Consider the following 72089-nt stretch of genomic DNA (forward strand, 5'->3'; position numbering starts at 1 on the left):
CATCCATGATAGTTACATCACAGGATGTGCAATGTCAAATATAGGGATCTTAGTTGATTGGTTCCGTTTCGGAATGCATAATTAATTGCAAATTGTATTATTTGCATGTGTTTTTCAGCCCTGTCAGTTTAAACACTAAGTGCAAGAACAACACTGGAACTCGCACTGTTTTCTGTGCGCACACACAGAGCCGTGCAGACAGCACGTGAGCGCAGATTTCTCTTCTTTTGAGCTTAAATGGACACGTGCACGCAAAATTTTGTCAAATTGCCTGTCTTGGCAAGTATCCTCATAAACACAGTTGGATACATGTAGTAAACAATTGAGAAAGAAAACCGGATGCGCATAAGTATGATCTTAAAGTGACAGCAGCCTAATATACCCACAGCTGTTTGTCACCACCAATGTTAATCAAACAACAAAAGAGAGAGAAAATAAATTTTGTAGCTTTAACAAAGATAAACTCTATCAATTACAGTAATTATATTTAATTTATACAGTAAAGGGGGGGGGGCACATGTTACTTATTTAATATGTGATGACGACAGCTTGTAGGATAGAAGTGCAAGTGTGAGTACCAAGCAGCATCTCCAGGTGCTCCCTTGAGAACCAGACCAAAAAAAGTTATGTGCACCCAGGTATAAAGTTTTAGGTTATGCCGACTTCAATTAATTTTTCACAGAAAAAAATCTTGTACAGAAATTGTACATGAGTAAACTACTTTAGATTTCAAAATTATCACAAAAAAATTTATAGCATCTCATATATACCCAATAAAAACTGATTAAACACTGATAAAAAGTATATTAGATGAATATATTGCATATTTATCATTGATTGAACAGTATGTATGTTCACACTTACCTTTAATGCCATCTCATATTGGCATCTGAATATTTAGCTGTTGATTCTTGTAGAAAGATGTTGTATGAGCATTTAATGAACATCACTGTAGGGTAAATGCATTTCATATACTCTAACCAGTCACTTTATTAGGTACACCTGATCAAGGGCTCGTTAATGCAAATATCTAATCAGCCAGTCACATGGCAGCAACTCGATGCATTTAAGCATGTAGACAAGATTAAGGCCTTGTCCACGCGTACACTGGTATTTTTTCCTCCGTTAAAAAAATAAATAATAAATTGCGTCCACATGAAAACGCAAAAACATGCTATGAAGCGCTATCAAGAGCATTCCAAACCAACAGGTGGCAAAATAACCCTAACCATGAAGCCATGTTGGCCAATCAGAAGCCTGGAAAAAGATTATCGTCGGTTCCGGATTTGACGTAACAAGCCAAAATCGCTGGTTTTACTGTCCACAAGACTACACTGCAACCAGAGTTGGCTTTTCACTCTGGCAGGAGTTTTCATAAAAATTCGGTTTCAGTGTCCGGATACTACGTTTGCATGTTGACAAACAGCCAAACCGCATAGAAAAGGCTGCGGTTTTGAAAATACCCATGTTTGTGTGGACAGGGCCTAAGACAAACCGCTGAAGTTAAAAATGAGAATCAGAATGAGGAAAAAATATTTAAGTGACTGAACGTGGTATGGTTGATGGTGCCAGGCTGGTCTGAGTATTTCAGAAACTGCTGATCTACTGGGATTTTCACACATACCCATCTTTAAAGTTTACAGAGAATGGTCCGGAAAAGAGAAAATATCCAGTGAGCAGTAGTTCTGTTTGTGAAAATGCCTTATTGATGCCAGAGGAGAATGACCAGACTGGCCAGAGCTGGTAGAAAGGCAACAGTAACTCAAATGAAATGGCCGAAGAGCATCTCTGAATGCACAACACGTCGAAACTTGAAGCAGATTGGCAGCAATATACAGCATCAGAAGACCACACCAGGTGACACTCCTCTCCTATTGGCTAAGAACAGGAAACTGAGGCTACAATTCACACAGGGTCACCAAAATTGGACCACAGAACATTGGAAAAACATTGCCTGGTCTGATGAGTCTCATTCAGATGGTAGGGTCAGAATTTGGCGTGAAGAACATCAAAGCATGGATCCATCCTGCCTTGCATCATTGGTTCGGGCTGCTGGTGGTATATTGATGTGGGGAATATTTCCTTGACTCACTTTGTACCAACTGAGCATCGTATAAACTCCAGTCTACCTGAGTATTGTTGCTGAACACGTCCATCTATTTATGACCAGAGTGTACCATCTTCTGATGGCTACTTCCAGCAGGATAACGTCCCATGTCACAAAGCTCAAATCATCTCAAACTGGTTTCTTGAACATGATAATTTCCCTATACTCAAATGACCTCCACAGTCACCAGATCTCAATCCAATAGAGCACGTTTGGGATGTGGTGGAACGGGAGATTCACATCATGGATGTGCAGCCGACAAATCTGCAGCATCTCTGTGATGCTTTCATGTCAATATGGACCATTTCTGAGGAATGCTTCCAGCACCATGTTGAGTGTATGCCACGAAGAATTAAGGCAGTTCTAAAGCCAAAAGGGGGTTCAACCTGGTATTAGTAAGGTGTACCTAATAAAGTGGCTACTGAGCGTATATTCAGCCAATGTGACTGACATCACAATATATACTCTCATAAACAGCAAATGTGGATGCAGATAAGAACTTTGTTATTAATAAAGCTTATTCCTGGTTCTTAGCATTACCAGGGCAGATTATCTATTAAAATCAAGCATGGGGGTCATGTTTGAACTACATCATGCAAGATTTAGGTATAAAAAGGCGTTCAGGGTGCATGTACAAATTCAAATGTAAACACAAAAGCTTTGGTCTGGACAAACTCTGTATGTCAAGTATATTGTGCAAAATTCCTGCCCATGTTTTCTGGCAACTTATGTGGCAAACCAAATAGCAAGGAGCAGGCCAAAAAGCAACCAATGGAGCAGACCTGTCAATATCAGTTACCACATGAGAAGCCAGTAAACTACTTTGCAAGTAAAATGTATTGGTCATGCTTCTTGCATCAATCTGAACAGTTTCTTTTGGATCTTTAATTACAGCTTCCACCAACCAAGGTTTCACAATTCAGCATAACAGACAGTTTTTTAACAGCAACTTAAAGTGAAAAATGACTGTATAAGGGTTCTTTATGAGACTGTTTTGTAAGCTTTATTGGGTGTGTACATGTTTGTGAACTACAATAATATTTCAAGGCCAAATACATCAGATATATGGAATAAAACTAACAAAAAGGAAGGATATCACCTACAATCAAATGTACCACTGCTACAAAACCTCACACAATGTTTAACCTATTAAAATAAGATTGTGGATAAAACAAAAAGGCATTTACATTACACCAGATATTATACCAAGGCCATTAAGTGTACTAACAGGATCGACCAACGACTGAAGAGTCAATGCTCTTTCTTCATCAGGCAGTACACATTGGAAATGAAGAATTTCATTGTAACCTGCAACAGGAAAAAAGACAAGTTAAAAAGACATGAAGAGAGAATTTTTAAAACTTGTTTGTATAAATGACAGTGGGTCGCATTCACTACTAAGAACACAACTATTGAACAAGTCAACACTAAAATTAAAAAAAGCTTCAGAAACGAACACAAGCGGTTTTTGTTGGATTTTATGCTCAGAACATTCTTAAACTCAAGCAGCATTTGATGTAAATGAGTAAGCTGATGTAATCATGTTCTGAAGTTTAGAAAAATGGGAACATTTAGCAAAACAAGAAACAAAACTCTCTTTCTATCCACATAAAGCAACTACTATCGGTATTGGCTACTCAGAGCTGAATTACTTGAAACTCACCTTAAATGCTGTACAATTGTCATTACAAAATCTCCTAAAAATACTTGGTGCGGTTGAGAGCTCTCTGCGCAAGCTGGCCGCTCTCATCCGTGATTTTCTCCCAGTCTGTCTGACCGACTACAAAACCAATCGCGCGTTTTCTGTCGGCATCCTTCTTCTCTTCGAGATCAGCCCAGCGCACCTGCAAGATCAGCAAGTTTAATGAGTGCAAAATGTTTGTCTTAAATCACAACCCTCCCCAAAACCAAACAAGAAAAGCAATTTAAATGAAAATTCAAATGGTGAGAGTCTTTGTTCAGTAAAATAAAAATGCAGACCAACAATTCAATCATTTTCAAAACAGGACTCTCAATCTGTAATTCTCAAGAACATTCAAAATAAAAACTGAACAATAGGCAACCACAAATAGCAAGTGAAAGCAAATACGTAAAATAATGTGCACCACATTACCCTCTTTTTGCCAGGTTCAGACATGCGAGAGGCATAGTCATCAGGCAGCTGGAGGAAGTCTTCCATGCCGGACACGTCAGTGTCTCGTTTTCTCTTGCCTCCTCCCGCCAGACCATCCAACTTGTCTGGAAGGACAAAGCAGCATCTAAAGTCATCATCAATTCTACATCTGATGAACACTTATTTTGTCAAAGCTACTAAAACCTGGTAAATTACATACTAATGTGAATTTTTTTTTTTATTCTGTTATGATTGATGGCCATAGAGACAGATTGCATTTAGGACACGCCCACAGCAGGGGGGTGGGGTGATGGAAAATCCAACGCTCTCCATTGACTTTGTATTGCGTGAAACAGCCACCTTGTCATTTCTGACTTAAAACAAAAAAACAATCTAAAAGCTGCTACGTGACAGGGTGTACCGCAAACAAGCTAAAAAGAACACAGAACTAACTTTTTATAAGCTGTCGACCCAAAAACAAAAATAGTTTAAGGATACAAAAGTGGATAAAAAGCAATAAGACGTGAAGCATCAGCAGGAAGAATGGGTACATTTTGGGATTTGACACTCAGTATGCCGGTGTGTGCAGTAAACATTGTCACTGTTAAGTCAAATATCCAAATGTCAGTTTTATAGATTATATTTCCTGTCGCTGATTACGTTTCCCCTCTAGTGGGGGTAGTTCTCAGTGTAATATAAATGGTCTCAATAGCCTGTATCCACTTTTGTGTCCTTAAACACTTGTTTTTGGGTCAACAGCTTATAAAAACTTCTGGGTTTTTGGTTCTGGGTTTTGTTTAGCTTGTTTGCTGTACACTTTGTCACATTTCAGCTTTTAGACATTGTTCTGTTTTTGTTATAAGTCAGAAATGACAAGGAGGGCGCTACACGCAATACAAAGTCAATGGAGACGGTTTGATTGTTTTCTCCCCCGGTGGGCATGGTTTTCGGATTATGACGCGTGTCACTCTGTCTCTATTCAAAGACATGCATATATTATATGCACAATTCATTAGGATTAAGCAAAGTTACGAGGGCTTTTCACACAGTGCTGAATTAGCGTTTTTTTAAACAAAATAGAGTTCATAAAAAGCGTTTTCAAACATGTAGATTGTTTGTTTTGTTCCGAAAAAGGGATTACAATGTTGCAATTTTTTCTTAGTTCGGTTCGCTTTCACAAGGCAACATTTCAAAACGGACCAAAAGTCACGTGCGAGTAAACCATACTCTAATTGGTCACAATGCACTTGTTTATATTCTGGGATTCCGCTCATATAGACAACAGCTTCACAGGCTTATTTTGGCTTTCTTTGGTAGTGGTATTTATATTACTTTATCATTTTGAGCAAGAATCAATCAGTATTTTTGGACAGTTGTTCTGAAATATGTTCATCAGACCAAATTTCAAATACGTATTTTACTGTCTTTGCTCCAGGCTAACCCACGATTCATTTTTGAGAGGCATTAGCAAAACAAACACTGCTGCTTATCACACATATGTGATGGTCCATTGGGTCGGATTGCTTTTTCACCAAAAGCAAACCTCCCAAGACCACCTTGTTCAGGTGATCATGGGCCGATTTTTTTAGTGCGGATCCAAACGCAATTGCAGTGTTCATACATGCCTAAACGAACCGAACTAAGGGAGAAAACGCAGCAGGTTCCGAAACAAACGCTCCAAATGAGCCAGGTGTGAAAATGCCCCTAAACATACATACATACACTTTCATGCAGTGTATAACTGTCTGAGAGCAAAATGAATACATTTCAGGGGATCAGCCAGAGCAGATCTACATGACGATATTCTAACAGATGGACAAACAGTTAATAAAACAGTTCAGTAAATGCAAATAAAATTATTTGAATTTGTAAATCCAGGGATAATTTATATATATATATATATATATATATATATATATATTTTTTTTTTTTTGGCAAAAAAAAAAAAAAGACAACAACATACAGTACAAACATATTGTATACTGTTTTGAATATCTTGTGTAAAACTTCAAATAAATAAAAACCCACCAAGCTTTGCTTCTGAAGTGTCCATCTCCCATTTGCTTTTCGGAAGGTATCCCTATATTGCAGAGAGACACTCCAACTGTTAATCCTCAGGGGATGAGAGACAAGAGGGGACAGACAGTGTGACAGAGGGAGGACAGGAACAGAATAGGGGCTGGGGAGCAATGATGATGCTTTGGAATGGATGATGAGAGAATAAGCTTGAAAAAGAGATAATTAATAAGTCACAAAGGCAACAATGAGCTCTCAGCAATTGATAAACAGTCCTTATTCAGGATGAGGAATTGTCTACTGAATACAGAAGGGCATGCATATTTTAAATCTACTGAGGTTTTTATATATATTCCTACATCGTTGACTGCTTTACACATTCATTTAATTGTAAATCACAGATCCAAGACATTTTTGCAGCAGAGATCTGTCATTATGGGATAAGACAAAAAGCCAACAGCACAACACACAGGAAATAATCGACTGACAAAAGAGTCCGCTTTTAAATGTAAAATTAATATTCTATGCACCCTTCAGAAGTATTTCTCAATCCTGTCCAAGAGAAACCACCACAACACCGGATTTCAGGATTGAGAAACACTGCTCCTCTTTCATCTGACGAATATATAAAATAGAAAAGTAGGAAGTCCTGTCATTTTTAATTGAGAATTTCCATTCAATTATAGTGATACGGTTAAAGTAAAATGTGTCACTTAAAAAAACTGACTTCACTTAATTAAAATCAAAGTTAAAAACAAGGTTAAATGTAAATATCCATATCATAATTTAAATTAAATGGCTAAGTATTAATGCTGTTGGTTTACACAAAAATCAAGAATTAAACAAAACTTTGGTATAAAGCAGTGGTTCTTATACTTTTTTGGGTCACGCCCACTGGTGTGAAGTAATCCACAGTGAGACTATCCACACTGTAATAGCACAAATTTCTGGATGAGAGATTCTAATGTGTCTAATGCACACACATTTTGCCTCAATGCATTATTTTCTCTATTGTTTACTTTAATAAAATTCAGTATTGTAAAATATTTTCCCAAATTACACTGCCACAAAGTACAGATTGCATGCTTGCAACCAATCATGACAAAGCTTGAAGCTGTAAATATGCACTTTTTGGTAAAAGTGTGAACACTCAAAACACCCTTGAACATTAATGTCTCAAGTGATGGCTCATAAAAATAAAAATAAAATCACTGCACAGGTCATAATTGTAGTTTATAATAGGGATGTGCAAAAGTAGTTCACCAGACAATACGGTTTCTCTAGTTGACATTGGAAAAACTAGACGTTTGCATTGTTTTTTGCACATGTATGTTTGCTTTATGTTTTTGCAAAGGCTACATTCAAAATACTGCCATGTTACACTTTTCAAAATAATGTATTGTTTTTAAAGTGTATACTGGAGCAGGGAGAGAAAAAAAAACATTTTATTTTTCCTCAGACCTTGCATTCCTTTTCTCCATGTCCTCTTTGTCTGAGGAAAATGGGGGAGTATTTTGAAAAACCTTTCCGTTTTCTTCTACGTCATGTCAAACTGGCATATATAAATTAACTTGATTACATGCTTGTTATACTACTGGTTATTAGGGAAATATTCAATTCTATACCGGTTTAAATGGGAAACATTATGAAAAGAAACATAGGACTTTTATTTGAGGATTTCTGTTAAAAATAGGCTATTGGGTTTGTACTTATTGGTCCTACCCAGCCTAATTATTCAGTTGATTTTAATAAATATGGCTACATTGGCTAATGTTGAACTCTTAAGTTTAATATACAATGATCACTACATGTACAAGACCTATTTTCAGCAGCATTCAGTGAGAGATTTGACCGCTTGATGCATATTAAGTAGGCTATTTCAAATTAATCGCTTATACAGAGGTTTGTTAGACTAGTATGCTACAAAATTTCCATTTGAACGTTAATGAAATTAGTCATGGCGCACATCCCTAGTTTATGGGACATAATTGGCCCAGTTCCATAAATATAGAATTCAAATTAAATATTGCTGAATAATTTGCAAGAATATAGATACTGCTCTCCAACTATTTTAAATAACTGAAGAACTACAATGTATGGGACTGAACAACCAGGTTAGAAGAGATCTTGTGTTTTACAAAGATCTGAACGTTCTCTTACATCCGCAGCGGTTCATTAGAAATCTATGAATATTTAAAATACATATAGCTGTGAAAAGTAAGAAGTACCTGACAAAGGTACTGAAATACATAGCATTTTTATAGGTTTACATGACTGTTCTTGACACCAGCAAAGAGGGATAAATTGATCAAATGTTAAGACCAAAACAAGGATATAACATCTTTGTATTACTTTTCTTTACGCTTTACTTTGTTTCAAGCCATAATCCATGTATTAAGTTGGATTCTTGGAGTATGAAAAAGGTAAATGGCATTTGGCATCTGGAATGATTTGTGCTTCGGCTTATTCTTTCAAAGCCAAGATTCATTCAGTGCTACTCTAACTCATTTTCTGAAATTTCAGCTTCAAAGTACATAAAAAAAGCAAGTTTACAAAGTCTGTCAACTTAATTTTAGCAAGACTTCAAATCAAAAGGGGCCACAAAGCTGGATGTGGAAACATTGCAAAAAATTTACTATTTATGAATTTTGTCTTGCAAGTAACCATTAGGGATGGGCAATTCAAGCAAACTATTCGATGATTGCTGTGAATTATTCAATTATTATTTGAAAATCGCAACACAAACCAAACCCCCCCCCCACCCCACCCCCCGTTATATGACATCGCCCCAAGTTACCGTAACTGTTATATGCCACGCAAGTCTACTGTGTGCGTGTGAGACAATGTGTTCTTTTGTCTCAAGGCGTTTTTACACTGGCAGTTTAGTTCGAAATGGGGCACGGTTCGCATGAAAAATTACTAATGTGAAAGCTCCCATACAGAGCTTGGTGCTCACTGAGGTACCAAACCAGAGAACCCACAACCTGAGTTCGGATGCACTCGAACTGTGCCACGATTTGTGTAAATGTGAAAGCAACACTTGGGTGCGCACTTGTTCAGGAAGAAAAGTAACCAGCGAATGAGCTTTAGCCGATTACAATGTCATTAGCTCAATAACATACATGTAAGGGATGATAGTGTTGAATTTACCTTAGATACGAGCGAGAGCGAGCCTGCAGTGTACTTGCGCATAGCAAGTGCAATCAGGGCAGCAAATGAATGGTAATTCACTGTCTCCTCAAAAGAGTCTGTTTGCAAGCAGCAAAAGCCGCCTTCAAGCGACAAATACGGTTTGTGTCATTTACTCAGCTGCACACAATAGCACCAAATTAAAAATTATATATATTTTTGTATCTATACACATTTTGTTTTCTATCATGCCCGTGCACTTTGTGATGACGCAAGATGAACGCAAAAATGCACCTGGGTTCAAGTTGAGTGTGAAACCAGACCAACACTGTGACGGTGCAGGGAAGAATCACACAGCAAAAGTGCCCAGTATAAAACACCCTGAGAGTTCACTGACAGCTTTTAGGTGCATTTTTGACAGCGCCATCCTCTGGTTACTTGAACGCGATATTCTATAATTAAATCAACTAATCGAATATTCGAAAATCGTGATTCATCCCTAGTAACCATACAAATATGAAGAAATGTTGTTGAAAATAATGAAAACTTCTTAAATGAAAGAATCCTTTACTTAAACTAAAATACACTGTCATTAGTCTGTTTAATGCTAGGTTCAGACTACACCACATTTGTGTCTGTTACGATAGTCACTGTCAGATTATGAATTTGACTCCTAAATTCTCATCATGGACAAGAAACATGTCAGACTACACGTCACTTCCCGAACAATCATCGCTTGATGTCTTTAACAACATGCGTAATTTCATTGAGAAAGCAGAACTAGCGACTGACTTCTGGAAACAAGAACGTAAACAAACAGCGCATGCTCAAGAAAGGCAGCCCAATATAGAGCCCGCGCGGATGGTGCACGTACAACAGCGCATGCACCAGAAAGTCAGAAGAGTCACAACAGTTGTACTGCGCATGGGTCGAACTCGGCCATCCACGGTTAAGTATACTTTGAAAGCGGTGCAGACACAACTGTGTGAGAGACTCATCCGGACGTGGAAATTTAAGTATACACAGGGCTTAACCCATCCAAGTTGGTGCACAAACATTAGGAGTAGTGAGTAATGAGTACACACTGCAAACCATGGACACACACAACCAGAACTCGTCGGGTCACCAGTCTGACTCTCTAACCATTTGGTCACGACTGCCCCTAATGCCACTTCACCCTTTTTTCGGTGGAAAACCGAGAAAAAAAAAAGAAGACAAAACAAGACATGCTAGTCTTTCTGTCGTGAGGCATCATAGACGCACCGTCGGTTGTCATCAACTATTACACACTTTACTAGATGAGATGATAAATTATTGCATCCCAAAGCACATTGTCTTTTACGAATGATATTGCATAGTCTAAACCCAGCATAAAACAGACTAAAATAGTTAACTTTCACATTTAGAAAAGCTTAATTGTCCTCATTTGGTTAGCCATCATTCAGTTCAACTGTTCTTTAAGCCCCAAAAATGTCCAGTTTTTGATGCCAAGCCTAACCATCATCTCTTCAGAGTATGTAAATTTTTGTAATACCAAAACCTAGATAAATTTTGTGCTTTTATCGACATAATACAAGTTGGTCTTTCTGGCAGGGTTGCCATTTGATTTAGGTCTTCACACATCTACCAAAGAAAAAGAGAAAAGAAAACTTTTCTTCTAAAAGTAGCTTCACTGAATTAATGGCTCTATTGTGAGACCTGCTGCAATATAAGCCACAAAGACAAAAGTATTTCGTCTAGTAGGAAGCTTCATACAAGACGAAAATGAGATGCTTTTAATTTTTGCCCTGAATTTCAAGTCCCACAGCAAAAGGTCTGTATTAAGAATTCAACTACAACATACATTACAAATGCATTTTTGTGTGAAGAGCACGAAAGAATTGTGAGGCTGTTTAATATACACTATATTGCCAAAAGTTTTAGGACCCCAGCCTATACATGCACATGAACTTTAATGACATCCCATTCTTAATATGTAGGGTTTAATATGGAGTTGGCCCACCCTTTGCAGCTATAACAGCTTCAACTCTTCTGAGAAGGCTTTCCACAAGGTTTAGAAGTGTGTTTATGGGAATTTGACAATTCTTCTAGAAGCCCATTTGTAATGTCAGGCACTGATGCTGGACAAGAAGGCCTGGCTCGCAGTCTCCACTCTAATTCATCCCCAAAGGTGTTTTATCAGGTTGAGGTCAGGACCCAAACTGTTCCCACAAAGTTGGGAGCATGAAATTGTCCAAAATGTCTTCGTATGCTGAAGCATTAAGAGTTTCTATCACCCCCACATGATAATCCCCCCTCCAACAAACTTTACACTTGGCACAATGCAGTAACGCATGTACCGTTCTCCTGGCAACCACCAATCCCAGACTCGTCCATCGGATTGCCAGACAGAGAAGTGTGATTCATCACTCCAGAGAACGTCTCTACTGCTCTAGAGTCCAGTGGCGGCGTGCTTTACACCACTGCATCCGACGCTTTGCATTGCACTTGGAGATATAAGGCTTGGATGCAGCTGCTCGGCCATGGAAACCCATTCCATGAATCTCTCTACGCACTGTTCCTGAGCTAATCTGAAGGCCAAATTAGGTTTGGAGGTCTGTAGCTATTGACTCTGCAGAAAGTTGGAGACTTCTGCGCACTGTGCACCTCAGCATGTGCTGATCCTGCTCTGTAATTTTACGTGGCCTACCACTTCGTGGTGGAGTTGCTGATGGTGCAATTGCTTCTATTTTGTTATAATACCACTAACAGTTGACGGCGGAATATTTAGTAGTGAGGACATTTCACGAATGGACTTATTGCACAGGTGGCAACCTATCACAGTACAACACTTGAATTCACTGAGCTCCTGAAAGCGACCCATTCTTTCACAAATGTTTGTAGAAGCAGTCTGCATGCCTAGGTGCTTGATTTTATACACGTGGAAGTGATTGGAACACCTGAATTCAATGATTTGGAGGGGTGTCCCAATACTTTTGGCAATATAGTATTTGGCTAGATAAAATGAGATTTACACAAAACAGCTACATCATAGGAAATTCTTACATACATTTGGAAGTCATTGCACCAAAATTCTCTAAATAAAGCCATCAGAAGTCTGAAGCTTTACTAGCTGATGCTATTTTGATGCTATTTTGATGCTTAAATCTTATATTCAAGTGTAGCCATAGCACTGCCTCAGTTGAAAACGGAGACTTCTCAAAAACTAAATTAACATTCCCTACATACCATACTAATACAGTTGTGCTTTACATATAAACTTGACACTTTAAGTAACAATTCTGCTGTGAAGGAGTTACAGGTCTTGGTTACAAAAACTGCTCCTAGTTTTAAAAAAAATTAGTGACCTTAGAAGAGCAATGTACTTGAAACATGTTTCAGGTAACATTGCATGATTTTAAAAGCCTTTCTTAAATTTTATTAATTGTAAGAAACTCAGAGATCAGTTCTGCCAGGGACATTTAAAAATATATACATTGCCAATTACAAGTCTCAATTAGAAGTAAAACATTATAAATTCGTTAATTGTTGTGGATCTTTAAATAAGGATTAAGTAAATATGAAGATTTGGGAGGACAAACAGACAATTATAAATACCATTATAAATTACATCAAAGTAAGGTCAAGTCACTGCCTTTAGTGAGACATGATATTTGCTGTTTCCAATATATTTGCTTGAGAAAGCATTTAATAATCCATATTAAGAATATGGATTGCAATTATTTCTCATATACAAAGGAGATCCCATGTCTCAGGAACAATCTTTTTTTTTTATTTGTTCTTCTTTGTCTTTGTTTGGATTGTGAAAGAGTATCCTGAAACATTGATCAATAATAAGAGTACTTACCTTGTTTAGGTGAGAAACTGGTTCAAGTAACTATACAGTTACAATTTAAATTATTGGATAAAAGCATGCATGCAATGTGAGGTCCTACCAGATCAGTCTCGTCGTCATCCTCCTTTTTCACTTCAGTTTTTGGTTCTTCTTCAGATGGGTTGAAGTCTTCCATCTCCACCTATCACAAAAGCAGTTTATGTTACTATGAGAAGAAAAGCATAAGGAAAACACATTTACAATTCCTTTAATGAACACAATAACGGCACAGGTCATCAACAAACTTACGTCTTCAATCGCTGCATCCTGCAGTAGAGACCTGATATCTAGTCGTATCATATGGGGTGGTGCAGACTCCCAGCCACTGGCCAGCTGTGCACAAAATACATATTATTAGTCAGACCCATGAACAATGCGATCATATAGTTCTGGTGATAATCTGGACATGCATTAAATCATAAAAACAGCAGGCGGTCAAACCGTAAATTAAGTTAAAGAAAATACCTTTGAAATATCCTTTAGTGTTCGCCCATGTATGTTTCTCTTTGTACATGTTTGTTGATCAGTGTTGATTTCAGCCAAGTACACCTGGGAATAAAAAGTGAGATATGAGGTAGAGCTAAAAAGTAGATAGCGTTGTTCTACAAAGATGAAACTCAAGAGGAAGCTCACCTCAAATCCTTTTGTCTTAGCAGCACTCCAGAACTGGTCAAAATACTTCACTTTATCATTGATGGCATCCAGGATTATGAATGGAAAAAATCCATCATCCAGTGTTTTCTTAAATGTCTTCAACATGCTGTTTCGATATGTATCTTCCATCTCTGGTTCATATTCATATTCGAGCACCTGATGAAGATGGCCAGGAAGATTTGCATGATCAGTTAGAGAAAATTAGTTGAGGTTTCTCATTTAAAAAAAATACGAACACAAAGAACTAGTTCAAACCTTGTTCTTGACACGCTTCCCAGTATCAGGGTCCTTTTCAACTTTTTCCACTTCAGTCATGAAATAATCATCCAGACCAAGAACTCTGGGTGGTGCACCACCACATTCAACCTCTTTATCCTACATCAGTAAAAGTATATATTTACTTAATGGATGAATTGAAATGACAAAGTCATTCACAAAAATGCAAATACAAAACATCTTAAATTAGCAAAATTAGGTTATTTTGCTCTTTCCTTTGGTTATGTGAAGTCTCCTTGGCCCAAAATATCTAATCTCAAGCACTTTCAGCTATGCGAACTTGATGAAATGCAAATATGCACTGCAGTCTCAGCATTGCCAAAATGGGCAGTATAGAGAACATTAGCATAAATTGTTTCCTACAGCGGATATTTTTCTGTATATTTATGAGCTATCTTAATAATAGAATCCAACTTAATACAGAAATTTAGAAGCAACTCTATCGTCCATCCTGAGGACTTGTTAAAGTAGACCAAGCATACTTTCAGATTGTTTGGGGGGAAAAATTATAATATTAATAAACATTAAAATATCTCTGCAGTAAACGAAGGCACAACAAAATAAAATGTTACCCTAATAAGTTTGGCCACATGACTTTTGCCACTTCCAGGTAATCCACGCATGATGACTACAATCTGAAAAGAAAAAATACTGTGAGTAAAACATGGTATTCAAAAGTAGAGCATAATTATAATAACCCAAAAAATTATGGCATACCCTGTCAGGTCGAGCTGATCGACCTGGGAGTTTGAGGATGTCCTCAGCATTCTTTATCTCTGGTTTCTTCTCCACACGAGGAGGGGCAACAGGTGCAGAAGGGGGCAGTGATGTGGGTGGTGGGGCACGCTCATCTGGATAGCTCCTCCGATCACCTGGGTAAAAAAATATAGGTATCTTACACAGGTCCCAACTTTTCAGCCTTAGTGATTACTCATTAATGATATACTGACTTCACTTTTGATTGGCTTGTATAACAGGACCATTTTTAAGTGGTACTTCACCACTGACAAAATTAATAATAAATAATCAATAAAACTAGGCTGCCTTTGCAGCTGTCTTCCCGTTTGCTAAATAGGTAGGGACATTTCAATACACATAATGCACTGGGCATATTGGCGACTAAGGCCACTCCCACCAGTCTGCTATGGATACGCTTAATGGATAGCTGCTATGGATAGTCAAATACCACCTTGCTTTAGTTGAAAATACTTTTTGGCAAACTTTTAGTCATAATGGTGTCAACTTGTATTGTTCCCATGTGCAAGAACTCAACATCCATGAGATCATTTAAATTTAGATGAATATCATGTCATTGGATGTTATAGGTCACTTTCAAATGAGTCAGAAGCATTCATCTTAAGTTTTTAAAAAATATATTTGTATTAATCTTATTATTAAACAAATTATATAAACCTATATTGTCAGTGCACTACAAGTTAACTGGTTCTTGCCTTTATTTTGTCATTCAAATTTAGTGATGCACCGATCATGATTTTACATGGCCGATTCCGATACCGATTTTTTTCAAGAAAACTGGCCGATTCCGATACCGATTTCCGATTTTTTTTTTTTTTTTAACACAATAAAAGAATGAAAGTATACATGAACAAGATGTTTATTTGGTATTTAACAGGCTAAATTGGCTTTTGGCTAATGAAAACAAGTCCGCAATCTGAAATTAACAAGAAATTTAATTGGAAATTAAAAGGCTGAAAGGTGAAATTAAAGGCAACAACTGCATATTCTGCAATCCAAACAAAGATGTTACTTAAATCAGCATTTGTTTTTAAATTCAGTGTAAAGAAAAAAAGTATTTACCAGTGAAATTAAATAAAACCAAAGTATATAATTGTTCCAAAATGTTAAATCAAATAATGTTTAGTGCAACGAAAAAAAACTAAGATGCTACAGCAGGTGCTTTTTAAATCAAATTAAGTCAATGTAATTAAGGTAAAATAAAAGGTAACACTTTAGAATAATGGTCATTAGTTAACATTAGTTAATGTATTAACTAACATGAACTAACCATGAGCAGTGCATTTGTTACTGTATTTGTTCATCTTTGTTAACGTTAGTTAATATAAATACAGCTGTTCATGGTTTGTTCATGTTAGTTCACAGTGCATTAACTAATGTTAACAAGATTTTAATAATGCATTAGTAAATGTTGAAATTAACATTAACAAAATTAATAAACGCTTTATAAGTGCAGTTCATTATTAGTTAATGTCAACTAATTTAGTTAACCAATATTAACTAATGACCATTATTCTAAAGTGTTACCAAATAAAAATTATCATCCTATAGCAGGGTTTTTCCTGGGTCAAAAATGGTCTTCGGTGGTGGCTGACAGACATTGTCATCCACACACACAGTAAAAAGTCCTCTACCTACGTGATCTGTGAGCGCAACACTGACAATACATGTAAAATAAATGCAAAGAAACTTTTGTAATTTTTGCTTATCTTATTTTGACATCTGATATTATGTATGATCTCTACCTTGATGTTTGTTTCTTTTGATCCTCATTTTTTACACTATTTAATGATAATTGTTTTGGTATAATCATATCAATATTAAAAAGTAGCATAAATTAATAAATAGCCTAATTTTCTACCATATACAATTTAGTAAAATTATCAGCTAGCTAACAACTTTGTTCTGGTCTCACCTAACTCCAGTCTACACTAAATTATATTTCACTACACATTGTCAACATAAATAAGCTGAATGACTGTGGATGATTAAACTAATTCTTACTATTCACTCTTGCTGAATTGGGTAAAGCACACTTGTGTTCTCATTTCAGAGGAGTTCTGAGTAAATTAATAAACTGGTTCGTTAGTTCAAGTGTTGGACGGATCAGTTGTTCTAACCAGTCGTTAAAATGATTCGGTTCAAATGAGTCATTGGTTCGCGAATCGGACATTAGCAGACACGTTGTGTGAGCAGATGAAGCTGAGCTGAACAAACGCTCACTATCTGCGCTTGTGCAGGGCGCGGAGAGGTAGGCTCGCGCAGGAAAGCGGCTCTTCCTCAGTTCTCCAGTTTCCGTTTGTAACACACAAGTGACATGTTCGCGAATGATTGCAATATAGGCGTATGTGCACGCGGGCGCACTTCCGGATAAATCGGCAGAAAAATACAAGAAAAGGTTCCGGTTTTTGGCCGGTCAACCGGTGCATCCCAATTCAAATTTATAGAAAAGGCTGTAAATACGGAGAGAATGCTACAAAGGACAAGTTGAAAAAAATCTCTGAAAAATGTAGCACCATCCAGTTTGGAATGGTGACTACAAACACTAAACCTAAACCTACCCTTATTTAATGGAAACTGTTGTTAATAATCCTCGTTTCGACCATCCATGGGCAAGGATAAAAATGGTGTACTTTCGCTGACAAATAAACATGAATTTCTCTGTCCAGGAGAATGAGTAAACATTGTTCATTTACATTCACTACCGACATCCTAATGACACAAAGCAGGTTGAAAAATCGCAGAAGTTACACTTTAAAGCTACACTGTGTAACTTTTTTAGTCTATTCTTAGCTAAAAACACTTAGTTCTTTCAAAAATATATGTGCTCATTAATGTATATTTACTTCTTTCAAGTAATAAAGTATTCTCGTAAGTTTATAATATGCCATTGAAAATACATAAGGTAATGGGATCTAACGGTGGTCGCCATGTTGCCCCTCCATCTTGAAAGTACATTAGCCAAAGAGGGACATACCCGTAAATTCAAGCTTCGCCTTTCGCGTTGCGTCAACTTGTTCAGACTTGTCTGGTGCATGCGCAGAGAGTTTTCATCTCAGCAGCTCCAGTAACAGATTTATACGGAGTTTTCCTGGCTTGTTTATTCCTCAAAAGTCTGTTTTTCCTTGTGTGGTATTTATGTGCGTTAATAATAATAACTCCGTAAGTAATAATAGTTATTGTCATTGTGGATGTGTTTCAGAGTGTGTCATCGCGTAATTCAGTTGATGTCACCTCAGAAGTATTTTTGTGTCATACAATAGCGTAATGCTCACCAATTTGAATAATCATTCAGTTATTAACAATGTTTATTCGTTTATAGAAAATATTTGCTTGTAATGTATATTGATGGAAATATGTATCAGGTCTGATCGGCATATTAACACTTGTTATACAGAGCTAAACCTGCGCACACACTTTTGTAATCCGACACCGCTTGTTAGCAGCGGCAGCTCCGCTCCTTTTAATGCAGCTGCATTTAGCGCCTATATATGGTACAATAAGCTCTGGTTTACGGTTACATTATACAAATGTAACTTATAAGTATAGTTATACAGTTCTTAACTGTGTATATTCTGTCATGTCATTATCATGTATATTTACCATCCTAATTTGTTCTCTCACAGAAACCACATTTATGTACATATATCCATGCAAACCTGTTTATGTCTTGCAATTGGATGACTGAATAAACATTACTATCATCAAAGTTCACTCTGGATTAGCTGCAGTTCTTTCTAGCTGAATAATTAGGCCAGTTGAGTTCCAACCATCCCACTGCGCACAGAATATCCCACAGGCACCGTGTCGAATGTGGACGAGGTCGAACAGGAAGCCATATTAATCTTGGACTAAATCGGCCACCGTAGGAGTTAAAACGAAATCGGAATTGAGAGGAACAGAAACTAAAATTCACTGGATGGTCATATACATGTTCACCACTAGATGGGGGAAAATATCACACAGTGTAGCTTTAAGTTAAAGTAAAATGTGTCATTTCTGTGCCTCTAGTTCACATCCCAATTCTCATCCCAAAGTCACAACATTAGATGAGCCAATGATGCGGTGTTGGGTAGATCAAGTTGTTCAAACAAACAGATTCTGATTAAGCTATTGTGATTACATGTTATAGGGGAATCAACCTACAAGTGTATTTCTTATACTCGTCATTGCATTAAAGATGGAATAGGAAAAAGCATTTAAACATTAAAGTCCCCCTGTAGTACATTTTATCCCATAAAACTCTCCAAAATTACATATTTAAATGTCTTTCTTGCTTCCTTAAAATAGCTTGAATATAATTCCACACCCTTGCTTCATTTAGTATACGGAGATCCATGAATTCACCCTTGCTTCTCGAGACCCCCCTGCTTAGTGCTTAGCAGCATAGTTAATGATATGCTAAAAAAATGGCCTGAAAATTTACGGGATTGGTTACAACATATTTGTGACGTAGAGAACAAAGGCGATTTCAAAACACGTTTTTGAGACTTTCTTGTAATGCTGTTGGCATGAATTTGTCTATTAAAGCATTTTTTGTTAAACACCACAGACATATAAACAAACTTGATTTTCACCACCACAGGGGGTCTTTAAAAAAATTCCTACTTCACCGTTAAAAGCTAAGAGATGGATTCTTTTATAATTCACTTACTACCATAGCTTGAAGATCCATGGTCATAGTGCTCAAGACTCCTTTCATAGGAAGACCTCTCATAACTTGATCGGCTATAAACCTCTCTGTCTCTGCTCGAGCGGCTTGGGTGATCCCTTTCTCGGTCTCTGTGTCCTGGACGTGGCCCAAGTGGAGGTCTAAAACCAGACATACAAAAAAAATACAAATACATTTTAAAAAACATTCTAATATATATATATAATTAACGCATTAACGCGGGCGATTAATTTTCTCAGCTTAACGCATTAAAAATATTTAACGCAAACACTGCAGCGTCCATTTTTATATCCATTTTTGCCTAGCGTTACATGATCACGCTCCTATTCAAGTAAATGCTTCCAAGCGCGACAAGACACGAGAACACGCTGTATGTCATTGTCATGTCTGTGTGGCTGCGTCTCAAGTCAGCTAATCGAGGGACACTGACACACACACTCGACGCACAGACAGACTCACGTCAGTCTCCTGCTCACATGGAGTTCTCTTTTGCTCTTGAACAAACAATAACAACACAGAGAATTTTGAGTATTCTCATATTAGGAGTCTTAATATTCTTATTATAATATTAATATTAACATTCTTATTAGTTAAATAACGTCTTAAATGAACTTAAAGAGTTGTGAGGAAATGAGATGCGCGGGACAGCGCGTCAGATCCGCGTCATGTTCGTCAGCGGCCGTTCTTAAAGTGACAGGAGCACTGATGATGCCTGTCATTAATGTTCATCAAAGAACAACGGAGTAAATTTTAGCTTTAATAATGATTAATCTAGATTTCATTTATTATTTATGCAGTTAAGAAAGGTGTTTGATAACTATTACATTTCTGTATATGTCTAACAGGGAAGGCCATGGGTAAATATAACATTTATTATTTGGGGTTTATGTAAAGATTGTTTTAAGTTCATTTAAATTAAAAGTTGTTTTTTAAAGCCTAATACATGTTGAAATTGGGAGCTTTCAGTTAAACTGTAATGTAACGTCATTAATGTTTCATAGAGACATTAGTATCAGTGATACTGGCCTTCATTCATAAAAAGATGCCATTACAACACACATTTAAAATATACTGTCTTTAAATTGTTTATACATTAATTTGGAGAGTAACTGAAATTATTACAATATCAAAATATTAAAAACTTAAAATATTAAAAACTTGCGATTACAGAATTTGTTTTTTATTAATTAGTTAATTTTTTTTTAATCGATTCCCAGCACATATACATTAATATACACATACACATACATATATATATATACACACATATACATATATATATATATATATAGCACTTTTTCCAATCTGTGACAAACTAGTGCTCTTCACAAATATTTTGATGTAGGCAATTACATTTTTCAATATTAATGAACCAATATGGGTATAAAATACATAAAATATCAGAAGCTACTGTGAGAAATAGTTGCAGCTAGGGCTGCAACTAAAGATTATTTTGATAATTGTTTAATTGGCCGATTATTTTTTTCAATTAATCGGATAAAAAGCCTGTTTTTTATTTTATTGACAAAACACACTATTCCACATCCTGCCCAATGCTGGGCAAAAACTTGTCAGCTGAGTGCTATGATGACTTGCATAGTGAATATACAGGTGGGGAGAACAAGTATTTGATACACTGCAGATTTTGCAGGTCTGTAATTTTTAATCATAGGTACACTTCAACTGTGAGAGACGGAATCTACAACTAAAATCCAGAAAATCACATTGTATGATTTTTAAATAATTAATTAGCATTTTATTGCATGACATAAGTATTTGATCACCTACCAAACCAGTAAGAATTCCGGCTCTCACAGACCTGTTAGTTTTTCTTTAAGAAGCCCTCCTGTTCTCCACTCATTACCAGTATAAAAGACACCTGTCAACACACTCAATCAAACAGACTCCAACCTCTCCCAAGACCAAATGTAAAGACATCAGGGATAAAATTGTAGACCTGCACAAGGCTGGGATGGGCTACATGACAATAGGCAAGCAGCTTGGTGAGAAGACAACAACCACATCAATGATTAGCAAGGTGAGGGATCAGCCCAGAACTACACGGCAGGACCTGGTCAATGACCTGAAGAGAGATGGGACCACAGTCTCAAAGAAAACCATTAGTAACACTACTCCGTCATGGATTAAAAATCCTGCAGCGCACGCAAGGTCCCCCTGCTCAAGTCAGCGCATGTCTAGGCCCATCTGAAGTTTGCCAATGACCATCTGGATGATTCAGAGGAGGAATGGGAGAAGGTCATGTGGTCTGATGAGACAAAAATAGAGCTTTTTGATCTAAACTCCACTCGCCGTGTTTGGAGGAAGAACAAGAATGAGTACAACCCCAAGAACACCATCCCTACCGTGAAGCATGCGTTTCTGCAAAGGGGACAGGACGACTGCACTGTATTGAGGGGAGGATGGATGGGGCCATGTATCGCGAGATCTTGGCCAACAACCTCCTACCCTCAGTAAGAGCATTGAAGATGGGTCGTGGCTGGGTCTTCCAGCATGACAACGACCCGAAACACACAGCCAAGGCAACTAAGGAGTGGCTCCGTAAGAAGCATCTCAAGGTCCTGGAGTGGCCTAGCCAGTCTACAGACCTGAACCCAATAGAAAATCTTTGGAGGGAGCTGAAAGTCCGTATTGCCCAGTGACAGCCCCGAAACCTGAAGGATCTGGAGATGGTCTATATGGAGAAGTGGGCCAAAATCCCTGCTGCAGTGTGTGCAAACCTGGTCAAGAACTACAGGAAACGTATCATCTCTGTAATTGCAAACAAAGGTTTCTGTACCAAATATTAAGTTCTGCTTTTCTGATGCATCAAATACTCATGTCATGCAATAAAATGCAAATTAATTACTTAATCATACAATGTGATTTTCTGGATTTTTTTTTAGATTCCGTCACTTACAGTTGAAGAGTACCTATGATAACAATTACAGACTTCTACATGCTTTGTAAGTGGGCAAACCTGCAAAATCAGCAGTGTATCAAACACTTCTCCCCACTGTGGATCAGTGGATATAACCTGTAAAATTAACGTTTTGCGCTGAGGACGCAGACACACGCACATGACAGGATGTGTTTTGGGCACTTGGATCACATATCTTTCCTGCAGCAGCTTGCTCTGTTTCCACTCCACTATTTCTAGATACACATTTTGTCCATAAAAATTCGCTATTCAGTGCTGTAATTTGGCGTGACTGGTGGAAGCTTACCGTGCACAGAGGCAGACCCAACTTATCGATAATGAGAATCGTTATCGATGATTTTCATTATAGATTATTATCGATTTTATCAAATAGTTGTTGCAGCCCTAGATGCAGCAGTAATGTCTTGAAGTACCTACCGTTCATCTCGTAGGTAACGGTCCCTTTCATATCGGTCTCTCTCATAATCCAGAGCTGGCTTCTCCCTATATGGATCTCTCTCCCAATCCCGGTCATAATCTCTGGAACCACCATATGGGTCACTTCTTCTGTCATAGTATGGGTCTCTAGGGCCAAGCAGTTCTAACAAAGAAGAGAAGTTCGTCACACATTAAAAAACACATTAAAATAAACAAACCCAATGTTCTTATGCAAACAAACCCCATGTTCAACATCTTAATTTTAACAGAAAAGAGCCAACCTTTCTCATACAGTCGCTCAGATGGTGGGGGGGCAGGCCTCAACACAATCCTCTCTCCATAAGATATCCTTTCTACTGTTGCACCTACATCTGCTAAATGAAAACACAATGTAGTTTAACTGGATACATAAAAAATTATGTCAGTTGAGAGGCAGAATATATACTGACCACGACCATGCCCATAGTCCACTGTTTTAGCAATAAATGTAGCTGTAGGGACAGGTGCTGAAGAATGAAGATAGTCAGTAGATTGATTTGAAGGGGGCAAACCAGATTCCAAAGGTTGACCAGGAATAGTCTGTCCCGTTTCTGACAATAAATTGGTAGCCTTTAAGAAAAACAAAATGGTCATGCAATCTGTGGCTTTTCAATAACATTAGATTCTGAATCCAGGAGCACCATTTGAAACCCAAAATTGGCATACCTGCAGAGCACTTTTAACCTCAGGTGGAATTTCCAATCCAAGAATTCCAGGGGGAAGTTCGTGAGGCAACCCAGCTGAATCTGGGTTGGAAGCTTCTCCAAAAGCCCTCTTGCTTTCCTGGAGCTCTCTATGAGGTTAAATAAAATCAGTATGATTTCAAATTATGAAATCTAAGCCAGTTGGCCTGTATCACTTGAATGTTATTTAAATAATGATACGCTGATGGGAAATTCATTTTACCTTATCATTTTCAGCTCCTGGGCAGCTTTAAGAATTATCTCATGCTGCCTTTGAGAAAGAGCAAGTACAGTTTTAGTTGCACTAGGGGACTGATCAAGTGGGGTATCCAGGTCTTGAGGTTCTGGCACGCCAGCTAGAGGCTCTGGGTCATGTTCATAATGGGGATTTGTTTCACCAACTGGATGAGAGTAACCTCTCTCTTGTGGGGGTGGAGGTGGCGGCCTTTCCCAATCAGAATGAGTGTGAAATGAAGGCTCTCTATCTCGTTCTTGATAAAGCGGATCATCAGGGTAACAAGGTCGTCTTCGTTCCTCTCTAAATCGATCCTCTTCCTCATATGGAAATGATCTTTCTCTTCCCTCTAACCAATGATCCTCTCTAATGTGCTCTGGGCGACGATGCGGTGGATACTCTTGGTCAGGCTGCTCCCTGTCCCATTCCTCACGAGAACTGTAATACTCGTCGTCTTGCTCATAATCTGGATGATATTCATGAGTAGGCCTTCTGTGCATATCATCCTCTTCACCATAAGGGTATTCCTCCTCATAATTTCCTTCTTCATGGGGTGGTGGGACACGCCACCTCTCCCTTGGCATTGCAGGCCTCATGGGTGGTCGTCTCATCTCTCTCCCCATTTCGTGGGGAGGTAAAGGAGGACGTCTCAGCCCTCGACCACGTGGATGAGGCCATCCAGGTTCTCTGTCCATTTCTTCATCATATTTAAGGGATCCAGCTGGTTCCCTTGTCAAGATTTCATGAGGAGGTGGTGGCCGTCTCATGTCTCGCTCCATCATGTCAGGCCGGGGTGGTGGTCCCCATGGGCCTACACCGCGTCTGAATCGTGGTCCCATGCCCCCGCGTGGTACCAAGTGAGGAGGTCCATGTGGGTTGTGTTGCAAACTTCCAGGAGGAGGGGGGCGCCTTGGGCCATGAAGCATAAATCGAGGATGGAAAAGGGGTCTTCTGGGGCCCCCTGGAGGAAAAGGAGGTCTAGCATGCATGGGAGGTCTTATCTCTGTCCAGTATGGATCTTCTTCTTCCCAATAATCCTGTGGTTCTTCTTCTTCCCAGTTTTCGCCAGGTTGAGTGCTCTCTGGGTACTCTTCTGGAAAGTGTTCCTCCTCTGGATGCCACATCTCAAGTGGTGCTTCCTGGTCATCTGTTTCTCCAGGATCATCTAAAGAGGGGTCTCTCCAAACCAAATCCTGGTCCTCTCCATGCCTTGTGTCATCTGTTTCCTGATGGTCATAGGGATCCTCCTCCATAATTCCTCTCTGGCAGTTGGGATCAGCCATTTGTCCACCATACTGCCCTCGACCACGTGCACGGCCCCTGCCCTGAAGAGGCACGGGCCCTTGGCCCCTTCCTCTCCCTCGTGTGACCTGTGGTGGACCTGTCTGAGTCATCATGTGTGGCCCCCTAGAAGCCTCCTTAATTGTGTCAGGTTTAAACTTATCACTTTGAGGAGGCTTTGCTTGTTGTGGTGGCCCATTAGCAATATGACCGGTTTTAGGAGGTTGTGAGCTAGAGTTCTGAGATTTTTTGTTAGTGGTGTGTGGACTTTCCGTAGGTAAGGATGGTTTAGTAGCATCTTCTGTCGGCTTATCCTGCTTTGCAGTATCAGCAATGGTATTCTCAGATTTATTATCCTGAGTTTGAGGAATGGGTCCACTCTGAATAAAAAATCCATCTACTGAGTCCAGTATGTCATCTGTCAGTGACGGACCAGTGGAAGCAGCATCTTTTTTGCCACTTTGATCTAAGGGATCTTTGTGTTTTTCTGGGCCTGTATGAGGTGAAGGAACAGGTGGTGCATCAGGTTTTGCTGATTGTTGCTTTGTTTGAATTCCAGGGACAGGACTGGATTGCTGTCCATGCCTTGGTTGTTGAGGGGGTGCAGGGGGTCTTTCAAAACGTGAAGGTGCATTCTGCCTAGGGGGATTCTCGAGTCTTGCTGGAGCCCCTAGGAGTGGAGGATTACCTCTGGGAGGTCGGCTAAATCGCTGGCCAGTGTCAAATCTGGGTGGCCCACTAAACCGTTGCTGGGGTGGCTGTTCAAACCGTGGGCCTCTGGGACCTTCAAACCTGAAATGAAATAAAATCAGTAATCTAGCTCCAGAAAAAAATTTTATTATCCAAGTAACCATTTTTTTAAAAGCAATACCTTGGACCATCAAATCTTCCATGAGGCCCCGGGGGGCCAGGAGGACGAACTCCCAGTCCAGGTGGTCGAACTCCTGGTCCACGTGGTCCAGCAGTTTTACATGTTTCAGAGACAGAATCTGGAACAGAAGACGGGAAAGGTTCTGCAGGTGATGGCCCCTGTGGAATAACTGGTCCAGAAGGTGGTGGGCCCTGTGGTGAAGGTCTTGACATGGCATCCATGTTAACTGGAGGAGGCATAGATGGAAGCCCTGGACGGGTTAAATGCATGTTTCCATCTGGTCCGGGGAGTCTATGCTGTCCATATTGTCCCATCATGCTTCCATATGAAGGACCTGTACCATACTGAGGCTGCATGGCTCTTAGGGTCGTGACTCTTTCTTGCAGATGAGCTGAAGTTGAATTCATTTGTTCCTGCCATTGCCTCCACTGGGCTTCATAATCATGCAGCTGGTCTTTGTGTGGGTATGTCTGAAACTGTTCTAACCACAAATTAAAGTGCCTGTCCCATTCTTGGTACAATGGAGCAAATCGCTGTTGCTGCATTTCATAGTGTTGCAACTGCATTTCCAAGGGCATTGTCTGGTGGACATAATTGAACAATCAACAATTATTTTGGTAAATTCTCTAGACCAAGATATTTTCTGAGCCAAACATGCAAATTAAGAACCACTGAGAAATGTTATAAGTAGAGCCCGACCAATATGGGTTTTTGGGGACCGATGCCGATACCGATATTAGGGAATAAAAAAAAGTCTGAAAACAATATACCGGCCGATATGGTTTATGTGTATATTATATATACAGTACCAGCCAAAAGTTTGGACAAACTTTCCCATTGATGCGTCCAAACTTTTGACTGGTACCGTATATATAATACATTATGTACATAATGTACATACATTGAACAAATACAACAGAAACATTAGGGCTGCTCAATTAAAAATCATAATCACGATTATTTTGGTCAATATTGAAATCACGATTATGTAACACGATTATTTCACATGACTTGGGGAATGTGTTGCAGCCATTACCATGTAACAAATCTTGCACGTAGCATGTTTCTGCTCGTCGTCTGATTCCTCGAAGCCAAACTGTTCCCAGACAACCAGTGTTGGGCACGTTACTTTAAAAAAGTAATTAGTTATAGTTACTTCTTACAAATAATAACTGAGTTAGTAACTGAGTTACATCATCATAAAAGTAACTAATTACCAGGGAAAGTAACTACTGAGTTACTTTTTTTTTCAAAACTTGGATATTAAATATGTTAAACGAATGAATTGGACACTAAATAGAATAAATTATTATTATAAAACATTGTACATTAATGTACACTATTGTAATGTTGCTGTGGGACAATGTGAGAGTCACCTATCAAATTCAATGCATTATTGTAAATATTGTAAGTAGGCCTACTATAGTGTAAATAATGTGTAAATATTTTCAGTACTATACTACTCCTTTGGTAGTGGAGCTCACGTTATCACCTGGGTTTTTAGCCTCTAATTTTGTGGCGGCATGTGATGATGTGAGGTGCTTCATTAGATTAGAATTACTTGCCACCAACGTGGAGAGACTCTTTCTTCCTGGGCATGAGTTGCACGTTACATAAACATTCTTACCTTTCACCTCAACGAGGGAAAAGTAGCGCATACTTCCAGTTTGCGAAAGCTACCTTTGAAGTCATTGGACTTGGTGTGTGACTGTGCATATGCGTGTGCGAGTGCGTGTGTGTCATAGGTGTGTGTGTGTGTGTGTGTGTGTGTGTGTGTGTGAACTCAACCTATCAACCTCAACCTTGTCTCCCACCCACCAATCATCATCATTTATGTGTACAACCCATAGACCGTAAAAAAAATATGGACGACGCGACTTCATTGACTTCCGCTGACCATAGTTGAAGCTTTCATAGGCCCGCTCACGGCGCTGACATCTTGGGACCGAGTCTGCGCAGTAGCGATCTCGGGACCGGAGTTGCGCAGTAGAGAACAGGAAGTAGAGGCGCGATTATCAAAAGCCCGCCCACACTCTCGCAGATGCAGAATAATTCATTGTGTTGGTGTGAAATAAACAGTTATGGAAATGTAGAAATTAAAGCTAAAGCTCCAATCTACTCCCAAAAATCCCGAAAAAGTCTGTTAGTGCCTCAGTGACAACTTCACTCAGAGAAGCCGTCAATCTCAGCTGTCAATCATGACGTCACACCCCCCGTTTTTATAGCATCAAATAACTCACTAAAACTACACTTATTTAAAAAACGAACACTTGAAATGAAATTATCGTAATAAAACCTGCCTAAAATGACAGAAACCAACTTTAGGAAACAATTATTTGAAGTGTAATTGAATTGTTTAGTGTGTCTCGCTCTCCATTCTAATACATGGAGGGGTGGAGTTTAGGAGCTATACTGGGACCGGCCACTGGGGGGCGATCGAGGCGCGGAAGTTTCAATTTCTGACAGGAGCACTACAGGCTTGGTACAACCCCACCCACCCCCAACACGCATGGCATGCAGGCCCGCACGCGCACACACACCTGCAGGTCCGACTGACAGAGAGCCTGTTCGGATGAGAACCGCTTCAGTGAGCTCGATTATAGTAACGTCGCGTTTTTTTCTCTCTCAGTAATGCTAACGGTGCTGTAACAGGAGAAACAGTAATTCGTTTGATTAAGTTACTCGTTACTGAAAAAAATTATTCCATTAGTAACGCCGTTTATGTATAACGCCGTTATTCCCATCACTGCAGACAACGGAGTTGGTTTTTCCTTTTTTGCTCACCAAATGCTGCTGTAACTGCCCTCCTTCTGCCATCTTTACTCGCGCCGAGTTTTTAAATTCCAGCGGATGATATGCACACGAGTCACGACCTGAGAGAGTTTGTGGCTTCGGGAGGGGCGGATGTGCTCGTGCACGTTTCATTCAGAACGCAAGACAAAATAAGAGTGTTCTTGCAAAACAGAACATGGCAAAATAATCGTTTTTACTCGATTGTACTATTTTGGTGATCGTTGGGAGCCAAAATCGAAATTCAATTAATTGCACAGCCCTAAGAAACATACAAATGAAAAAAAAAAGTTCAGGTTTTTCATAGGTCAACAAGATTTTCAGGTAGGCTACAGAAAGTAATCAAATGTAAAATATCACTTCATAGTCTTCACTGTATAAATATAGATTAACACTTATTTAAGTTTTTCAGTCAAGAGCATTGAGTAATTTTTTTTCTGTCATTTGTTATCTCCTCTTTTATGGGAAAATGGCTTCCCTGCCATTTCCATGTTTTCACGGTTATACGCTAAGGAGCGCTATTACACCTCCTGAACGAGTACAGAATCTCTTGATCAAAACACAGGCGAAGAAGAAGAAACGAGCAATCTCATAAGCAGATGCATATGTAAAATAATGCGATCATTAACATTAAACAGCATATAAATCAAAATGGCTGTTATTGAATGAAATGTCGACCCAGGACGATCTATAGGACTGTGAAGCTTTGGGGGTGTTGATGGACTCGATCTACTCCATCTGTGTTTGATCATCATTATGAATCCATGTAATCTGGATGTAGTCTTTGACAAAAAAGCAATTTTCTCAGCTTTTTGCTCAAAATGTTGCTTTTTTCATGAAACTTACCCACATTCAAGTGTTGATCAATTTTTGTATATATTGCATATTCAGATATTCACACAAGATATCCTGTGGGCCATGAAACTTGTGAAAATGACCAAAAATGCTGGCGGTAACTGGCAAGTGTCAAATTTCAGGTTTACGTTCACTTAATACATAACCGACTATGTTTATGATGATACTCGACTAGACAGGCATTTTGACAATTTTGAGTTAATATGCACGAGACGCGTGGGCATGCCTGAGTGCGCGTTTATATCGGTGGCATATGTGCGGCATATACAACGATGTAGGGGTTGAACGACTTCAGATATTTTAAAGTCGACATTTATGCGATGAAAGTCGAGTTGACATCGACTAGTCGCTGATGACGTCATTAATTAACAAATAACCTTGAGCTGAGACGCGAACACAGGTTTTCTTGTGCACAGGACAGCTATGGCATATGACACAGAACTGCCCATAAGGTTATTGCTCCTACTACGTAACACCTTTTGTATCAGTTCTTTTGTCTTTGGGTCGTTATATTTCTCCGATTTCTACTCGTTCTGAATCAGATACAGATCAAGTAGCACAATAAAGATTACACGTATGAAATTGAATGCATTAGTGAGAGAGCGATTGCGTGTGAATGATTTCTACCTGCCCGTGTCTCTCTAATAGTGAAGCTGTGAGTTTTAGTTACTAAGAAATATATGCTAAAACTTTCCAGTTTCTAAGCTATTTTATTGATAAATCACAGAACAATGTTGACAATACATTTAAGCGCTACTGAATGATTTTGTGTGAGGCTCGTGCGATCTCTGCGTGATGTGCGAGCCATGTGTGTGAGTTACAATGGATTCAGCACGCATTAGTTTAGAACAGTGATTAACTTAACTGTATAATAAGCGTGCATTCTCCCGATCAATTTTGAGCATCCAGATGGCATAATCAAACATATCGACGTCATATCGACGTCAAGCTTAAAGCGTTATGGCAGAGCAGACAGAGCGATTAGTCGACTATCTGCGACAGGCTCATATTGGCCGATAAAATCAGCAGACCGATAAATCGGTCGGGCTCTAGTTATAAGACAAGCGATTGTACCTGGAGATGCGCTGGCTGCTGAATAACCTGTTGGTACTGTTGCAGGATCTGCTGTAGTTGAGCATGCTCTTGCATCAGTGCCTGGTACTGAAGACTAGCCCTTTGGTGCTGCACATGCTGCCAATGGGCAGCTGCCGCCTGCAGCTGCTGAAGACGTGCTGCTTCAGCTGGGTCTCCTACATCACTGATGCCACTGGGCTGTGATGAATATCAGTAATCAATTAAATAGGATATAAATTAAATAGGAGTATTTGATACTGTACCACATTTTTAAAAGGTATAAAACAGGTTAAAAAAATATACTCATCAAAAACACAAAATATGAAAGCACAACTGGGTGCAAATAGTATGCAGAAGAAAGTACCTTTGATTCCTCAGGGGGAGGGGGAGGAGGGGGTTCCTCTTTTGGAGGTGGTGGTGGAGGGGTGCTCTTTGGGGGTTCAACTGGAGGCAGAGGAGCTAACGCATGGCCTCCATTAGCTGAATTTTGATTTTGCTTCGCCTTCTCATTTTTCAGCTTTTGCAAATTTTGACGGTGCTGTTGGTACCAATAGTCCTGCTGCTCCTGTGCACAATAAATACAACATTATAGCACTGTTTGAATTTACACACTCTATAATGTACAAACTAAATACTTTTAAAAACAATTAAACATTTCACTCAAACATGCAAACAGATATGTTAATGTCCATGTGTAATAACCACCACCAACAACAACAAAAAGGCAAGGCCTATATTCCAAGACTTCTGAAGCCATACAATTGCAATTAAGTAGTTTGATCTCTCTCGTTATTCCCCATTGAACATTTTCTTACATGTGCACCACGTTTGGTTGTGACATGCGAGAAAACTAATGAAAACACTTATTTTTGAATCTGAAAGCATACTTAAGTAATTTAATTTATGAATTTTACCATAATAAATCGATAAAGTCATTTGTATACCACCCACATTTTTGGCTTCAAGCAGAAAAAAAGAGAATTATTTCATGAAGAGAATGAAAGAATGAAATTCTATTCACCCATTTTAAGGTGCAGAGAGAAAGCAGTCAAAGAAGCTAATAAACACAGGGAGCTGCTTGGAAAACATTACTCGCTAGGTCATTAATTTATAATGAGAAAAGGCCAGAAAGTATGCACAATCATGTGATATTTTTTAGTGTACTTGAATATCACGGCTGTTAAAATACAAATAAAAGTAGTATTTTCACGTAAACAATCACATTTGTAAATCTTTCGTATATGAATTTTCGGACTAAATATTATTGTTACCGCCCTGCCCTTTGTTTCTGTGACCTATGCATTGCCTTAAACCTTATGAAAATAAACCATGGTTATTTTTTAGTAAAGTGTACTAACTAACCATGTTTCTTTGGTAGATTGATTACAATTTGTATTCCCACAGTTTTACAACAAACACTATGGTTTATCTATGGTTAATGTTGCAAAATCATGGTTAATTTGTGGTTCCTACATGGTTTCTTTTTGGGGGGGGTTTGGTAGTAAAACCATAGTTATTATTTTTTTTATTTCAATGCCCCATGTACCCGTGTGCTGTGCAAAAAACTAAATTAACTCAACAGAATATTTAATTGAGGGAATATCTGATTTAAATGGGGGATTTGACCGCATTGGGAAACTTTTGGCCAACTATCGATATTCAATAACAAACCGTGAACAATAATTGTTTTGGATATGGTAGTACGACATTCTTTGAAAGTCACACATAAATGGGCAGTACTAGACACAAAACTTGTGTTATCTAGGAGCTGTTAAAAGGTTTTCACCATTTGAATCCCATTTCTGTCATTATTCGTTAATTCAATGGCCTTTCGATAAAGGAGTACAAAGAAATACTCACAGTAATCAGGTAATAAAAGGTCTAAAAAAGATAATTAACAAATTATTGTTAGAATTTTTTTTTAAACGGAGTACTTATCACACACAACAGGACATGGCATTCAATAGTTTTAGGAACTTTATAATTATCCAAATACGATTTATAAATATGCTAATTACGATGTACAATTGAAATCTACACTACCCGAACAGGAAATATCATGTTGTATACATTTTATGTATTGTTATAGTAACGCAACATGAATAGCAAGAAGAAAAAGAGGAGGAAGAATAAGAGCAAGAAGAAATGCAAGAGAAGCTTGCCTGCTGAGACATCGACGAAAAGTCTGGCTTTTCATCCGCCACCGATGAACTGGTATCGCTAACCTGTGGTACTGCAGGTAATGAAGATGAAGCGGGCTCGGGGGCTGGAGGTTTCACTTCAGGCGGCGGAGGCTGAGGTTGAGGCGGGCCACCAGGACCTCTCAGAGTTGATGGATCTTGAAAATTGTTGGGTGGTGCGGGATGACCAGCACCGCCTGCCTGCCAGTACGGAGAAGGCCCGCTGCTGGTGTTGTTGGAGTTTCCGGGGTGATGCAGCACAGACTGTAGCTGCTTCTGATGGAGCTGCTGCAACTGCTGCATTTGTTGTAAATGCTGTTCGTGTAAACTAGAGAAATTAGATGGCGGTGTACCTGACGGAGCGCCATATCCTCCAAATCCTCCTGCTGCTGGTGGTGCTGCCGCAGGTGCTGCTGCTGCTGCTGGTGGGGGCTGTGCTCCCCTAAACCGCGGGCCGAAGTGTGGAGGAGGCTGGGGTCCACCTCCGTAACCGCCCCAAGAGGGATGCATGCTTGAACCGAGACACTGCGGGCCAGGCAAGGCCTAGCCGCCTGATCGCATAAAGCCGGTTACTTCGAAGCTATCGCTACTAAAAATGTGAAAATATGAGCGCAGTTGTAAACACAGACTCTTAATATCTCGTGAAAATAGAAATATTCATTTATATTTACAGATGTGCAAGAAACAAAACGTTTACATTCATAATTGTTGTTTGAATGCTATTTCCTCGCCGAGTCTGTGCGTGTTCCCAACTGCGCCACTGCGCCTGCGTCCGAGCGTCATCGTGACGCCCACTTGGGTAGTACGTCATCTCATTTCCTTTACGCTTCTTCATGAACGTGTTATGGCGCATTACCACCACCTTTCGCACTGGTTCAGCGACTAAAGCCTTTGTCTTAGCTGAAATTAATTACATTTTGAAACCATAAATTGAAAAACGTATTGTGCACAACGCTCTCTGAGCTTATTTTAATGAGCCATATTTACTAGGATTTAGTTTATTTTTTTTGTCTTTACGCGATTGCTGCCTGCCCTTCACACTCCAACTCAGCAGGTGGCGGAAGCGCACAATGGGTCTAGTCCATTAAAACTTGCTGTTTTTACTGTATTTTCGATTAAATAATTGCGTTCTTGTTGAGCAGAAAATACTTCTTTTAAAAACATGAAAACATTTCCAAACTTTTGACTGAAATTATTCAACCCCCTTGACCTGCAAGACATTTTGCAGCCAAGAACAACATTTTATGAAAACAATTCAACAAAGGCATCAGCAAACTATTATTTAGAACGTTTATAAATATCACATTTGAGTGATTCTGAGAATGTTGAGAAATGAAAGAAATCTAACTGGCTCTAAACATTCGTGTTCAAAATTATTCAACCCCCAAAAGTCAGAATCTTTTATTCTTTATAACCTCCAATAAATGATGGCTTTAAGTGCTTAGAATCTTCTGTCTCTTCTCTACTGCAATCTTGGCCTATTCCTCGCTTGAAAAAGCTATTTGGATGTATACTTTGGGGTGGCTGTCCTTCCAGAAAAGTCCATTCATGATCATCAAGCTTCAGTCTCTGCACCGAAGGCATCACAATTTTTGCCAAAATGGCTTGATACTTCAAAAAATGCATTATGTTCTTCATTCAGTCAAGATTTTCACTTCCTGCAACAGTAAAGCACCACCATAACAAGACTGGACCGCCTCCGTGTTTGACTATGGAGAAGGTGTTCTTCTGCTCATATGCTTTGCCTATCAGACATACCGCTGAGGGGTCCAAAAAGTTCCAGTGTGGTCACACCACTCAATAAAACATTCTTCCAGAACTATCCAAGGTCTATCCAAATGAATTATTATATATTATATTGTGCTTTTTCTTCAAAACCATCAATGGTTTTCTGGTAGGCTACAACTAATTTTAAACTTATGAATAAGGCAGCTGAGTCTCTAGGAACTTTTAGTGTTTTGGAAATCTTCTTGTAGCCATAGACTTTCTAATGTAATAAAACAATTTGTTCTCTACAGCTTTTGTGAGAACTCTATTGATTTGGCTGTATTTGCTCAAATTTAGCACATACATGAGCTAAATGTATGTATTTGTAACAGCACACGCTAATTCAGTTTTGTTATAGAGTTTCCAAAGGCTTAATTGTGTTTTAACACAATTTTGTACCAAACCATACAAATAAGTGACTTAAAAACAGCAGCATTATATATTGACATTATCACTTTTAATTTGCCATTAAACTGTTATAGATACAATAATAAAAAAAAATAATAATATCTCTGTATCTTTAGAAAACCATACATTTGTAAATTATTACAGTCTCATGAGGGTTGAATAATTTTGATTGAAACTGTATGTATATATATATCAATTTAATTTCAAGCGTCATTAAAGTAAAATACTAAATCAAATATTTTATTTAAAATAGTATTTTGACAATTTAGTTGAATAATTGAATAAAGTATATTTATTTTGCGTCATGCATCTTATTGAGACCACAATAATGACAAGAAGTAAAAACTCAAAAGATTGTTTGAAAAAAAAAAACGCAAAATAAAGTTCTGTCATGTAAACAAAAACAAATGTGCTGAAACATGTTGCATTATAAACTGCTTCACAAACTGCATGTGGTACTTTCAAATAATCTAATTTATTTTGATTTCATAGTTTCCAAGAAAAACATTTACTTTTTACAAATAAAGTCTTAATAATTTACAATTAAATGTGGACAGTTTTTCTTCTCTTAAATAAATGTTTATACACAGAACTTTGACTGAGAGTAACATTTTGACAGCGATGATTATTAACCCTAATCCATTACACATGAGCAATTTTACTTTAGTTTAAATGAATATACTGATACTACGTACTACATACTTCTTAATCTTCAATCTCTTAATCTTCAGCAGAAGAGAGAATTGAATCGCAGTTTCTCTGTTTCAAGGCATGTGATTGGCTGATCGCTAGTGATGTCACACTTTCATGTGCACAAGCTCCATGACCTCTGGATCAAAGCCTGAGTTGACAGAGAAAGTTGATGATCAACCTCATGGTACCAACAAAGCCTGATTGAATTGGTTGGGTTTTGTCAAATTGAAAATAATCCTGTAACCCTGAGTTTGTTTAACTACCATCATGGTACTGGCCCCTGGTCTTACTTAACTCATTGCCCCTAAGAGTAAAATCTAAAATCGTATGTGCAATGTTTAATGAGCTTGATTCCAAACTGATGCCATTACTATAGGCTGTATTTGTGTTATGTTTAATGTAGCTCAAACAAGAACACTGTGTCAAGGCCATAAATTGGATTCCCAGAGACTGAAGAAACTGATCAAATATATGAAAGATGATATTGAAAATATGTTTGCAACTGTTCTAACGTTTGATGAAACGCAGCCAAGATATATGGACAGTAGCTGCTGTGCTAATATGTAATAGGTGGTGGTGTTGCCAAGCGACAGGTTGAATGCAGGTTTTACTAATGGATGCATTAGTGTTTATTATATTCATAAGAATTAGATGAGCTACAAGCAGGCCTATAAGCACGGATGAAGAAAAACAAATTTTCCTTCATCTTCTTATCTTATTCCCTGCTTTTTTCTTCTTCTTCTAATTACTTGTGTCCACCTACTTGCATCGATCTCTCATGCTTTTGAATGTTAATTACGATCTCTTTCACATATGTCCTTCAATCCCACTCACATTATATCAGTGTGTCTTTACCTTTGCAGTACAAACAGCACAGTTGATGTGTTCATTAAAACAAGATACAATTTAATGCAGAACAGCATATATGGACAACAGTTTACACCTCAAACCATCACTTGTTCACAAAATTTTTATTTAGGCATTGTTCATGCTCAACATTTACACAAACTCCTTGTCTTATTGGAAAATCATCTCAGCCTGAGCACATGGAAAGGTAGTGAGAATATCTGTGAGGCTATTGAACAAGAAAATGTCATTTGAGCTGTGATCATTTGAGCCTTGGGAGAGTTTGGGTGACATTCACTCCTACACAACTGCGGTAGTCGATCTGGCTGAGAACAAGCTGTTCCCTGCTAAACACACACACACATACATAAACACACTCAAGAGCTCACAGATGCAGGCAAAGGTCTTTGCTTAGTCTATGCTCTGTGCTTTTGCTTATTAACTCTAGCATGGCTATTATACATAACATATAAACCCCAAGCTTCATATTAATTAGTTAAAGTCAAGAAACGTGTAAAATTTAGCTCTGTCATAAAAATCAATTTAGAGTCAGCATTGTTTAACACTGGGTAGACATGAGTCATAACTTATAATGTCCTTTAAACCTTCATGAACCATCAAATATGAAATATGGACCATATTTCCAAATGCAGCATGTGATTGAAAGTCAAAATGCAGTGAGACCACCAGTATCATAGTTAGTATACATGAACTGCATAGGTGTCACGTTTTGAGTTTGTTTTCAACCTGTTTTTCGGTTCAATTCATGTCTGAGGCCACATCCACACAAAGCCAGAGCTTTCCCTATCCAAGCTTTTTTTCCCCTCGTCTCAAGAAATATCTGTGTGCACACGAAACCACTGAAACCGACTCAAAACTATGTAGTATACATGCCAGACCAGTATGTGGCGCTGTAATTCTGCTACAGAAATACACTAAGGGTGCTTTCACGCTTGATTCTATTGCCTGGACCGAACCCGAGTCCGATAGCTCCCCCTCCCCCTGCCCCCGCTGGACTGTGTTCATATTATATTATTTGGACCCGAACCAGGGTGCTTTCGCGTCATCAAAGCAGCGTTTACCCGGTTGCTTAGTAACAACAGCGAGCGTGAAGGTGGCAAAATGCATAGCGTTGCTCACCTCACCTTTATATTTTTGTTTTTGAACCGTTGGTTTTGTTTCTAAAGCTTCAGTACGTAATGGCACTTGCGTCTATCTGCCGCGAATGTACTGCAATGATCTAAAGAACGCTGAAGGCGAGCAGAAATGAGATCTACAGATCTGTCAGTCACGCTCACCAGGAAAAGGAGTGGAACACACAAAACACACATTTTTATCAAATCATACATCAATAATAGCAGTTCACTTCCTCGATTTATTTCGATTGCATTCACATCAGCAGCGAACCATACCGTAGTTCACATGAACCCCAGACCACCCTTTTTAAGTGGACTCTGGTACGGTTCGCGGGTGCGCACCCGAGTTCGGAAGACCGCGTTCACATCATCCAAACGTACCAAACACTGACATCAATTTAACCCGGGTGCGCACCAAAACGGCTAGTGTGAAAGCACCCTAAAAACGGAGAAGAAGAGTTGTTGCTAGAAGGGGTACAGCAACGGTCAGAAGTGAAGCAAAATATCACGATAAAATAACAATAAATAAATACTTACCAGATAGTGTTTTATTAACGCCTACACCTACCCCAACTCTAAACCTACCCTTACAATAATGCAAATACAGTGATTAAATTATGCAATAATGATGTGTGCATGCCCAGTGGCCGTAGCTATATCCCTTCTAGTTTTTACCGTGTGGGACATGGTGACGTGGGACGTGGTTTCACAAAATACGGATTGGCTGTACACACGAAAACGCAAGGGTGTCCGTTTCAGATTTATCCAATGTTTCAAAAAATACCTGTTTCAGGCTCCTAAAACGCTGGATGCGTCTGGATGAAACGCTGATACGATACAAAATGTTTACATATAAAGCTAAACGTGGACGGGGCCTGAATTTCTTTGTTAATCTTCTGGGTTGTTAATTAGTTCTGTCACCCTCTGTCCCCTTCCTGTTTGTCACCATGGTGTCTGATTGTCAGAGTATTCTGTTCAGGTGTGTCTTGTAAATTAGCGTCCCTTGGTTTCTGTGTATATAAGCCCTCAGTTTCCGTTAGCTCCTTGTCTGGTATTAGTCATGTTTACTTTACAAGTGCAAATAGCGTGCCTTGTTGGCAAGTTATATTCGAGTGATATATAGCGCCACCTAACAATGCCTGGTTGGGCCAAACAAGATTAAAGGCTTGTTCGACTTCATACAGCGTTGCGCAGATCGATCGGCAGCTGACTTGAAGTAGTAAGTGTAGTAGGTTGGAAAATATATGCATGCATGTTCAAAGAAAAAAAAAAGTTAAACTAAAAGAGAGGAAAAAAGGACACCCCCTTTAAAATTCTTCAATATTCATTTGGTATGAGTTAAGAAAATGTTGTTATTATTGTCTCCTGTAGAGGGCGTTTAACGCTGTTTGAACTAAGGTATTGCTCCGGGTGCTTGAGAGTTAATTAAACTTTGCCGGATCTTGCAGCCAGTACACCTGTCTCACAACGTTTCTTTTATTGTTCTACAGTGCCGGCAACAGTGGTTCATTCAACTGCCCCATTCAGGCTTCCAAGCCCTGATGCGGGTAACAATTTGGGGGCTCATCCGGGATCAGCGCCACCTGGTGGTCGGGTGCTGATCAGTAAAGAACCAAAGTGGTTAAACGTCATTCGTCTTAGATCAGCGAGTTGAACGGCAGACACCAGCAGTTCAGTCATGGCTACTTTTCGAGGATTACGGTGGGAGATCGAGAAGCAGCTCCACCTGCTGGTCAGCTCTTCGAACTGCAAAGCACTCTACAAAGTAGCCCTGTGTCATATTTCATGCGAGGAGAACAACTGCAGAGTCTAGAGGACCAAGGAATGGCCCGCTTGCTGACCCTTCATGACCTCGTTCGTGAGTTGGCCGCTACAGAACAGTGTTTCGCTTCCAACGTCGAAGAAAACGAAGAGACTGTGGGACTGGTATCACAATCTGCATCGACACCAGTAGCTACCAGGGTGCAGGTAGCACAAACTACAGGTCTGACATCACATTCAAGAGCTGAACAAACTGTTTCACTGCCTAGAGTGTCTGAACAAATGACTGGTCTGATCAAATTCTCTCATGTTGCATCCTATTTGCCACGTAGAGAGTTCAAAATTTACGGTGGACAAATTTCTGATTTAAATTCAGACTTGAGTTTCAACAGCATTTGTAAGCAAATTGATGAAGGTATTGCCGAAAATTTCACAGAGTCAGAAATAATTCGAACAGTGTTAAAGGTAATCAAACCTGGTACTTTCAAAGAGATGCTGATCACGAAAGACAGTCTTACAGTAGCTGAGTTGAAACGGTTCCTTAGAGCTCACCTTAGGGACAAAAGTAGTACTGAATTATTTCAGGAACTGAGTAATGCAAAACAACAAGACAAAGAATCCCCTCAACAGTTTATGTATAGGTTGATGGGGCATAAGCAGAGAGTGTTGTTTGCTTCAGAACAAACAGAATCTGAGTTTCAGTATGATCGTAAACTGGCCCAAGGTGTTTTCCTACACTCACTATATCAGGGTCTGAATGAAAAACACACATTTGTCCGGTGGGACATTAGAGCCGCAATAGCGACACCGGCAATCACAGATGATCAGATCCTAGAACTGATTACACAGTCTGTAAGTGAGGAAACTGAAAGACAAAAACGAATAGGTCACACCTACAAATCCAAAGTCACAATTGCAAGTGTAACACAGCAGGATGATGTGGATGGACAATGTTCTCCCCTGAGTCACGCAGAAGTTAAAGCCAATCGTGATGCCATTCATGAACTCTCTGCTCAAGTATCTGCGCTGACCAAGAATCTAGAGAAAGTGGTCATGTCCATGGGCCCTGGTGTTCAACAACAAACCAAAATAGTTGCAGCAAGTGCACAACAGCTATCAAAACCAGAAGCGAAGGGTAAATACAAACAGTGTATCTCCCAAAATGTTGAAGTGTGTACTCACTGTTTCTTGTGTGGTCAAGCAGGGCACCGAGCTGTGGGCTGTCTCATGAAAAGTCGAGCGTTAAAAGAGAGGAGGTCACTGGGGAGGGACCACCAGTGACCGCAGAAGATACCGTGTCCCAACCTTCGTCCTGTGCATCCAGAGGTGAGCAATCTTTAACGCAGAATACATCCAACAGAGCAAATGAGATTGGAGAGAAACGTGTTGCACAGCTGATTGGAAGTCGCTGCATGATAACTTGCCAATTGAATGGTGTCCAGACTCAAATGCTGTTGGACAGTGGAGCCCAGGTCAGTATTGTTGGACGAGTGTGGCTAAAGAAATGCTTACCCAACATCAACATCCAGCCACTAGAATCTCTACTATCGGATAGCCAGCTTCATGTCACTGCAGCAAATGGGACAGTCGTACCCTTTGATGGATGGGTTGAGGTTTTATTAGAAATCACAAGTGGTCAACAAAACAAAATCGCCATCCAAGTGCCCCTTTTGGTGAGTCAAAAGTGCCTGGATTGTCCACTGCTTGGTTTCAATGTAATTGAGGAGATCATAAGGGAGAATAATGGTTGTGCAAATAACATCAGTCTGATTGACCTGCTTTCTGAAGCCTTGCAGATGCAAAGAGGTGCCGCTGAAACCTTGGTATCCACCGTGAGCTCCCCCCAAGAAAGCACTGCAAGCTGTAAAGTAAAGACGGGGAAGCTAGGAGCCACCATTCACAGTGGTCAAGTGCTGGAGGTAAGATGCCGAGTAAAAGCATGGCACAGGGGTGGAACCATGATGTTTGAACCAGCGTCAGAAAGCTTAACCCCAGAAGGTTTGGAGTTATTTCCCGCTATTGTAAACGTACCTCCTGGTGCCTCGAAGACAGTGAAAATTCCAGTTCAAAATTGCACAAGCCATAACATTTACCTACCCCAGAGACTTGTGTTGGGTAATATCGAACCTATCAGTGATATGAGACCGATATGCACGTCCTCCAATGTTCAGCATTCAGATAAGCAGAACGACAGCACGTTTCTGTGTTCAGCCCAGCTCACGTCAGCAGATAATGTCTGTAAAAGAGAAGAACACCATGAGAGGAGAGTGGGAGAAAAATGGCACCCACCTGTTGATCTTGAACACCTTAATAAACAGGAACAAGACATTGTGAGAAAAATGCTGTTTGACGAATCAGATGTGTTTGCTAAGGATGAGGGAGACATTGGATGTATTCCTGACCTTCAGCTGAAAATCCACCTCTCAGATAACACACCAGTCCAAAAGTGTTATAATGCCATCCCAAAACCCCTTTTTAAGGAGGTGAAGGACTATGTGCAAAACCTGTTGAACAGAGGCTGGATCAAGAAGTAATCATCCTCATATTCGTCACCAGTGGTATGCGTTAGAAAAAAAGACAACAGCTTGCGCTTGTGTGTCGATTTCCGAGATCTTAATTGTAAGACCATCCCTGATCGCCATCCCCTTCCCAGGATTCAGGATCTCCTAGACAGCCTCGGTGGTAACACATGGTTCTCAATTCTAGACCAGGGTAGTGCTTACCATCAAGGGTTCGTTAGTGAAGAATCAAGACGTGACTGCTTTCAGCACTCCATGGGGTCTGTACGAATGGGTGCGCATCCCATTTGGTCTGACCAATGCCCCTGCTGCATTTCAGAGATGTATGGAGGTAGTGTTAGAGAGTATCCGGGATGAGTGCTGCACACCGTATTTAGATGATGTACTGTGTTTCTCTAAGTCATTCAGTGATCATGTGGAACATCTTAGGAAAGTACTGCAGCAAATGAGGAAGCATGGAATCAAACTTCGTCCAAAGAAGTGTGAGCTCTTCAAAAGACAAGTTAGATACATTGGTCGTTTGGTGTCAGGAGAAGGAATTGAAATTGACCCTCGGGATCTGGAAGCTGTAAGAACGCTGCAAAACAAGGAACCTCGAACAGTGGGAGAGGTACGGACACTGTTTGGATTTTTTTGTTATTACAGATCATTTATCCAAGATTTTTCTCGTCTCGCAAAGCCTCTGTTCGAGCTTCTCCAATGCACATCAGAAGCCAGGGGAGTTGTCACCTTACCGTCTCGTCAGGGAGGAGGTAAAACAGGAAACCAGAAAAGGGACAACTTCATTCAAGGACACCTGTGACCTGGACGGACAAGCATCGGAGGGTTGTGTCTACATTCATTGACAGATTGACCAGTCCACCCATATTAGCTTACCCAGATTGTGATTTGCCATTTGTATTGCACACGGACGCTTCAAATGAAGGGTTGGGAGCAGTCCTTTACCAGCAGCAGGGCAATCAACTCCGAGTTGTTGGTTATGGGTCCCGTTCATTAACACCTGCGGAAAAGAACTATCACCTCCACTCCGGTAAACTTGAGTTTTTAGCGCTTAAGTGGTCTATTTGTGACAAATTCCGGGACTACCTCTACTATGCACCAACCTTCACAGTGTTCACGGACAACAACCCGTTGACCTATATTCTCAGCACTGCCAGGCTAAATGCTGTAGGACATCGCTGGGTGGGTGAATTAGCAGACTTCCATTTTGATATAAGATACCGGCCTGGAAAGTCCAACATTGATGCTGACACCTTGTCAAGGTATCCCCTCAGTCTTCAAGATCACATGAGCGAATATAGCATGACAGTGTCACCAGAAACTGTTGCCGCAGTGTAGCAGGGTAATAGAGCAGTTATGGATGATGACGTTCCTTGGGTAGCAGCTTTACAACTCCAAACATCTAGTGAAGAAACTGTAACTGGAGAGAGAGGTTTCCTAAGTGTGACGCCGGAAAACATTCAAGCTGCTCAGCGTGAGGATTTGGCGATTGGTGAAGTCATCTCATTAAAGGAAAGAGGCTTGACACCAAAGGGAATCAATGGACAGCAGCTAACAAGAGAAAAACTACGATTATTCTACGAGTGGAATAAACTGGAACTTGGGAAGGGAATCCTGTATCGGAAGACAGGACAGTATAAGCAGTTGGTACTCCCTCAGAAGTACAAGACCTTGGTGATGAAGAAGTTGCATGGGGTTGAGAAGGTTCTTCAATTGGCTCGTGAGCGGTTTTACTGGCCTTCAATGAAGCAAGAGATTGAGGAATATGTGACAACAAAATGCGCTTGCATCAAACAGAAGCACCCTCATGTGCATCAGAGAGCACCAATGGGTTCAATTTCATCAAGTGCACCGTTTGAATTGGTTAGTGTAGATTACCTGCACCTTGAGCCAAGTAAAGGTGGGTTTGAATATATTCTTGTCTTGGTAGACCACTTCACCAGGTTTGCTCAGGCATATCCCACAAAGAATAAGTCTGGTTCAACTGCTGCCGAAAAGATTTTTCAAGACTTTATTCCTCGCTTCGGATACCCTGAGAAACTCCACCATGACCAAGGAAAAGAATTTGAGAACAAGCTGTTTCAAAGACTACAACAGTTGTCAGGTATTAAACACTCCCGGACCACTCCATATCACCCTCAATGCAACCCAGTGGAAAGACTGAACCGGACGATCCTTCAGATGTTGCGCACCTTGGAGGAGGAAAAGAAGAGTCAATGGAAAGAGTACTTACCTCACATTGTACATGCCTATAATTGCACAAGGCATGAGTCGACTGGATACTCACCATTTTTCCTCTTGTATGGTAGGCCTCCAAGGTTGCCGGTCGATTTGTTGTTCAACCTGAAGGACGAAACGGAGAAAGAAAACCATCAGGTCTTTGTACAGAAGTGGACAGACAGGATGAGACAAGCTTACCAGATAGCTTCAGAAAACAGTCAAAAGTCTTCTGCTAAAGACAAGAAATATTATGATCGCAAAGTGAGTTCCAGGTCTCGGATGGAGACCGAAGAGGAATAGAGGATGTGCAAGTGAGAGTGGAAGAACAGGTGGTTGGACATGGGACAGGAAGAGAGATAGAGGAGATGAGAGACAGAGAAGTAAGAAGGTCTCAGAGAACTGGAAGACCCAAGGAAATGTTCACTTATGACACTCTGGGTATTCCATCTTACCAACCCTTTAGAGCAGAGCTAAACTCACTACAGCTCACACAGCCCTATATATCTCGAAATAGGACACATTACTTTTAGTATATGCCCACTCACCCTTGTTGTCATTGGTGTCAAAATGTGTACTGAGTTAGTGGTACAAAGAAAAGAATAGAAGCAAATAACATGTTCAAAGGTCATTCAGATGTCAGGAGCCATCTAAAAAAAATAAGGGAGAGTGTAGTAGGTTGGAAAATATATGCATGCATGTTCAAAGAAAAAAAAAAGTTAAAATAAAAGAGAGGAAAAAAGGACACCCCCTTTAAAATTCTTCAATATTCATTTGGTATGAGTTAAGAAAATGTTGTTATTATTGTCTCCTGTAGAGGGCGTTTAACGCTGTTTGAACTAAGGTATTGCTCCGGGTGCTTGAGAGTTAATTAAACTTTGCCGGAGCTTGCAGCCAGTACACCTGTCTCACAGTGTTTCTTTTATTGTTCTACAGTGCCGGCAACAGTGGTTCATTCAACTGCCCCATTCAGGCTTCCAAGCCCTGATGCGGGTAACATATGCCTGTTAGATAATTTGTCCGACTTGATGCAACGCCACGTGATTGTGACGTATGCCATCAAAGTGCCGCGAGAGCGATTTGAGAGCAGCCGGCTGGTGCATTCTGCGCAGTTTCTACAGAGCGACTGCACGAGCGCTAATGACGACAGATGTTCCACGATTGGCCAGATTCACTAGCTAGCCTGACGTCGTCTTACTCAATTCTAGTCAGAATTTGAGTCTGATACTGCTCCGTTGGGCCCTGATTATGGGGCGTGTTTCAACCGAACCAGGAAAGACCTCAATTGGATAGACCTACAACCAATCAGAGCAACGGACCGACGCATAACGTTAGTTGTCAAATGTCAACAGAACTCAACTGCACTGTGTTGCCAAATCCGTGGGTTGAAGCGACCCCAATTATGTGATATACAGACCCAGGAATGCGAATTTTAGCAGGCAGCCCTGCCAAAATAACACATATTTTACCCCCCAAATGCCTTTTTTTCCCGGCCAATTTATACTTCTGCGTCGAGTGTACGCCGTAGTGTACGCCGTAGGCTACGCGCGTAGCCGACGCCGTCGTGAGCATTTATACTTCTGCGCTGTTGTACGCGTCAATGTGCAATTACTCATGCAGACGCTCGAGCAATCGATTGCTGTTGCGGGGACTTCATTCACGAAATGTACCCTAATGTGTCCCTGTTCTTGATATACAATTACTGATTAACATCTTTGGTTTTAATGAGAAAATAAATAAACTATACTCAGCGGATCTATGTATTTATTTACTAGCATAAAGAATCGCTGGACTACAAAATATTGTGTTATAGCAGACGTAAGGAACTATCATCCCATTTCTGGACACACACACACACACACACACACACTCCTATCGCAGATTTTTTATTTATGTATTGACCTGAGGGAGGGGTTCTGGCAGACCAATCACAGCGCTTGCGGTCCGCGTAGAATTGACGCGTGTTTACATTTTTGGAGAGGTACGCGTCAGGGTATGGCGTAGGGTACGCGCGTATCGGCGCAGCTACGGCGTAGGTCCGACGCAGAAGTATAAATTGGCCTTAACGTTAGAAGAAAAAGATGAGTGTAAATGATCTTTGCCGGTGTTATAAAAAAAGAATTTAAGGATACTCAGAGTACTTACCAACACGATCATCATTTCTGAGAGAAATAGTGAAGGTGAATGCATATACGAACAAGTTCTCTGTTTAGGATTAGAACAAATTCAACCCAAGCGCATTTGATGACTTTTTTCTTGTTATATTGTAATATTACATGATATATATATATATATATATATATATAATATAATATAATGAATTGATTGAGGAATACTAAGAAGGTTGATGTCTAACTTTAAAAAATGAATAAGGAGGAGGGTAGTGAATCAGTGATGCGCGCGCGGGTTGATCCAAAATGAGCGGGTGCCTGCAGTTGCCCGCGGTTACGAGTCATCCAAAAATATTTTTAATGATATTCGGGTCGTGGTCGGTCGGGTCATCAATAAATCCTTATTTACCTTTTGAATGTTGAGCGTTATTAACGTTTAAATAAATGCTGACGCGGGACAAAATGCCCGTTTCCCAACAAGTTGAACTGAGAAATGCCATTGTACCATTTTAATAGGCTACTTTTAAAGGTCCCATTCCGCATGATCCCATTGTTCAAACTTTAGTTAGTGTGTAATGTTGCTGTTAGAGCATAAATAATACCTGTAAAATTATAAAGCTCAAAGTTCAATGCCAAGCGAGATATTTTATTTAACAGAAATTCCCTTTCAAAGCCTACAGCGAACGGCTGGCTTGGACTACATCCTGGTACTTCCTTCTTTAATTACGTCAGTAGAGCAGTAGAACAGACTTACCTCCGCCCACAAAGAAACGCGAAAAAGGGGGCGCGGTCTTGTTGCTGTCCCACGTGGAGAAGCGGACGTGTCGCGTGGAGAAAAGGAACTGTTGCGTTGAGTGTGTTTATCGCCATGTCGTCGAGACGCTGTTATTTTCATCCAGGAGTCAAATCACCTTTGTTTGGCTTTCCCAGGGACGCTGTAGAGATTATTGAACGCATACATCTCTCCGTTAAGAGGCGTGACCTTTCCAACATGCGCTAAGCTGCTGTCGAATCACAACACAGGAACTGCTGGCACGTGCGCTAAGCTGCGGTCGAATTACAACACGGTAAGCGCTGGCACAATCAGAACTCGTTACGTATTTCTGAAGGAGGGACTTCATAGAAAGAGGAAATCACCAGCCGTTTTTAGGACAGTGAAAACAGCGGTATACAGATAAGTACATTGTGTGAAAAATACTGTGTTTTTTTACACGCGAAACATGAACACATGTTATATTGCACACTGTAAACACAATCAAAGCTTCAAAAAAACACGAAGAACGGGACCTTTAAACGCATATAGCTCAGTAAAGTCCGTTTTATGTATTTTCTGAGAGGGGGCGGTTTTTTGTTGAGAAAGTCGGGGGAGAGACGCACACTTCGATTAGACTGGATAAACACATGCAGCATCTTAATTGTTAAGAAAATAAAATGAAATAAATTAAAAGGCTAAATCAAGCCTTTATTACATAACACTAGGCTATATCATACAGCATTCAGAAAAAGAACAGTTTGGGCTCCTAAGGGCTTTCACACTTTTCCAAAAGTGGGCCTTCTCTCAGTTGACTAATATTTACTACTTTTAAAAAATGCGGGTCAGGAAGCGGGTCGGGTACAATATTTTCTTCCTTTTTTTTGCGGTTCGAGTTGCAAAAACGTTCGTTGAAAACGTTGGTCGGGTGCGGGTTGTTTATACATTGACCCGCGCATCACTGTAGTGAATGACGTCCCTAAAGACCCGAGGTATGCATTTTAAGCTGCACACAGGGTTAAGGGTTAAGTTTGTCATGGCCGGTTTGGTATAGAATGGGGAATGAGAGGCTCATTTGCATTTTACATATGGCATTCAAGAGAAATAGAGCACCACATGAGTTATCAGAGATGGGCAATCATGCTGGCAATCTGTTTGGACATCCCAGGCCAGAAAAGAATGTCTCTAGCGTGTTGTTTGGATTTCTCAAATCCCATATGGCCTGCATGAATGGGTTTAAGCATCTCTTCTCAGCTGCATGGGAATTATGATCTTTTCTCCCTTGAAGAGCATACCGCCCATCTCTGATAACTCATCCCCATGATTCTAGGATGGCTGTAGGGCAGGCCTGGGCAAACTGGATCTTAGAGGGCCACTGTCCTGCAGAGTTTAGCTCCAACCCTAATCAAACACACCTGAACCAGCTAATCAAGGTCTTCTGGATTACTAGAAGCCTACTGGCAGGTGAGTTTTATCAGGACTGGAGATCAACTCTGCAGGGCAGTGACCCTCCAGGACAGAGTTTGCCCATCACTGCTGTAGCACTGTGGCATCTCTTTTTTTCGGCGGGCCATCCCTCTTCGATCACTCTCATTAGTGTAGACATTTGGGCTCTTTCTGTTTCTTTTTGAATGTTACTGAGCTTCGCATCACTGACAGGGAGAGCTCTGAGTATAGGCAAGGCAAGTTTATTTGTATAGCACATTTCATACAAAGTGGCAATTCAAAGTGCTTTACACAGAAATGGAATTAAAATATTCGTAAGTGAATAAAAGAAAAAAAAATATATATAGTATAACCCCTATCTGGAGTGGAAGAAAATGGAGAGTCAGGTTTACTTTAAAAATATTTGTCAGGTAACTGTGCGTTGAAACAGTACCCTTGCAGACAAATCTTCTTGTCCTAACTGGAGGGCTATCTCAAAATGTTTTACCCGTCAGAGCAGCGAGTCTTCCTCGCACTGGAGAGAGTACTCAAAAAATATTTGTCATGTAACTGTGCATTTAAACATTACCCTTACAGACAAATCTTCCTGGACTGGACCACCAGGGCTACCTTATATGGGATCAATCAATCAATCCTACCACCACAGGAAATCATACAAAGACAACTTTCCTGTGATGGAGGATGACTTCTCAGTCCCGTGTTTCTTGGGAATATCCTGGTAACAGCCCCTAGCACAGTGTCTTTATCAATTTTTGTCAAATATTATTGTCAAAACGGAATATTACCATCAACACTTTGTTTGACCGTCAGAGCAGATCTACACGGTCCTTCCTCTCGCCGTCTAGTTTAGTCTAATGGCATGGCATTGTCTTTACATTTGCAGTGCAGTTGGCATGTGCCTTTAACTGGCAATGGCTGTCCACCATATCCTGTGAGCTTTTTGTGGGTAAGCTGCATCATTGTCTTTGTTGCAATTTTTTTGAAGTCTCTCTCAGGTATTACATTAGCACCTGTGTCCAGTTTAAAGTTCAGCAGTAAGCCATATTCTTTTATTTTGACTTCAGTAAAAGCTTGCTCTGAAGTAAATGTGTGTGCATTTGTGACAATAAATAAAGAATTCACTACTCACATCTGAGTATCCATCTTCAGGTTTGTTTTCATTTACACAGATTTACACTGAGTGCACAGATTTTAATTTTAGACTTGATTCCATGATTCCACTTTCCACATTTAGCACACTTCTTTCCTTTTGCTGGGCATGTCTCTCTTCTTTTCTGTTTTCTTTCCAGCAGTATCTGCATGTATGCAGATTGCACCCTGCGATTGCACACTGCGTTTTCGCATTGAACTTGTATATGGCAAAAATTGGGTTAACCCAGTTGTAATACCTGCAAGGCTTTCTGCCTGATGCACCTCCAACGGTGCCATTTGGGCTGGCTGCAGAATCGTCAGCCGGGAGCCACCTATCTTTGTTTTGCTTCTTTAATCCCAGAACATCTCTGGGTGGTGGGGCAGCAGCAGGGATATCTCCCTACTGCCCCCTGCAGCCAGCCTTAAGATCCTTCTCTCCCCCACACCTTGTCCTTTCTCCGTAGCCAGAGCCAGAAGCACCATTGCTCTGCTGCCTCTCCTAGATCTTTTAGTGCCTTTGACAGCCTGGCGCCTCTGACACAGAGAGACTTCAGGAGCCGTACTTCCCATTGCTTTTGAGAGGAAGGAGAAATACGCAGACCTTTCAGCTGCATGCACAGAGGCAGGTGGCATGTGTTCACGTACCCAGTGGAAGTCGACTGTCGAGGTTTCACCGGAACTTCCATGCAACGGCTCCTGAAGTCTCAAACAGACATCCATAGATAACATAAATAAAAAATAACTGGGTTCACAACAGGGAAAAAAAAACACATAATCAATACTAAAAAGAGAAACAGCATATACAAATTTAATTTTCAAGTAACTTCAACTCTTTAGCAAATTAAATTGTATCCAAACGCAGCTTTATTTAAGAATAATCCACAATCGTAGTCAAAAAACTAGCAAAAGGTCATACACATGCAAGCAGTCCAAACAGGCAAACAAGACCAGAGAGACAGGTAAAAGGGTAATCCACAGAATAGGCAAGTAATCCAAAACCAAGAGACAAGAAACCAGGGAAAACGCTCAGAAATGCAGTTATACAACAAACAAGACTTTGCAATGAATGACAGAGTGAACATGGTATATATAGGCTGAGGTAATGAGATAAATGAGACACAGGTGCAAACAATGAGTGCTGATGAGTCCGGGCAAAGGATTATTGGAGATGCGGTCTTTGATGGAGTGACAGTCCGGGGTGGAGTGCCCTCAGGTGGTAATCAGGGGCACTCTCACTGGTGATCGTGACATAGCCCCTGCCCTCAAAGGAGCGGCTTCCAGATGCTCCTAAATTGTCCAGGAGGGAGGTGGAGCAGAGGCGGAACCAGGGGGCGGCATGGAGGGCCAGGCCTGTGGAGCGGAAGAGGGCCTGGAGGCAGCCAGGGCGGAACAGGCTGGGTAGATGACCAGGGTGGCCCAGGCCGGGCAGGCGGCTAGGGCAGATGACCAGGGTGCCGCAGGCAGCCAGGGCGGAGCAGGATGGGCAGATGACCAGGGTGGCTCAGGCAGGGCAGATGGCCAGGGCAGAGAAGGATGGGCAGATGACCAGGGTGTTGCAGGCCAGGCAGGCGGCCAGGGTGGAGCAGGCTGGGCAGATGACCAGGGTAGAAGGGCTGACCACCATGGTGGAGCAGACAACCCCCACAGCAGTGCATACGGGCTTGAAGACACCCACTGTGGAGCAGACGACCACCACAGCAGCGCAGACAGGCTTGAAGACACCCACGGCGGAGCAGGCTGAGCAGGTGGCCCGGTCGGAGTCCTCTCTGGACTCGGGGCAGGAGGCGGGGTCCTCTCTGGACTCGTGACGGAAGGAGGCGGAGCCCTCTCTGGACACTGGGGCCCTTACTGGACACTGGTCAGTGGCTGGAGCCATCTCTGGACGCTGGTCAGTGGCTGGAGCCATCTCTGGACGCTGGACAGGAGCTGAAGCCCTCGCTGGACAGGGGCTATCACTGGGCTTTGGACGTGAACAGGAGATGTCACTGGGCTCTGGATGGAGACTAGGACGGGACTAGACTCTGGACTGGCGGGTACTGCAGGAGTGCAGTCACAGTGTTCCTCTTCCACAAAACCCACAGTAAATGCGGATCCACTCAGTTGCAATGCAATTTCAATATAATGTTCTAAAGTTCAATGAGGGTCATGCAAGGGCATGAGCGAACTGAGCGGCTCAGATAATCCCCCTCGAAAAAATATCATAAGGCATAGCGTGTCCATTGAAGTTAGGTGTGCCAGTTCAACAAAGTCTCTCACATAATCCTCAATAGGACGATCTCCTTAATGGAGATACAGGATTCTTGGTGCTGGATTCATTGTTTGGCAAAGTCTTCTGTAACGTAGCTGCTCCGAGACACAAAGGCTGAGAATCCAAACGCAGCTTTATTTAAGGATAATCCACAATCGTTGTCAAAAAACTGACAAAAGGTCATACACATGCAAGCAGTCCAAACAGGCAAACAAGACAGGAGAGTTAGGGTTAGAACGCTCAGAAATGCAGTTATACAACAAACAAGACTTCGCAGTGAATGACAGAGTGAACATGGTATATATATAGGCTGAGGTAACTAATGGGGTAAATGAGACACAGGTGAAAACAATGAGTGCTAATGAGTCCGGGCAAAGGATTATGGTAGATGTTGTCCTTGATGGAGTGACATTCCGGGTGCCCTCAGTTGGTAATCAGGAGCTCTCCCACTGATGAGCGTAACAGTCATCAATACACTGGAGAGAATCAATATATGAATGGAAATTAGAACTTCAAACAAGGTTTATAATTATTTATTTGACTTTCATGGATATAACATTTACCAAATAAAACAAAAGATGCATCATAAAATTACAGATGCATTTTTTTATCCAAAATATATAAAAATATCTTTGGATGTTAAATCACAATTATAACCAGATTTTTGTTCAACACACATAGATAAATCTTTAAAAAAAAAATATATATATATTTTTTTTCTGGCTGCATCTGAACAAAATTAGCAATTTTCATCAATAGCCATACATTTTGATACAGTATAATTATTAACAAAAATGTTATGAAGAATTTTCAAATATAACTCCCTAAGTTATACAAAACTGAAATGAGAGCAACCAAGCTTTTTTCCCCCAAATAATATTTGAGAAACAGCTATTGAAAAATTAAAAATAAATTCCCTCTAGGCTTAACAGATCTATTTTAATAAAATAATTGTCGAATACATTTATTTGTGCCCTTTTCACTTGTCCACCCCATTTAAATTAAGTACAGACTCATTAAGGGACAGCATGGCTTCTCATTAATATCAATATAATATATGAATATACTGTATATCAATATATCAATATATCTATATATATATATATCTCTCTCTCTATATATATATATATATATATATATATACATATGAGCAACTGAGCTGACTGGTCTAAAAGGTCAACAACAACAAAAAATTCCTCTACCCATCCAATTCTGTAAATAAAGAGAATTTCCAATTAAATTTAATAGCATTATTCAACAAGATTGCTTCATGTGTGGAAAAGTTGTACATCGGTCCTAACGTCTAGGCTAGAGCTTGTTGATATCACATCACAATAATATAAGAGTAGCCTAATCACACAACAAAAAATGCAAACCTCCAAGCTTTTTAAAAAATGTAGCCTAATTATATTGTAGGCTATAAAAAACCACAATGAGTCTCATTTAAGTAGGCATAGCCTACACAATTTCTTATCCATGTTACATTAAAAGTAGATCGAACGAAATATAAAAGTTCAAAACTACAAATTTCTTGTAGCCTACACTGAAGAGCTTGAATAAACAAACAAATTGAATTTAATACATCTTTATTTTTTATTTTTACAGATTGAATCAAAAAGAGATTCCCATAGCATGAAGGCAGCAATGCTGCGGGCAACTCTCTCTCTCTCTCTCTCTCTCTCTCTCTCTCTCTCTCTCTCTCTCTCTCTCTCTCTCTCTCTCTCTCTCTCTCTCACACACACACACACACACACACACACACACACAAAGAACAGTAGGCCTATCATTCGCAAGCTGAGATAATTTATTTGTTTGCTGAAGATGGTAATTCCTTGAATAGTGAAGAATTCGAGACTTTTATGGATGACAGAGCATCTGTGTTTCTGCTGGTGCATGGAAATATAGCAATGACGTAACTCACAGTAAGGTAATTCCACATCCATGGAACAGTTGCGCTCTGACGCAATTGCCCTTTTCAGGAGACATTCGTCAAATATATATATAATAGGCTACTAGGCCAGCAGCGAATGCCTGTTGCTTCACTGATTTAATTGAAAGAAAAGTGCATGGGCGGAACTAGAAAAACACCGGGACTATAAAGCTCAACCATGGCAAATCCTTAGCTTTGGCGTTTCTGTTTCATGTTCCGATCACCATATGAGGGAAAATACCATTTAATTTAAAGATATTTGGAATGGATCTATCTGATCTCGCAAATGAACGAAACTGCGTCTCTGGAGGCGAAATCTCCAATTCCATCAGGTGATAGCTATGTGTTAGGTCAACCAATTCGCATGTTTTTTTTAACCATATTTGCTCGTACCAACGCTATATTTTTCATGTTATCTAATTTCATTTACAGCATCTTTCTTTTTTACTCTCCCCTTTGCAGACATATCGAAATGCAGGTTCCCAAAAGCCCTTTCATCGCCACGGTCAATGCAGTCACATCGAGGCAAGAGCTGCAGTGGATAATCGAGCCAGTGATGCCCAGTGAGAGACTGGACCAGACCAGTGAACCAACAGCAACCGAGGAAGGAAGCTTCAAAAGAAATTTACAGGTAAAAATACTTAAAATATCAAATATTAAGGCACTTTACTGTTTTTGTGGGTTAGTGATTTCTCTAGGCCAAACAAAAAATATAAACAAAACATAAAATAGCAAAAATGTCACAACAAATATTGTAATTAATAAATTGTAGCCTACCATTATTGCAGCACATGCACTAATCTTACATTGATAAAATTACATATTATGCTTGTCCTGAAATCATAGCTCGGTCTTTCAATTTAAATTTGTCTTCATATAGATGGACCTTGCCTGAATGAGTGTTTACTGTGTTCCCTAAAGCTAGCAAAATATGATGATATTGATGCATTGAATTCACATACAAATAACCTAATTTATAGATATTTAAAACTACTCACCAAACTATAGTGGTGTGAATTCAGGTGTGAATTCAGGTGTTTTGCAACTTAAAAATCTTGTACTGTGATATAGTGTTCGTGACAACTTCCCTGTTCGACAACTAGCTCCTCTAGATATAATATATATCTGTTAAGATCAGTATAATGGAAAGGAATATATTATTCCAATTTTTAAAATACAGTAGTTTTTTTAAGAATCACTGACACATTTTGCAATACTTTGGTCACTTTTTCAAATCTCTTCACACGGTGATGTGGGCTAAACTTTTAATTATTCTGTGGATCATTTATCATTGCTTTGGCACAAAATGCATTCTATCGCTACATCTTTCAAATTACATGAATACATTTCTTACTTAGATAGGCCAGTTTGCATGTTTACAAACTCTTTTCAAATCTGTTAAACTTAAGTTCAATATCTAACATAATTTAAATCTGAATATGACAGTAATTTGCTGATTTGTACATTATACCATATTGAAATATATTCTAACGTCTAAAAATGAAATATTATCAAAACTGTTAGATGTTGCTGAACCCCTACAGTTGTTAGTCTTTCAGTTTCATTACCATACAAAAGGGACAACTTAAGAATAATTTTGTACTGTAATGTAAACATTGATCATGTAACGTATACTGCAGGGACTTACAAAAGAAAACGTTGTATAATGCTAATATATTATACATTGTATAATGTTGTGTTGTTTGTGTTTTTTAGATCATTGTTTTATGAGTGACAAAGTGTGTTTTGTTGGTTGACAACCTTTGCCAGTGTTATGGAATAATAACTTGATTTGAGACATTTTGATAGCTTTAGTGCATTTTGAAAGTGAAATGAACTGCTGTGCCAAGTTGAAATTTGGTTAGGAGAACTGTGAGAAGAGTTTTGAAGTGAATTTCTCAATACTAAGTGAACTAAGTATTGAGAAATATGTTCTAGCGATTGTAAAAAAAAAAAAAAAAGAAAGAAAAAAAGAACTGTAATAGTTATATATAACAATATAGTTATATTGTTTAACATGGTTATTTTGCTCCATTATTAGCTCAGTCCAGATGAAGAGGAGAAGAGAAGACGGAGAAGAGAGCGTAACAAGATGGCGGCTGCCAAATGCCGCAACCGTAGAAGAGAACTTATTGACCTTCTGCAAGAGGTGAATAAAAGGGCTGTGCTGACATTTTTTTCATATAGTGTTCTGGTTGGTGAATACTTATTTATTATGATAATGCATCTTGTTTGTCCAGTTTTAACTTGTGACTTTGAGCAAAGAACCTGTTCTGAATAACATATGAGGAATAATTCATCAGGTATTAAAGGGATAGGGTAGCTCACCTAATAATACATTCTGTCATCAATTACTCACTTTCATGTCATTCCAAAGACTTAGCTTCACAAATGAAGATATTTTTTAATGAAATCTGAAACAATTCATTGCCATTAAAAAAAAAAGTCTATTCACCCAAAACTCTGACTCTTCAAAAAATGTCTGATTGGTCTAGGGGAGGAACGCAACAGCAACATAGATAGTGGTGAATGAGTGTGCAACAACATGAAACCAGCCTGTCTCCAGCCCCAGAATTGTTTCACAACAATAACCCAAATAACCACATTATATTTCACAAAAGAAAATGGTCTTCATTTACAAAAATTAAGCAAAAGGAAAAAAAGATGGCATCACATTCAGAAGTAGGTATTGCCAAAACGACAAACATAACCAATCAAACTCCTCACTAACCAAACCACCTAAACTAAAAGAAAAGGAAACAAAAGTACAGCAAAATAAGCTAACCCCCTAACTAACATAAACAGGAGAAAAAGTTCAATTCCAAATAAATCGGCACTCACCTCCCAACTAACCAGTGCATGCAGGTGTCATCTCGTACTGAGAGAGACAGAAGGTGAATTCCAATTGACAGGGTCCCTACGCAGTGTTCACTGCTCCCTACTCCCTGAGCAAGGATTATCCGTTGAAGTAAACTTGCTGAAGATAATCGCTCATTTGGAACGCCCTGCAACGCCATCAAAGAAAGGCAACAACGGGGTCACGCAGATTGTGATATACAAAACACACATTATGCATCTAATAAATATAATCAAAACGTATGTTTATGATATACTTGTATGACTAGGCTATTGCAGATTTAAAGCTGTTCTGTAACTGTCATGCCATATGAAAATTAATTGATTTGGTTTACTATGTGCATATGTACAGTGACGCATTGATGCCACATAAATATTATTTTTTTCACTCAATTATGTCGTAATAACGAGATCTTATGTCGTTTTTACGACATAATTTTCTCGTAAAAACGAGATCTTATGTCGTAAAAACGACAATTTTCTCGTAAAAACGACATAATTTTCTAATTTTCTTTAAAAACGAGAGAATTCATATAGCCCATGTGCATTTGTCACACTTCCATGTCTGAAAGCAGAAGCAAGCTAAGAGTAAAATAGGCTCTTCCGCTGCCTGTATCAGTGGCAATGCCCACAGCACGAAAGTATTGTATTGATGTAGCCACGGGTAACAGGTGCCATGTGCCATGAACCACTCATGTTCGCATCAGTGGCATAACTTTAACCTAGAAATGACGGACCCTGGTGCACAAATAGGCTATCATAACTATCTATAATAGGCCTACTGTAATATATTGTATGTTATACTGTAATACATATATTCTAGAAATGTATTAAAAAGAAAGACGCTTTCAACCTTACTCAAAGGCCGCGGAAACAGGCCAGTGGGTTCGTTACGCACGTCAATCCATTCTCCGCGTTCTTATTTTGCTTCTTATGTATTAAATATACAGGCCATTAGTTTATGAAACCTTGATAAAAATTATAATACAATTTATAGAAACCGAAATTCACTTTAAAGAAATTATTTCTGCAAAACAACACTCAATAAAATGCATGTCTGACCCCACTCCATGTCTCCAGACATATTGCGCGTCTTATAGCCTATCTTACTCATGTTGCTCACTTTTCATCATCAACATATGAAATTAAAACAATAATATAATAGGCTAATATTTAAACATATAGTCTAACTATGAATCTAAATAGGCTACGTTTTGCATGTAGCCAACTCCACTCCAAACGCTTCAAAAATGTATTTTGTTTATTAAACGCAAAGTTTTTAATTTCAAATTTAATTTCTAAATTCAGTTCATATTTCCAACAAACGAAATTCCGAGCCAAAATAACGAAGTGATTAAAAAAAACGACAAAAATTATAAATATTAAAGAATTCGCGGACGCTTTTGTTGGCATGAGTAGCCTATATAGGCTATAAAACGTGCAATATGTCTGGAGACATGGAGTGGGGTCAGACGTGAATTTTATTGAGTGTTGTTTTGCAGAAATCATTTCGATATTGACAAAAAAGGATATCTCTATATTTTCTGGGATTTTCTTAATAATGATAATAATTTTGCTGAGTGTGTTATTGTGTATACAGTATACAGGTTTAGAACTGCCGGCTGACTACTAAAGTTTATGATATTCTTCATATTCTGTGTGGAGGTCAGATCACAGCAGTGACAGAAATCCTCTTTTTTATCTTTTATAAATTTATTTTTTAAACCTAAGTATATGCATGCATCATCTTTTGTGTCAATTTCATAAATTCTATTAAAATGAATTATAAGGGTGTTTTCACACTTTTCAGGGGGTCTGAGCTAGGTTCGCGTGATTTTGGCCCATATGTGAACACGCCAAACGATCTCAGACCCCTTTAAAGCGAACCGAAACCGAGACCATCTCAGGAGGTGGTCTGGGTACGGTTCAATGTCATCATATCGTACGGTTCGCTAAAAACACACAATCTGAACACAAACCGCTCTGGGCTTACTTGATTTTTCTGTTTGCGAATTCCAGTGTAGCTTGGTCATCAGATGCCTCCATACAAATCGGCTGTTCGTCATGGCTGCTGCTTCTGGCAATTCTCCACAAATTATTAGTTCACAACTTACACTTGTTTATTGCAATTTCAACCGCTTCCGAAGAGACGTGGCGCACCTTGCCAGTTTAAAATGGTGTCACGAGCGCACACACCTAAAGCGCGTGCACAGAAGTCAGCTGTCACAGCGCGTGTGCTAAACTGAATCTTTATCGTCTTATTGCATTTATTTTAAAGTGTCAAAAAAAAAACACCAGTTTCAAATAAACAGGTGGTTTTGTCTTAAGTGAATTTAAACATCTGCATTACTAGCCTAATATAAGAACCAGTCGAGGACATCATACAGTGAAGAATAGCCTATGCAGTTTTATTTTTCATGTGATTATTCAATTTCTTACTTGATTGCTGTTTTTAGGCATACCTACTTCACCTGGAAATTTTAAAGCAGTTTATATAATTTGCATCTTTTTTTATTATTTTATTGTATTGTTTATTTTTTTGTATGCTGATGTTATCATTGCCTTCTGCAATAAAATAAACATGATTCAAGGAAAACAAATCTAAATAAATGTTATTTACAAAGGTGGATGTGTGATACAGCTAGTGCAAGAATATGTAGTATGTCAAAAACAACTTTTTTCTAAAAGATAAACACCTTAATTCAAAAGCATTTGTAGCAATGTCATTTAAAAAAAAAAATCTTTACAAACAAATATCTTGGTTAAGGCACAATGTAAGTGAATGGGATCAAATGTTGAAGGCCATAGGGTCAGCCATCAAACACTGAACTGGACTAGATCCAAAAAGCAACAGTAATGACACAACAGTATGACACATTCCTACTGAAGTGGACCAAAAAAATATCTGAGTCCTCTTTCAGGGACTGGGACAGTGTGAACGTGAAGAGAACTGGGTCCTTTTTCACTTGGTTCACCTCTTGGTCCACTTAAAAGAGTCTGAGTTCGGTTCTTCGGACCCAAGTGTGAAAACACCCTGAGACACAATAAGGCTGTTACCAATCAAATGAAACGAGTATCAACAAAATTCATCTTTGCAGTGCAGAGGAAACACATAAGCTGCATCTGAAGTTGCATTTAGATCATTTACACAGACTGTTTAATGCAGCTCAGAGGTGACAGATTAATAACCTGCAGTTATGCATAAATAATGTTTTGATGTTTAAAACATAAAACATTGAATATTGATATTTAAAATTATTTATTTATAAGGTTGTAGTATTTATGAGGATCTATTGACAGAAATACAATATAATATCCATAATTATGTTTTCAGTGGAGTATAAAGACCTTGCATAATGAACCGTTATGTTTTGATTACCTTAGAATGAGCCATTTCTATCTCCATACACCGCGCGGGTCCCCTTACAGGGAAATCGAAATTTTCTGCCGTCATGTTTCTAGAGTAGCCCTAAACGGACAAACATTTCTTTACAGAGCGCTAATCACTCTCTGCTCTCTCCGACAACAAAATTTTTGTCCTGTGTCCGCCCCCGTAGCTTCTCTATGTGCTCCGAGAGGGAGGGGGGGATGCAATTCATAGCCTCACCGCTAGATGCCACTAAAAATCACACACTGCACCTTTAAAACATGAAAAGATACTTTAACTGTGAAATTAAAACTGCCAGTAGGTGGCAGCAAGTCACTGTTAATGAGAGTCATTGAGATTCAACCGATTCATTCAAGGAACAAAGCATTTGACTTGCTGCATCCCAATTAGCCTACTTATACAACGACCTAAAAGTATGTACTCTTTTTGTGAAGAAAAAGTACATACTTTTGAGTGTGTAGCAGAAGAGTATGCAAGCTTTGGGACATACTACTTCGTCATCTGTAACGGACTCTGTTGCTTAGTTACGTGCATCCCTTCACCGTTTAAGCTGCCCTGTCAATCACTGTCACAGTTAAAATCCTCCACATTCAATTTAATTTCCTATCGTATCAGAGAGAAATGTAGTAGCACGTTGATCTGCCATTCGTGGGTCTTTAATGCAGAGACTCCCCTCATGTGTTTGCAGTTTTAATATAATGATGCATTTAAAAGTAAATGGCCAAAAGTATCATTACAAAAGTTCTCAATGCTGCTGCAGGTGAAATATAATGTGGATAATATTGAATAAATATATTTTCATCAGGTTAAATACTGACAATTGCTCACTCAAACCCCTTTATCTAACCCTCTCCGTCGAACTCGCATAACCGTTAAGTTTGTAGTTTTTTACCACTTTTTATCCGCGTTTGTAGTTCTAATTGAATCCTCATCCATCTCGCAATGGGTTGAGGGCAATATCAGCCGTTAGAGTGCGCATCGATCTGCACTTCGAATTCTGACCGGAAATAGTAGACCATCCGGGAATTTTTGGAAATTTACTCTTTTCAACATACTACGATTTGGGACTTACTAATTATTTTTTCGAATACTATTTAGTACGGATAGTTTGCGAATTGGGACGCAGCAACGGTCTTAATCTATGAATCATTGATTCAACCGATTCGTTCAAAATGCTGATTCAATCAGTAAGAAAGCATCGCCATGTGTTGCTAAGAGACACAATTACAGTGCTGAGTCTTTGTTTTTAACTATTTTCGGTGGCGAAATAAAGCGAAAACTGGCAATATGGTGTCTAAAATGCTAGTCACTTAATATTAACTTCTTGTTTAGTAAACTTGCATAAAATCAATATCACATTTGTTATCATGCTGATACCTGGAGAAAAACTGCACTCTTTGTGTGATATTTATTAACTATTTTAAATGGTATAAATATAGACTAAATTACGCAGTGAAAGCGTGTACTCTAATGCGCACCGCAATAGTCTAATCTACAAGACTACATCAGTAGTGTATACACGCACTCTCTGGGTGTGTGGGATATACTCGATAATGTCAAATCGACATTGTTAAAACAACAATCATGATATTGTTGTTATCGCAGACGATATATATTGCACACCCCTATATGCTAGTTCTTGCGAGAATCAATTTTGTTTTGCTCTATCCTCTGCGCTTCCGCGACGTAACTTACACTATGCCTGCGTCCTACGTCATACGCTAGAACCCCAGTCTCGTGAACGCGCATACGGCAGTTAGCGGAAGTTAGAGATTACAGTTTGTAAAGTTATAAATATGGATATTTTTCTTACACAAACACCTCACTTTGCTTCAGAAGGCCTTTATTAACCCCCCAGAGCAGAGTGGAGCAGTTTTATTATGAATAGATGCACAATAGATGGACTTCAAAACAGAAACTGCCATTCACTGCCATTATAAAGTTAGAGTCAGAGTTGACACAAAGCCGCAAGGATTACGACCCATGGCGAAGTTGCAGACTTAGAAGTCCAAGGGGACACCGCCGGCTTGGGTGACCAAGGCAAAGACAGAGTGTAACTGAATGGATGGAGGGCTGAGGCACAGCCGGAGGGAAGAGGGAGCCTGGTGGAGCCCGAGTGACATCGGACCATTGTGGAGCCAAGGATGTGCATAGCCAAGGTGGAGCCAATGGCCTGACAGGGCTAGGTGGAGTCATGGGCATGGAGGCCTGAGTTGAAGCCAGGGGATCCGTCTTGCAGAGCTTGGCTGGTGGACAGTTGGTGGGAGTCTGTGGCAGGGGCTTAGCCAAGCAGCTGCACAACACTAGCAGAGTAGGTGAGTCCTGGAGACTGGGCGGAGCCAGCGGTGATGGATACAAGGGGTTGACAGATGACAGAATAGAAGTGGATCATTTAGAGGTTCGAGGGACAAGGCAGAGCCAACAGTGATGGAAACAACAGGGTGGGCAGGTGACGGTGGGAGAAGATCGTCTAACAGGTTGTGGAAGCTGGCTCCATCAGTGACAGGAGCAAACTCTGGCTCAATATCCGTGGTGGGCTCATGAGTCAAATTCAAATTTGCGGCGGAAGATCTCCCATGCTGTCCAGGACAATCGGGGCTGGGAAGATGAGTCCTGTCTGAAGTGGGCAACAATTGCTGCTGTTGATGGAACATGGAGTTGGAGATGGTGTTGTTGTTCTCGACGACTCCCACAGTGGGGGAGGATCTGCGCGGCAACAAGGTGTAGTCTACGAACTCTGCATAAGAACAGTAATGCTCCATCAACAGCAGCATCTGGCCGAGGATCACTCCAGAAGAGATGTTTTGGTGTTTTTCCTTGTCCCAGCATGCCTCATTGTAGAGCACATTTTCCACATTTCCAAATGGAGAAGGAAACAGTCCTTCAGAGACAGGTGAACGTAATCAGTAACTAAGGATACGTACTAGGGCACAATGAAGACTAAACTAAGGGGCAGTTTACACAACACTGATTTCAACTAAAATCTGTGGATCAGTGTGAACGGGGATCGTTTTGACAATGTTGTCCTCTTTATACAAAATATGGAAAAGGAAAACATTTCTGTTTTTAGTACATCATTGTCGTGTAGATGTGCCCTGAAAGGGTATACATGAAACCAAGACACATTAACAAAAACACAATGAAACAAGACAAGATCCTAACAGTTCCGAAGATTAACAAAAGTTTTATAGGTTTGGAACGACATGAGTGAGTTGATAACAGAATTTTCCTTTTTCGGTGGACTAACCCTTTAACAACACGGAGACCTGGAGAGCAAAACATCCATAGAACAGTAGAACAGGACTGTAAATTTTTCATCCGTTTCACTTCTCAAAAGAAGAAAAACGTCTCAGGTTACTTGCGTAACCTATGTTCTCTGAGTAGGGAACGAGACGCTGCGTCACTTTAATGATGTAATGGGACGCCCTCTGGGTGTGCCGATTGTCTGAAGCCCTTTTATAGAATCACGCCAATTGATTGGCTGATGGCGCGCACGTCGCCCCACCTGGCGTAGTCACCTATATTAGCGCGCGCGCCATCTGCTCCTCAGATTTCTCTGCCGAAAAGGAAGGCCTGTCGGCAGCGCGAGGAGCTTGGCAGCGTACGCAGTGTCTCATTCCCTACTCAGAGAACATAGGTTACGCAAGTAACCTGAGACGTTCTCTTTCATAGGTTCACTCGACGCTGCGTCACTTTAATGACGTAATGGGAACGATATACCAAACACGCCAAGCTAAAGCGCTGCCGTATCTGGCTCAAAGAACAGCAGATAACCTGCATGACTAGGTTAAGCAGACAGGACATGCAAACCCGGAGCCATGTCGAGATCCAAACTATAGAATCTCACAAAAGTGTGCGGAGAGGACCAACCTGCCGCTACACAAATATCCTCCAAAAGAGCCCCTCTAAAAAGTGCTTGAGAGGAAGCCACACCTCTGGTAGAATGCGCTCTAATATCAAGAGGTGAAGGTAAACCACGCACCTCATAAGCTAAGGAAATAGCTTCTGTCACCCAATGGGAAACCCTTTGCTTCGAAGCGGCAAGCCCGCGGCGGCCAGCACCGAAGCACACCAACAGCTGGTTAGATTTCCTCCACCCGTCAGAACGGTCAACATAACACTTCAACGCTCGAACTGGGCAGAGCAAATGAAGTTTCTCTTCTTCCTCCGAGCAAAACGGAGGGGGGTGAAAGGAGTGAAGAGTAATAACCTGAGAGCGAAATGACGTGGACAAAACTTTGGGCACATAACCCGGCCTAGGTCTTAAGGTAACCTTGACTAGGCCAGGGGCAAAATCCATACAGGTCCCGTTAACAGAGAGAGCCTGTAGATCGCCCACTCGTTTCAAAGAAGACAGAGCTAACAAAAGAGCAACTTTGAGAGTCAGAATTCGCTCAGGAGCTGACTCCAAAGGCTCAAATGGAGCCAAAGTTAGCCCTTCAAGGACCACGGAGAGGTCCCAAGAGGGAATACCAGGGGAGCGTGCTGGTCTCAGGCGCTTAACCCCTCGCATGAAAGATGAAACCAGTCTATGCTTGCCTAGAGGGATTTTGTCCGACTCCCTACCGGCAGCTATAGCTGCGACATAGACCCGAAGGGTGGTGGCCGCTGCTCCAGCAGCAAACTTCTCTTGCAGGAACTCCAGAACCGAGCCAACCGGGCAGTTAACTGGATCTGCTGCATGAGTCGAGCACCACGACTCAAAGACCCTCAACTTGGAGGAATAGAGCTTCCTTGTGGAGGGGGCTCTTGCATTAGCAATGATCTCCTCAACGTCCGCAGAAAGACCAGCGTTTAGTGTCGTTGGCCCTTGATGGGCCATACCCACAACTTCCAAATCTCCGGGTGAGGGTGCCAAATCCTGCCCTGAAGTTGTGTCAAAAGGTCTTTCCTGACCGGTATCTCCCATGGGGAGGAGTCCAGGAGGAGAACCATCTCCGAGAACCAAGTCTGGGATTGCCAGTGTGGAGCCACCAGCAGGAGGCTGGCCACACTCTCCCTTACTCTGTACAGAACTGCCGGAATCAGCTTGATGGGCGGGAACGCATAGAGTTTCAGATTGGGCCATGGATGCGCGAACGCATCTATCCCCGACGGGGCCGGAGAGCTCCGGCCACTCGATCGCGAGCTTCTGTGTAGTGCGGGCGAGTACATCCACGAGCCCGTCATATGCCGCTGATGGCCGCGCTTCCTGGCCGCTTGGCGGGAGAGCGTCGTCAGTATTTGCAGCACCGAAATCCTCCGAGTCGCATGCTGCAGTGAAAATGACATCCTCCAGCCCGAAGGAAACCGCATCGCGTGTCTCCGGGCTGGGACAGAGATAATCATGCGAGTATTCCACAGGCGGAGTCCCACGCACATGCTCGGGGGAGAGAGGGAGAGAAAGGGCGAGGCCTGTCTGCTCGCACTCCACATCCTCGAGCTCTACATCCGAAGCCCAGGTCGCGGATCCAAGAGAGGCCTGCGCGGCCTCGGGAGCGCGACGGGGAAAAACGGATGACTCCCTCTCAAAAACCGCGAGCCTCGAGCGGAGGGTTTTGAGAAGGAGGTTATCGCAGTATTTACAGTTAGAGAACCCCTGAACCGCGTCGCGTGCGTGAGGACATCCCAGACATTTAACACACTTACTGTGGGGATTGTCGATCGCGATGAAGCGAGTGCACGGCGGTGGGCAACGTCGGAATTCCATAGCACTTCACCACAAGGAGAACAAAGTTCCACAATCCGCGGTCGCTGAAGTGCTGAGGTATATATCGACTGAATCCTAGAATTTTGGGCTAGAAAAATCGAGAACCGAAGGGCATGAAATGGCCGCTTCGTGAAGGCAGAGAAATCTGAGGAGCAGATGGCGCGCGCGCGCTAATATAGGTGACTTCGTCAGGTGGGGCGACGTGCGCGCCATCAGCCAATCAATTGGCGTGATTCTATAAGGGCTTCAGACAATCGGCACACCCAGAGGGCGTCCCATTACATCATTAAAGTGACGCAGCGTCGAGTGAACCTATGAAAGAGAACCTAAAATATGTGACCAAATTGCAAGTTTTGGGTGCTTGATCCATATATTTCACACAAAAAAGCAGAACATTCTACAACACTAAACGTGAAAATATGCGGTATTAAAAGATGAAATTCGGTATAAACCCTACTGAGTACCGACGATACATACAATGCAGATGAGCCCAGAATATGAATGCAACACATTCTTTACAATTGTTTCCTAAGGAAAAGCACTTAACGAGAAACTGCACATTGTGTTTATACTCTGGCTTTACTAGTACTTTCTACAAATCTGTTAAAATTACTGGTGAGCAATGAAGGAAAGCCTTGTTTTGCCCTTCAGGTGGGCGTTCCAAAGAGTGTGACGTAACGTGAATACTATGAATTGGGAAATTTAAACAATACTTCCATTGGACAATCCAGCCGTGTGTTTCAGTGAAATCTGGTACTGTTAAGTAATTACCAGCAGCACATGCTAATGAGAACCAGCTGTGAATTTGTTTTCAGGAGACTGAGCGCCTGCACATGGAGCAGGTCATGCTGCAGAGGCAGGTGAGCTGCCTGCAACAGGAGAAGGAACAGCTGAAAATGCTGCTGGCATCCCATGCATCCATCTGCACACTGGCACAGAACAAGCCTCATTCCTTTCCGTCAAGAGAGCTTCTACCATCCAGAATTTCCGTCACAATAAAACAGGAACCTCTGGATGATGTTAGTATGTCTGAGAGTTTGGCGCTCCAACATGCAGTGGAACTGACAGAAAAAGGCCATGAATTGCGCTAAATTTAGTGAAGAATTCAATATCTCTGTAAATACCTCATTACCACTACGCAATAGACATTCAACATCCAACTTTTCCTGTGGTAAGAAAACCATTCCAAATGGGAGTGAAATCACTTCTGGTGCTGTCATAATTTGTTCCTGTTGAGTGACACAATAATTGCGTCTATTATAACATTTGTCTTTGAAATAGTGATATTTTGTAACAATGTCTGTTAATGTTTGGTATTTTTAAATGTGGTAAGTCTGACTCTAAATGCACTGACCTTATACATTTACCTGCTTTCTCAAATACATAACAAGGGCTTGACAATAAGAATATTCCAAATCCCGATGTTGAAAATATTGAACATTGTTGCCTATTGTGCTGACTGAGGTACCAAGGTAATGTTATCTAGCTGGCAAATTAATGATTTGTAATAACCAGAAAGCACCAGTTAGAATAGTTTGAAAATTATAAACCAAATCAATGATGTTTCACATCACATCGCATAATTTTCTATCCAACGTGTGTTTATGAATTGATAAACCTTTTAAATAAAAACATAATGTTCAATAAAAAATTAATGTTTTAATTTGTGAACTATAATAATGATATTAAATATATCACAGAAATATGTTATTTCATTTTACGTGTGCTATACTGCAAAAAGTTTATCAGTAAATCTCTGTTTTGAACAGAAAGCACTATAAATGTTGGTTATACTGCAAAAATTTTCAGATTATATGCAACTTCATAAATATACAAAAGCATTCTTGCTGGATATATTGTGTCTGAAACGAAAATGACAATTTACGACTATTACGACCCCACTGACTTTTATTGTAGAAGGCAAAAAAAAAGAAAAAACATTTTTCAAAATATCTCCTTTTGTGATTTACAGAATAAATAAATGCATATAGGTTTGGAAAACATGAGGATGAGTAAATGATGCAATTTTCATTTTTGGTTTAACCTTCCCTTTAAGCATTAAGTTTACACTTGCAGCACACGCAACAAGACTGAACATGCCACGTGAAGGATATTTTGACATCTGCAAAGGAGTGGCAATGCTCAGGCACGCATGAAGAGCCCCCTTCCCCATCCCATTACAAAAGGAGGAGGATTTCCACTACGCTGTGGGCATGAGTTCCTGTTTGGGATTTGGGAATTTGACTTTCAATTCACACAGGCTTTTGCGTTTTCTATTTAAAGGTCACAGGATATTGTGAAAAAATCCCCCAAACTTTTAATAGCTTTTTTCAGGTGTGAAGAAGGAAGAGTGTTGTTAGGTGTCCGGTGTTCACACGGAGATGAGACTTTGACTCACATTTCCTTCTAAAAACTTTTAAAAAAGTTGGACCCTTGCCACATTTAGAAATGCATGAATATAATTGAATAACATTGAACAAAATTTAAAACAAATTTACATTCAAGACAGTAGTTTTCAAAAAAACAAACAAAAAAAAAACACTTTTTTTTTTTTTTTGGCATCAAAGGTTCCATGAGGAGCCTTAAACAGCATTAGAACCATTCCATTGGACAAAACATTCTTTATAGTGGAAAAGTGCTCTTTAGATTATAAACATGTTCTAGACAAATTATTCTTCTGTATGGCATTGCTTATCCCCTTTCCACCAGTAAGAACCAGGTGCTAGGTCAGAGCTAGAGAAAACACCATTAGAAGGATTTTTTTTTTTTTTTTAAAGTAGTACTATACTCTGCAGTATGACACCTGTGTGTGAAAACTCGTGGAGAACTGACTTCATACATTAATTAAAAACGCCTTAAAAGTTCAAAATGACTAAGAAGAGTGTTCGTTCTGGGTTCTCTTTGCTATCTATGTGTTCATATACTTACGTCACTGAAAACCAAACCCAAAAACCAAAGAAATGCTCAGGAAAAATCGTAGCCTCTAGCAAATCCGGACAGGCAGACACTCCTCGCGTTTACACTTGCAGGCGTGGTTCCGAATTCCACTTCCTCCTCACCCTCATCATTACGTTTAAGTAACACAACACCAGAAACTTAGGCGACTTCAGTGCTTGTTATTTGGATGTAACTGAGCAGGAAAAAAGGAAGTAGCTTACTTCAATATTATGGCAGACAAAGGACCTATTTTGACCTCAGTCATCATTTTCTACTTGTCCATCGGAGCCGCGATATTTCAAATCCTCGAAGAGCCGAATTTGACATCAGCTGTGGACGATTATAAAAACAAAACTAACTATTTAAAAAATAAATATCCTTGTTTAAGTGAACAGGTTCTGGATGAGATCATTGAGGTAAGCTGCATAATTTGATTCCACAAGTAAACGGGTTGGTGGTTATTAGCTACATTTCACGAAAACTTTTCCCAAGAGTTTCTGTGTTTTCAAAGTGTTTATTATAAGAATCGATTATTGCCGACGTGTAACATTTAACGTTGCTGCTTCTCGAGCACAATCGACTAGGAAAGTTCACATCTAAATAGAGCGAATTTCTGAATTTTTTTTTTACCTGGTTTTGTTACTCATTTATGCATACAGAACCTTCGTCCTTCAGAAGTCCTATACGAAACAAAGCTAAACTTTGTCTAAACCGTGTAACATTTTTGGAGGTGACGGGGTTCGCGATCGTAAAAAAAAAAAAAAAAATACCGATCGCGCTGTTTCGTGTTTGTAGACTTTCTCCCCCCATGGGCAATAAAAGTGGCGAAGTCATTCTAAGGAATGTGCCTTTGCCAGTCATATTGTAGCCTACACACTCGTGCGCTACAAAGTATACCACGAGAAAGCGCGCGCCCACGTGCTTTGTTGAACGAAAACAAAGCAAGCTTGTTTATGATTGTTTCGCTTTGTTACTGTTTGTTGCTATTCAAAACTACCTTCAAACTTCTAGTCCTAATCTTAGTACTATATTTTCCAAATGAATTGAGAGAATTTTGTGACATAAACGACCCCTTTCACTCCACCTAGTATCATAAGTTTTAAGTCTACTCATAACTTACATTTAACAACATTTTCTGTCACATCTCATTCTGGTTCATTTGTTAATAGATAGTCAACAAACCAGTTGGCTTATGCACTTTTGTATAGTATCTAAACAAATTACATGTTTGAAACGGGATATGCCTGCTTATCTCATGGTAACCACAGATGTTTCATTTGTCACAAGAGAACATGTACCACAATAGAGAGGAACCCGTCAATACCATTGCAGAGGCTACCAAATAATTACTGAAAAGATGAACTAGTTTAAATTCAGTCAAACTATAAGAACAATGACATTCCTGTGGACATTAGTGCAGATACTTGTTTCACAACATTTAGGATTTAATTTACAGTAGGGGCTGTTGATACGGACAGCAACAATGGCATCACGTGTACTATCTTCACTGATCTCAACTTTTAAAACATAAATATTACTTTTTATGTAAATAGTTGTGTTTTCAGTTTTTTTTTGGGATTGTATGTTTACAGTCTACACTGACCTGTATAACTCTAGGCTATACTAATATTTTAAATACTGTAACATTTCATTTAGAATCTCTAAGGCTCTAATTATTCGATTGTTAAATTTGACCTTAGCGCTTAACATGATTTTTAAAAACATGTAAAAACCCGACATATTTATGTTTCTTAGGCGTGATGTAACATGTGGCAAAGAAAGCCTGTTCTACGGGTTTTCATACCACAACATTGAGATGGTTTCGCAGTGGTGCCATAGAAGTACCATTTGCTTCCCCAAAGAACCTTTCAGCGAACCTTTCTTAACATTTTAATAATCTATAGAACCATATTCCACTATAAAGAATCTTTTATTCAGTGGAACCATAGATGCCAATAAAGAACCTTTATTTTTTAAGAATGTAATATACTGTAATTTTTAAGTGAGCTGGAAGATGCTCAGTAGTAGTTGTTTTTGCTGTAATTTAAAGGAATAAGAACTGTACATTTAAATTAGATGTTTCAGTGACATATAAAGTCAGAAGGAGATCAAGGCTGTACTAGGGCGTAGTACTCTTTTAGTCAATTTGGGTTGGGTGTGTTTGTTGAAGTAGTCGCTAAATTAGGCATTTAAATAGCCATGTTTACCGTCTGCAGAGATAGTAAAGCATGGCTGCAGTCAGCCTAACTTGTGTATATGAAGACATGGGTTTATTTTGCTGATATCTCCACAAACACTAAACACTCTTCCTCTTTTCCTGTTGTTTTGACTGTCTGACGTATGGAAGCCTGTTTCCGTCTCTGAGTAAAAAATAAAATGGTTAACCGTTAGATTACGTGTAAAATAAGAAATGAAGTTTCTATCACAGAATAACATTTAAATTGTCACAGTTGTGAGATATAAAGTCAGTATCAAGAAGTAAGGTCACCGTTACCTTTTTACTCTGAGGTGGAAACCGGTTTCTATAGCTACTAATGTGATTTGGAACACAAATGAAATAAACCCTAAACGGAAGCATACTTGAGTAGAAGTACAGATACCTTACATCGAAAATGGACTCTATTACAAGTTACAAGTCACCAATTCCAATACGACTTATGTAAAAGTCTTGGAGTATCTGATTTTAACAGTACTTAAATATTTTACTCATACTGAATGGATGCAAAGATGCACTAGTGCTCAACACCCAAGAAACATGCGGGTGAGATGAGAAATCATGTTTATTTTCTAAAATCGAAATAAAACGAACACCTCAATATTGCAATAAATCAAGGTCAACACAACAGCCTCTTAAACATCTACAAACTCTCAAGTCTCAGTTAAGCTCAATTGCACAAAAAGGCCATAAGTAAACCAATATCCTTCAAAAAAAGGTCTCATCAATATAGCAGATAAATAAAATAATGTTAAGTAAAAATTAAATAGTAAAAGAAAGAAGTCTACTTGCACTGGATGTGCTGGTTTCGGCCTCATCACCTGTGCTGTAGTCATGTCCTCATCTCATAAATCAAACACCTGCGATTCAGCAACTACCTGCTAATGCACTCACATTCACATAAAGTAGCCTTGTTGACAAGTGTGTGCAAGTAAAGGCAAAACAAACAAGATATAGTACCTTCAATGCCCATAGATGGCAATATCACTTCTTTATAGCAGAAAAAAAACTGCTACAAAAAAAGTTAGGTGCCATGCAAAATGTAATGTGTAACTCATCACAAATGTATTGGAGTAAAAA

The 72089-nt window shown here is 39.9% G+C and overlaps 2 protein-coding genes across 3 annotated transcripts in view; one reads left to right on the forward strand and one right to left on the reverse strand.

The window, feature by feature from the left end:
• Positions 1 to 2972: 2972 nt before the first annotated feature.
• On the reverse strand, positions 2973 to 33738 carry ylpm1 (YLP motif containing 1). Of its 2 annotated transcripts, none has more exons than XM_079831530.1 (21): positions 33006 to 33738; positions 31145 to 31345; positions 30781 to 30978; positions 26062 to 26642; positions 23898 to 25982; positions 23658 to 23784; positions 23402 to 23561; positions 23234 to 23323; positions 22953 to 23115; positions 19580 to 19737; positions 14887 to 15041; positions 14742 to 14804; positions 14149 to 14268; positions 13873 to 14049; positions 13705 to 13788; positions 13489 to 13572; positions 13301 to 13381; positions 6249 to 6300; positions 4221 to 4345; positions 3771 to 3951; positions 2973 to 3415 (listed from the first exon to the last, which is right to left on the reverse strand). In XM_079831530.1, the coding sequence occupies exons 1-20, from the start codon at positions 33468 to 33470 to the stop codon at positions 3805 to 3807; spliced, it is 5316 nt and encodes a 1771-aa protein (XP_079687656.1). In that variant the 5' UTR covers positions 33471 to 33738; the 3' UTR covers positions 2973 to 3415; positions 3771 to 3804. The 2 variants fall into 2 exon arrangements, with proteins under 2 accessions (XP_079687656.1, XP_079687655.1); XM_079831529.1 differs by having other exon boundaries at positions 32943 to 33734.
• A 35176-nt stretch (positions 33739 to 68914) lies between these two features.
• Positions 68915 to 72089, forward strand: part of kcnk5b (potassium channel, subfamily K, member 5b) — an 11334-nt gene continuing 8159 nt past the window's right edge. Inside the window, exon 1 of the mRNA XM_079830306.1 lies at positions 68915 to 69210. Coding sequence (XP_079686432.1) covers positions 69025 to 69210 — 186 coding nt within the window. The 5' untranslated portion in view covers positions 68915 to 69024. The remainder of the gene's footprint in view (positions 69211 to 72089) is intronic.

The sequence above is a fragment of the Gobio gobio genome (assembly GCF_949357685.1).
Source record: "Gobio gobio genome assembly, chromosome: 12".
Classification (NCBI taxonomy): Eukaryota; Metazoa; Chordata; class Actinopteri; order Cypriniformes; family Gobionidae; genus Gobio; species Gobio gobio.

Coding starts and splice junctions, on each gene's coding strand:
- ylpm1 (XM_079831529.1), bottom strand. CDS start 33,470: ATGCATCCCTCTTGGGGCGGTTACGGAGGTGGACCCCAGCCTCCTCCA. Junction 14,805..14,886: donor GATCAGCTCGACCTGACAGG/GTATGCCATAAT, acceptor TTTTCTTTTCAG/ATTGTAGTCATCATGCGTGG. Junction 14,050..14,148: donor GGAAGCGTGTCAAGAACAAG/GTTTGAACTAGT, acceptor CATCTTCATCAG/GTGCTCGAATATGAATATGA.